Below are 72,089 nucleotides of genomic sequence, written 5' to 3'. Positions count from 1 at the left end.
CAATTTTTCTAAAAAAAATACAGATCCAAAACCAAAACCACAACACACGAGGGTGGTTTTGCCAAAACCAAAACCAAAACACAAAGGTAATCCAGATCCAAAACCAAAACCAAAACCATTTCACGGGGGTCAGTGAGCATCTCTACTATTAATTGAATAATTAAGTAAGAACATACAACAAGATTTTACCCTAGCCTCTGAACATTTAAATGCTTCCCTGAAAATATTCCTCTTTAGGGAAGCTTATTAAATAAATGACACATCTTAACATCCTTAGGTTATTCTATCTGATTACCAGCCCTCTACATAGTTCAAATGAAATATGTATTGTCTTTTTGTACTCAACCTACTGGCCTCCAAACCATCATTGCTTTGTGACTGGATCATACAGCCCCACTAAGCACATATTCCATTGTATATGTATTAAACTTCTATATTCCTATAGCTTGTAAGCTTGCGAGATATATACTGTGACGTGGGCACCCTTCTGATGATGTCCACACTACAACATTTTGCTTGTACTCTGCTTTCACTATCAGGATGACAAAATGGCTCATAACAAAAATTTCACAGACTTTTTTGTAACCCTAATGCTAAAATTAACAGAGACCAACTCACTGATCAACTTGTTCGGCATCAATCACACTCCATAATGAACAACTCAGGAGTAAATACTTTGCACTCCTTCCACAGCTCTGGCTTGTTGGACAGGTGACATTCCCACCTAGTCTTAATAAAGGAGTTCACTTCAGATGCTCTGTTTGACTAATCTCAGTGCAGACACACCCTGTCAGCTGCTGTTAGTTGTGGAAAGAGATAACTCTAAACCACGTAAAAATATGTAAGTTAAATCAGTCTATACCAGTGAATCCCAAACTTTCTCAGTTCGAGGCACCCTTCAGTTCTCCCCTAAGCCAAAATATTTACCAAGAAGCCCCCTGCCTTGCTTAAAAACGGCCCTGGCCGAGGCACCCCTGTGAGATCGCCGAGGCACCCCAGGGAGCCACGGCACACAGTTTGGGAACCACTGGTCTATACTATTATTTTGTTACACTTATGTTCTCTATCTACACACCTTTAAACTAGCTGCTGTACAAATGTGTAAAAATGTTTGCAGCCTTGCCCAGCAGATTGTCAGCTCTGCAGCAAAGCACTCATTCTGTCACTATATATATATATATATATATATATATATATATATATATATATATATTGTGGCAAGAGCCCGCTACAGCAGAAGCACACGCGTACAACTTCTTCCTTTTTATGGTTCTTTATTGTCAGGATGGTAATAATGTTTTGACACCGTATACTTGCACAGCAATTATGGAGACCCTCAACGCTTGCTATACATAGTCCAGCTCTCTGTCCAGATCAGCCAGCTAGCCCAGCGTTGATCTCCCTGAACAATGAAACAAGCAGGGTTTTATATCTGACACTCCTCCCACAGGCCTAGCTTGATGGACAGGTGACACACCCACCTTCTCTTTAAAAGGAAACGCCCATCCCTGGCTCTGTTAAGACTATCAGACCCACCCTGTCTGTTTGCTGAGAGAAAGCAGCTTTTAAATCATGTAAGTAAACCAATTTTAAACTACACATATTTTTTTACCTGGTTTAATCTCCACCTAGGTACATAACTGTGCCAATGTTTTACTCTACTTTCCTGCTTTCTCTGCATATTGCCAGCTAAATGCCTCCTTTTGTTACATATCCCTCCCCCTAGCGTCTCCAAGTAGGGGGACGCGGACTTCGCAAGGAGCGCATATTTTCGTGACAATGCATCTGCATTTTTGTGTAGAATCCCAGGCCTATGTTCTACTGAGAACTTGAAAGGTTGTAGTGCCAAGAACCAGCGGGTTACCTTGGCATTTACCTCCCGGTTGTTCTGCATCCATCTTAATGGTGCATGGTCTGTTATTAGGGTGAACTCTCTGCCTAGGAGATAATAGCGCAGAGCTTCTGTAGCCCATTTTATGGCGAGACATTCTTTCTCCACAGTGGCATATTTTTGTTCCCTTGGAAGCAACTTACAACCTAGGTACAGGACAGGATTTTTTACTCCATTCTTCTCCTGTGACAAGACTGCACCTAAGCCAACACCAGAAGCATCAGTTTGGAGGAAGAACCTCCAGGTAAAATCTGGTGCTTGTAGAACTGGAGAGGAACAAAGAGCTAACCGAAGATCAGACCAGGCGGTTTCTGCAGAGTCAGACCAGGTTAATCTATCTGGACAACTTTTTTTTAACATGTCCGTAAGTGGAGCAGCTCTAGTGGCGAAGTGGCTTACAAACCGCCTTGTCACGGGCACTAGGAGGCTTTACCCAGTATCACCCGCTGATGGTCTTATCAGAGCAGTAGAGTTGGTATATGATACTCTGATGGCAGGGTGATAATGGAACTGGAAACAGCAGATGGTTAGAGAATGCTCAGAAAGTCTATGACTAGCAGCACTGGTAAACAATGGGTAACTGAACACGAGGATCTGGATGGACAAGGCACGTGAGGGTAGTCAGTGGTCTGCGCACGGCAAGTTGTGCCACTGCTATAGTGAGAAGAATGTCCAGGAGTAATAAGGAGGTGGAAGTCAGCGGTCTGCGTATAGCAAGTTGTACCGCTGTCTGAAGTGAAGGAATGGAATCCAGGTGAAGGTCACGGGGAAGTCAGTGGTCTGCGAGTAGCAAGTTGTACCACTGCTTATGTGAGAGGATATATGCAACTGGTGACACAGGGAAACAGGAATCAGTGGTCTGCCTCTAGCAAGTTGTACCACTGAATATATATGTGAGGAAGGACACGAGGAGATAAATGCTATGCAGAGTCTACACGGGTACACTGAACTTGATCCCACGTTGAACTGCACACAATGATGATAATATTGAATGAACAGCACTGCACAGATAAACAAAGTCACTCAAATAGTCCAGCAAAAGGAAACACAGTCAATAATAGCAATAGTCTCAGAGGATGGAAACTCCGGAGGAGGACAACTCAGTCCAGATGGATATGCAATACAATGTCAATTGTATTGTATTGCACAGTCAATGAGAAGTATGCATACCGTGGTTCAGATGAGCAGGCTGTTAGGGATAGCTGCAGGGATACCTGAGCGGCCGGGAACAGACGAGATGCGAAGTCCTTGCAGAATGGAAGCGGCAGGTAGGTGCAGCGCACTGTAGGTAGGACAGCAAAGATGACAAATACTCAGGAAGCAGTAGTATATTGAATAGAACAGCAGGAGACCACGGAAGAGTTGAAGCGATGTAGCAAAGCTGGAAGCCGAGGAGCGTAGACTCGAAGCAACAGGCGAGTTGACACAAATGGACACACTGTAGAAGCAGTAGGCAGCGGGTCAGCTGACGGCAGGTAGAATGCAGACTGGAGCGCTGAGACGAGCAGACTCTGTAGACACGCTGAAGTAGCGAACAGGAATCAGCTGGAACAGTAGCGATGTAACTCAGGAGAGTTTGCAGTAATCTGTAGCTGTAGATACACGGAGGCAGCGGATAGGAATCAGCTGCTGGAGTCACGAAGAAACAAAGGAGAGTTTGCAGTAATCTGTAGCTGTAGATACACGGAGGCAGCGGATAGGAATCAGCTGCTGGAGTCACGAAGAAACACAGGAGAGTTTGCAGTAATCTGTAGCTGTAGATACACGGAGGCAGCGGATAGGAATCAGCTGCTGAAGTCACACATAGGAAACACAGGAATAGAAGTGGTCTGGAAACCACAAACGGCAAACAGGAATCAGCATTAGCTGAACACACGAGGAGGCACTGGAACACCTTCAGAGACTCATGAGAAATGAGACTCCATGAGACTCCAAGATCAGGCAACGTGGTATTGACCACAGGTGCTTAATATAGGGAGTGTTGCCTGATCAGTCAATTAAGTTAAAGGAACAGAACTGAAGGTTAAAAGGGACTGCACATGCGCAGTACCTCATAATAATGGACAGACACGGTTCCTAGCTACTTTAGAAGTAGCACTCACAGTCCGGTGAGTGACACGCCTGTAGTAACCTACTAAGCCTAAAAAGGTTCTTAACTGTGACTTTTTCTCTGGTCTTGTCCAATTTTTGACTGCCTCCACTTTGTCTAGCTGGGGTTTTACATGCCCTCGACCAACAATGTACCCCAAATATTTGGCTTCTCCCATGGCTATGGCACATTTCTCTGGGTTAGCTGTTAACCCTGCAGACCGTAATGAAGCTAAGACCGCCTCAACTTTGGCTAAATGTGATCCCCATTCTGGGGTATAAATCACTATATCGTCCAAGTAAGCAGCTGCATAAGCTGTGTGAGGTCGTACCAATTTATTCATAGCCCTTTGGAAGGTGGCAGGTGCCCCATGCAACCCAAAGGGTAGGACTTTATATTGATAGAGAACATCAGGGGTGGAAAATGCAGTCTTTGGCTTGGCCGTGGAAGTCAGGGGAACTTGCCAATAACCCTTTGTTAGATCAAGGGTTGTTAAATAATTGCTACCAGCAAGATTTTCCACTAGTTCATCCACACGTGGCATCGGATAGGCATCAAACTGCGACATACTGTTTAGGCGCCTAAAGTCATTGCAGAACCTAATTGTCCCATTGGGTTTCGGGACAAGCACAATGGGACTATTCCATTCACTAGTGGACTCTTCAATTACATCTAACTGGAGCATCTTCTCGACCCCCTTTCTCACGTCCACCCGTCTGGCTTCTGGAATACGATATGGCTTCTGCTTGACAATGACTCCTGGCGCAGTGACAATGTCGTGTTCGATTAAGGTAGTGCGCCCAGGAATGGAAGAGAAGACATCCCTGTTCTGGCGAATCATTTCTTCAGTCTGTTGTCTTTGCTGAATGGACAAGGCTGGCTCTATGGGCACTTCAGACTTTTCAATGGCAGTACTCACTACCTGAGGAGAGGTTTCCTCATCATGCCAGGGTTTAAGGAGGTTCACATGATATATTTACTCCTCCCTTCTCCTACCTAACTGGTGGACTCTGTAATTGACAGGACCGACAGCCTCTAGAACTTCATATGGACCCTGCCATTGGGCGAAAAGTTTGCTTTCCTGGGTAGGAACCAGGACTAGGACCTTGTCCCCAGGCTTGAAAGATCGAACAACAGCACTTTTGTCATAACTTTTCTTCTGTCGTTCCTGAGCCTCTTTTACATGTTGCTGCACAATGGGCCTTATCTTTCCTAGCCTCTCATACATTTGGGACACAAATTGTACCAGATTTGACTCCCTGGGACCTTGCTGCTGCCACCCTTCTTTTAACATATCCAAGATACCCCTGGGCTGTCTCCCAAACAATAACTCAAAGGGACTAAACCCTGTTGAAGCTTGAGGTACCTCACGGATGGCAAACATCAAATAGAATCTTTTTTCTCTTGAGCCACTGCTTTCCTGAGCATGTGCTTTAATGTGCGGATAAAGCGTTCCACCAAGCCATCTATTTGTGGATGGTATACAGAGGTGTGAAGCGCCGTAACCCCTAGCAACTGGCACATGTCCTTCATCAGTTTAGACATGAATGGAGTACCCTGGTCTGTGAGAATTTCTTTGGGTATTCCCAAGCGTGTAAACATCAATACAAGTTCTTTAGCTATGGTGCTGGACTTTATGTTTCGTAGGGGAATTGCCTCTGGATACCTGGTTGCATAGTCAAGCACCACTAGTATATATTGGTGCCCACGTGCGGATTTTTCCAGTGGCCCCACAAGGGCCATAGCTATCCGTTCAAAGGGAACTTGTACTATTGGTATTGGAATGAGAGGTGCCCTGTACATGGGTTTGGGACAGGTTCTCTGACAAATGGGACAGGACCGGCAATACTTTTTCACTGCCATGTGTACACCGGGCCAGTAAAACCTAAGCAGAACTCGTTCCCGTGTTTTATCCTCCCCTTTGTGTCCCCCACAGACATGTGTATGTGCTGCTTTTAACACTAGGGTTACATGGACCTGAGGAACCATTAATTGTTCTACTTTTTCCCCCTGTACATTAGCAACTCTATACAGGAAATAATTTTTAACAATAAAATATGGTATACCTTCTGCAGGCTGGGCGGCTTTCGCTACCCCATTTACCTCAGTCACACTTTTAAAGGCATGTTCCAAAGTGGCATCATTAAGTTGGTCTCGAGCAAAGTCCTGCAAAGGAAACAAAATTGGTATTGCCGACCAGTCCGTATCCTCACTGACAGGCGGGATGGGCTCATCTGCGACATCACCGACCAATGCTAGTTTGGACTGTCCATGTTTCCCCATAGTTGGATGCTTTTGTGGAACTCCTGCTGTGACTCCCAGGATGGCATTCCGGTTTGGCGGTTCCCAAAGATTGATGTCCAGATGTTGTGGGTTCTTAGGCGGTTCCTTTAAGACCGGGCTTCCGACCGTTGCATCAGTTGCCGGCATGCCCGGCCGGATCCGCTCACCGAGGACATCATTAAACAGTGGGAAGTCTCGCCCCAAAATGAGTGGATATGGGAGTTTAGGTGCTATGGCAGCTACCACCATAACAGTTCTGTCTTTGAGTGTGACTGGTAGTATTGTTCTTTCATACTCCTCTGTTGTGCCATGTACGCAAAGAACTTTCACCTTGGGCAACCGAGAAGTTATGGTTTCGGGTAAAGCAGAGCTGGAAACCAATGAGAGTTCACTCCCCGAGTCAACCAAGGCCAGAACAAGGTTTTGGTTGATTAGCACAGTCACCCGGAACAAACAAGGACTTCCTGATGTGTAAAACAGCTTGGAAATGCAGGTCCAATATGTGCTACAGAACAGTCCATGGGTTTCTGTAGTTTAGGACACTCTGCCTTAAAGTGGCCTGGCTCACCACATTCAAAACACTTCAGATTAGACAGCTTTGCACCTGGCCCTCTGTCCGTAGCAGTTTTGCCATTGGGCCCTGTGGCAAGGATTGTCAAACCTGGCTTTTGGCGTGGCAGCGGCTTTGGCACAAATGCAGGTTCTTTAGTCATTTGCTGTAGCGCACAAAACCTTTCTACCATGGTGGCAAGCTCTTCATAAGTTTGCAGAACCCACCTTTGCAAATCGCGGTTCAGCCCCTGGATGCAGTGATCTATCGCCAGAACTTCAATAATCCGAGAAGGCGAATTCTCCTCAGGCTGCAGCCATTTCTTGAAAATTTTAGAAAGCTCAGCCACTTGCGCTCTGACCGGTTTTTCTTTATCATAGCGCCATTGGTGATAGCGCTGGGCTCGGCCTGGCCCGGAAACTCCAATGCAAGCCAATATCTCAGACTTTAGACACAGATAATCAGAGGCCCGTTCCTCTTCTAGATCCATATAAGCTCGCTGAGCTTCACCAGTCAGATATGGCGCCAGTCTCTCAGCCCAATCTTTAGGAGGCCATTTTGCCCTTTTTGCAAGTCTCTCGAAAGACACCAGATATGCTTCTACGTCATCAGCTGGTGTTTCTGTAGAACAGGACCAGGTGGTTCATTTCTGTCATGCCTCACCTGGCTCAACTCTTCTCTTAAGAGCCTTGTGTTTTCCACCTGTGCCTCGGCGACTTGTAGCATCTGAGCTTGCTGCTGTTGCTGCGCAGCGGCCACATTCACGAGGGTTCTCAGTACTTCCTCCATGTTGATGTCTGCACGGGTTGGGTAGCGGAAACTTGCTTCCCGGAGCATCCCACTCCTGACACCACTTGTGGCAAGAGCCCGCTACAATATGTATATATATATATATATATATATATATATTTACTACATGGGCAAAAGTATTCGGGCGCTTGACCATCAGAAAAGCTTTTATCAAGGTGCTCCATCATGCTGGAAAAGGCATTGTTCGTCACCAAACTGTTCTTAGATGGTTGAGAGAAGATGCTCTTGGAGTATGTTTTGGTAACATTCTTTATTCATGGCTGTGTGCTTAGTCAAAATTGTGGGTGAGCCCACTCCCTTGGCTGAGAAGCAACCCCACACATGAATGGTCTCAGGATGCTGTACTGTTGGCATAACACAGGACTGATGATAGCGCTCACCTTTCCTTCTCTGGACAAGTTTTTTCCCAGATGCCCCCAAACAATGTTTTTCCTGGAGAGAAGTGGCTTCTTTGCTAGCCTTCTTGACACCAGGCCATCCTCCAAAAGTCTTCGCATCACTGTGTATGCAGATGCACTCACACCTGCCTGCTGCCATTTCTGAGCAAGCTCTGCACTGGTGGTGCCCCGATCCCGTAACTGAATCAACTTTAGGAGACGGTCCTGGTGCTTGCTGGATGTTCTTGGGTACCCTGAAGCCTTCTTCACACCTATTGAACCTCTGTCCTTGAAGTTCTTGATGATCCGATAAGTGGTTGATGCAATCTTACTAGCAGCAATATCCTTGCCTGTGAAGCACTTTTAGTGCAAAGCAATGATGACTGCACATGTTTCCTTGCAGGTAACCATGATTAGCAGAGGTAGAACAATGATTTCAAGCACCACCCTCCTTTTAAATCTTCCAGTCTGTTATTCTAACTCAATCAGCATGACAGAGTGATCTCCAGCCTTGTCTTCGTCAACACTCTCACCTGTGTTAATGAGAGAATCAGCGACATTATGTCAGCTGGTCCTTATATGACAGGGCTGAAAGTGAAAATGTTGTTTTTAGGATAAAGTTCATTGTCATGGCAAAGATTGACTTAGAAATTAATGGTAATTCATCTGATCACTCTTCATGACATTCTGGAGTATATGCAAATTGCCATCATAGAATCTGAGGCAGCAAAATGAATATTTGTGCCATTCCCAAAACTCTTGGCCATGACTGTAGACTGCTGTTTGCTGTTCTGATTTTGTTTCTCTCTTCTGCAGGTGGACTGAGACCACTTGAACTACCGTCATTAATGGACAGTTACCTTTTTCTGGCCCTTTTTATGTCTGCACACAATGTGTTCCTGCTTCAGTCTCTCTATCGGCTCTAAGTATTATATATTTCTTTATTTTAATATTACCACACTATGACTGTAGTAATAATTTTACCTAGACTATATGGTCTTTGGGATGTCGATCGACTTTCCACTGCCCCTTATATCTCTAATCTTCTCACCATCCACACTGCCACCTGTTCCCTGCATTCGGCCAATGACCGTCGCCTTTCCTCTGCACTGATCACTTCATGCCATGCCAGAATTCAAGACTTCTCCTGTGCTGTCCCCCTCCACTGGAACAACCTCCCTCCCTCCCTCCATCCATTTGTTCCCTAATCTTGGCTCCTTCAAACAGGCTCTCAAAACCCATCTGTTCCTCAAGGCCAACCAGACATCCACATAACCTTCTCCTTCCTTGTTCTTATCACCTCCCATTTTCCTGTCTCCTCTTGTGCTTGATCCCCTCTACTGACTCCCCTTGTGCCTGCGATCTGTTTCCCCTCCCCTTAGCATGTAAGCTTGTATGAGCAGGACCCTCTTCCCTTCTGTCTCAATACTATTTCTTCTACTCCTACACTACTGTACTTGCTATGCTTTTGTACCCTGGTATACTCTCTGCATTGTATTTTTGTATTTTGTACGGTGCTGCGGACACCTTTTGGCGCCATATAAATAAAGAATAATAATAATATTAATAATATTTGTCCCAGCTGATATTTTGCTGTTTATTTTCTGCTACATGTGCTATTTCTTTGTTCCTTGCTTATTTGTTAGGTTCTCATGTGTGATTGGGCCATTCTATTGTACTTCTATTTGCCGATTGGCACTCATGTGTTTTAACTATCATCCCCCTGGGACTCCCCCAACTGCTCTTTTTCCTCTATGCCCCCCGTCCTCCCCCGAATACACAGCATGTATTGGTTATTGCCCTTGGAACACACCTGTGGTAATCGTCTTAACGGTGACGAGAAACCCGACACTCTTGACACCTACACAAGAATTCCGATTTGACCAAAAAACAAATACGATATAAAGAGACTTACCTGAAAACCGGCAATCAGTGCACGCTACATTAATGTTAATTTAAACCGGCAATGTCTGGCCCCCGTAGGTTAAGTGTTTAAAGACTTTCGAACTTTTGACTTTCTCAAAGTACCAGAGAGACACCACTAGGGAGGATGTGATCACTATCTCCAAGAAGGGCTGCGATCCTAGCCTTTGTGAAAGTTATCACCCTATCTCGCTCCTAAATGTAGACATAAATCTATATTCTAACTTACTGGCAAATCAGCGCATTCCGGTGATTCCCACTTTGATCCATCCTGATCAGGTGGGTCTCAACCCTAGTCGTCAGGCCGCAGATAACATAAGACAGACAATTGACCTCATCCATACAGCTATAAAGTATCAAACACCAACTCTGGTGGTATCCCAAGACGTCGAAATAGCCTTTGATAGGGTCTCGTGGCAGTTTATGAGTAATGTACCCTAACAGAAATGGGCTTTTATGGATGGCTCTTTTGCGGTATGGCCACCCTATATTACAACCCCTCTGCTACCATTCATTTCAATGGTGTCACATCATCTCCTGTTTCCTTAAGGAACGGCACGCGACAAGGCTGTCCACTGTGCCTGCTGCTCTCTGCTGGCATCAAGTATTCAAGTTAACTCTGGTATGGCTGGGGTTTATGCTGGCCCCAGAGAGTATAAGATTTCTTTATATATGGATGACATCCTTTTGACACTCACGAACCCATCCGCCTCCTTGTCTTCCCTTCAAAATGAGCTTCTGATGTATGGGGACCTCTCTAATTTCAAAATCAACACTCACAAATCTGAAATTCTTCCTCTTAATCTCCCCCACCACTCCTTCAAACCCATAAGAGGCAAGACAGTCTTTGGTGGCAGCCTAATAAGTTCAAGTACCAGTGGATCTATCTGACCAGTTATTAAAACCAGCTTTAGGGTGCCAACTTCCCCAAATTATTAAATTTGCTGAAACAGAACCTTATTGATTGGGACAAGCTCTAAATGCTGGTTTGGTCACATCACGGCACTGATGATGAACCTGCTACCTATTCCAGACTTTCCCGTTAAATTTCCTTAATTAGCTTTGCAGACTCTGCAAAAACAAATTGTTCATTCTTTGTCTGGCCAGGTAGACGTTCCGGAGAGAAGGCTTGCACCTTGTATTGTCAAGATTCAGAGGGTGATTTTGGCCTCCTGAAAATTCAAAAACACTATGTTATGACCCATCTAACCCAAGTAGTCCTATTCCACTCGCCCTCTCTAACAAGATATCTTACATAATCTCCTTCAGTTGATCTCTCCATACACTCTCTTGTGGATTTCCATTAAACACTGTCCGACCCTTCCACTTTTTTTCCCTGTTACACAATTCTCCCTCGTTATCTAGGATTATAGGATCCGCACCTGCCAACTGATTAAAAACTCCTTCATTATTGCCCCACTGTGGGACAACCAAGCTTTACCGCCTGGTAAACGCCATAACTCCTTTAGGATTTGGTCCCACCATAACATTAGATTTTTAACAGACATTGCCCCATGTGCATCTTTCCTGAATTTGTGGATCTTCAACATCATTTTGATATCTCTCATGGTATAAATTTTTAGAGCTCCGGCATCTGCACCACTCTATCCCTGAATTTAAGTTGGTTTATTAGCTCACCCCTTTAGAAATGTTTTGTGCATTTAAGTTCCTTTCCGGTGGTCATATCTCCACCTACTATCGCCTCTTCATAACGCATCGTCATCCTGGTAGCGATTGATATAAATTGAAATGGAATGAGGATATGGTGGAAGTGTGAGACGTGGATAAATTGTCCAAAATCAGGATGTTGTTTGCTAAAAGCTCTATATGTGTACACACTTTCAGGCTGATATCTAGGGGTAAATGTATCAAAGTGCGAGTTTGCCAGCGTGTTTAAATCGCGGAAAATCCATAAGGGAAAAGATTCCCTTATGGAGGTATAAATGGCTGGGACTGGGGCAAGCCGGCAAGATGGATTTACAAATACTTAAGGACAGGACCAAGCCATCAAGAAAGAAGACATCATTGGTAAGTATTTGGGTTTTATTATTTTTAATAAATACTTGTGGTTTAAAAGAGGGTGGTTAGTGTCTTTATTGTGGGTTTTATAATTTTTAATAAATATGTGTGGTTTGTATGAGGGTGTTGTGGCTTTGTAAACTTTTTTCTTTGTGGAACTACAGGGCCCAGCAAGCCAGGGATGTCAGGGCATGTTGGCACTTGTGGTTCTCCAAGTGCCAACATGCCCTGGCTGCCGTGGGTATGCTGGTGCTTGTAGTTATACAAGCACCAGCATGGCCACACTGTTTTTGGCAACCTGGCTGGCTGGGACTTGTAGTTCCACAAACAAAATTGGTGTCAGTTGTTTTTTTTTTACTACTTTACACCGTATTACCCTACTACCCACAGCCCAGGGGTAGTAGGAAGAGCCCTAGTGCTATCAGCACTGGGCTGGTTCTTTCTAGGGGGGGCCGCTCGTTTTTTTCAGCGGACCCCACTCCCTAGGAAATCCAGCCCAGCGCTGAACAGTCTAGGGTTGGTTAGTCATTATGGCAGGGGGACCCCTGCCGCGCGTCCCCCTGCTATAGTGCAGCCAACCCTGGCTGGTTTGCCTAGTGCTGGTAAAGTGAAAATCGGGGAACCCCACGCAAAATTTTTCCCCAATTTTCACGGGACCAGCACTAGTCAGGCAGCACTAGGGTTAAGCATAAATAGCGGGGGGACCCCACGCTTTTTTTAAAAAAAAAACTTTTATCTGTTCTTTAACATTTTAACACTGCCAGGGCAGTGTAACAGTGATGCGTTGATACAACACGCTGCTATCAAGCATCGTGTTGTATCTGGCGTCTTTAGAAGCAAACTCTCCTGAGTTTGCTAACTCGCAGCTTCATACATTGTAGACTTGTATAGCTGCAGTGGCAAACAGTGGTGAGTTTGATCTCTGGCGATTTTGCAAGTAGCGATTTTGACAGAAGCAGAACTCTGGCGATTTTGTATGAAAACTCAGCTTCATACATCAGCTAGTTTCAACTCTCCTGAGAAAATCGCTGGAGTTGCAAACTCGCAGCTTGATACATTTACCCCCTAATCTCTGTTTCACCTATATGATGTTTTGTTCTTGTCACAAATCTGTAGAATATTTAGTGGATCCCTATTCTCTGTCAATGATTGGTACTCATTCAGGAGCACGGAGTCTAATGAGTAGAGGGTTTTCACCAGTGACCCCCGCAAGGAGGTATGGGCCTTGCTGCTCTTATCCCACAGGCCGTGGTCTCCCAAATGAGTGACAGAGAAATGGTGGAGCTTGAAACTACAGGTTTTGATAATTCAAGGTATCGGCACTGGTACAGCAACAGTTCAAACAATCAATGAGAATGGTTTAAAAATAACTGGTTTATATTTGGTAACACAGGGTAACAACAGGAGCATCATTGATACAGCAACAGTTCAAATAGTTCAATGAAGATAATAGAACTAGCTGGTTTGTAATTTAGTAACTCAGGATAACAACAAAAGAATCACTAATACAGCAATATCCAAAAACCACTTAGGATACAATGTTCATAGTTTAAGCTAAATTGCTATTTTGGATATCTATATACAGCCAATATTAAATATAGATTTATCCATTTATCCATTATTTAGAGGTTCTCAAAATATATCAACGCAATTAAGAAATATATTATTATTATCTCACGGTTCTTCTGAACACATGAGCTTAACCAAGACTCTGAAATTTTAATATTTTGCTTTTTAAACCATTCAGTTTTAATTTATACCAATAAACAACAGTTTTTATTGTGTGGTGTCTATTTATTTCTATTCACCTCTGTTTACATAATGGAGTGTCCCTCCCCAAAATAGAGGAATTTTCCCATGAGTGTGCCTTCTTTATGAGTAGTGGAATAGAACTTTAGCTGATCCATACATGATAATTGTAACTACAGGTGAGTTACTGGTTACAGCGACAGTTCAATATGCACATAATAAGGAAGGAGAACTTAGCTGATCCGTAAATGGTGATTCCAATAACAAGTGAGTTACTTGTACAACGGCAGACCAGCGTAGAGGCAGCGATGGAGTTGAGCTGGCTGATCCGTGGATAGCGATTCTAGCAGCAGGTGAGTTTGCTTGTTACAGCGGCAGTACCAGCATAGATGCAGCGATGGAGTTGAGCTGGCTGATCTGTGAATAGCGATTCTGGCCACAGGTGACTTTGCTCGTTACAGCGGCAGTCCCAGCGTGGAAGTAGTAGTGGAGTTGAACCGACTGATCGGTGAATAGCGAATCTGGAAACAGGTGAGTTTTCTTGTTACAGCAGCAGTCCCAGCGTGGAAGTAGTAGCACAGTAGAGCTGGCAGAGCCAAACAAACGAAGCAAGGCACAACGGAGGGGATAAACCAACAGGCGCCTAATCCCATAGGAAGAGTATGTAACTCAAAGAACAGGCAACCAAAAGAGAGACTATGGGAGGTTTAAATAGCGCTCTATAATCTTATGCACCAATAGGAACCGGTAGAATAAGTGCAACAGGCAGCACATGCGCAGAACCAACTACATAGGAGCCTTGACACGAAGTAGCAGCCTGGATCAGTGCTTCCAGGAAGGAGGTAACAATGCCGGCACTTATCTATGGGACCGGCGTGTGACAGTTCTCTATATCCTCAGCCTCTCTCTCTTTACACTATCTGGCATTTACTGGACTTTAGTGGGCCCGATACTTGAAATGTTGCTGGGACTGATCTGGACATACACCATTCCACAACCTTTTTTTTCTCTTTCCCTTACAAACACTTTCTCTGGCCCTGTCCTTTCTTTCTCTCCTATCCATTTTGCCTACTGTTCTATGTCGCTAGTCTAAGATTGCCACCATGCCATGGACCTTATGTGAGCTCTCGATATCATTTGTGGATCCAGCTCTGATGGCCAATTACTGTTCTCCACTTAGAACTTGTCTGGTGACACTGAATTATTGTTGTTATTCATTTCCCTTTCCCCTCGCCCCACCTGCCTCACCCCCACTTTGTTGGTTTATTTTTTTTAGGATGATGTTTTTCTTTGCATCGCTATACAATGTCTGTTAATAATTTAATAAAAATAATTTTAAAAAAAACCATAATATTCATGTGTCCAGCTCTACAACACTAACATAAGTGTGTATACATACACAACTGCTAAAATAAAGCATTGAGATAACATTGGGATAGCATAGGGATAGGGTTGAGATGTAGCTTGACAGTGTTAGTATTAAATGTTAATTTAAGTGTCATATACATAGAGAGAATAGAGTCTGGACAGTGTTATTAATAGTGTGAAAATCAGATTTACCTTATAAAATAAAATTAAATTTGATTTTGCTTCTCACTTTAAAAATCAAATGTTTCTTTCTCTCACTTGAGCAGCTCCCTGGTTGGTTGTTGTAATTGATTTGTTCACGATGCTGAAAGGGAAAGCATTTGAAGAATTTATACATTTGTATTATTGTATTAATGTAGAGATTTAAAATGTTTTGCAAGCTTTAGAATTGGTTGCTGGAATTAAAAGCATAAATATAATTATTGCTGCAAGATGTATTATACGTCTATGTAAACATTGTGCTTTACTGCATGCAGTTAGTCTCTAAATTCTGCAGGTTATCACATTCACATCCCTCTATGGTCTAACTGAAGTAAGTGTTTATATACTGGAGCTTTCAAGCTTAATCCACTAATTTTACTGTGGGCAGAAATTTTGTATGAACTTTCAACAACAAACACATGAATTATTCCTTTGGGAAATTAAAACAGTCCTACTTTTTATTTCTTATTTTGATCTATTGATTTTTCTTTTTTTTTCCGTAGTTTATTTTTAAGGTACATAGAAAAACAATGCCACAGACCATATTTTGCTTTGAAATATTGACTAATATCACAATACAGAAATAAAATCAAGCAAAGTTACTATTCTAGTCTGGTTTATTTTATTATTGTTATAGTAAAAAATGGTGTTTCTTTAAGTGAGCATCATTTCTAAATGAAGCTTTATAAATGCATGTATACATTCTTTGGGTTGGAAAAAAATGAAGAATTAGCACAAGTACTTCCCAGTGATAGTTGCTGAATGGTATGCTTAGTATGCCTTCATTTAGTCAATTTAATGTTACAATGTATTCTAATAAATGAAAAAAAGTAATTTATTTGACCAATGTTCTGGCACAAATGATTATTTTACCTTTCATATCGAAACATTTTTAACGTTAACCTTAATATCATTTAGAGCACAACTTAAACAACAATATATGAACTTATTTCCCACACTGCTTACTGTAACCCTGAACTTAGCAGCCTTCCATTAGCCATGGTTTTGAATGTTGCTGCTAGATTAATCTTATAATGTATATTTATAATAATTGTATTAATTATCTGAAAGTCATTTAAATTGCTCTCTGTTCACTTCGGAATATACTTACTTTAAACTGTAGTTACATTTTTATTTATGATCTCTGATAAGCTATGGACCTACACTTATCATCCTCCCTTATAACCATCTGCTTCTCCATTGACAAATTTGTTTCATTCAGTCTAAATTTTCTCTAACATTAAAAGTTTTAAGGGTTAACTGAATACACTCTTCTTCTTGAAAAAGTAAAAAAAAAATCCAGCCTACCATTGTTATTAATTCCACCAATTCCTGTTTCACAAACCCCCTTATTTCTGTGTGTGCAAATAAAATAGCAGGCAGATCTTCCATTCACCATTGCTAAGCCCTTAAAATATATATGAAATGTCAACAGCATGACCATGTCATAAAACTTTGCATACTTATAGTATATTTAGAAAGTGCTTATTTAAGAGCTGAAAAATATAACAGTTCAAGTGGCAATTAAAGCAGAAAACAGGAATCCCTTCATTATAAAAACATTAACTGCATTATATTGCTGATGTTGATTAGAGCTGCTACTCCCAGATAAAGCGATGTGGGCTTGCAGGGTGATTTAGCAGTCGGTCAGTGTGAAGGATCTTTTTGCCCTCCTCCTTTGCATTTTTAATTACTAAACAGATATGGCATTCAGTAGCACTGCCCTGCTGAGAAGGGGGCAGATGGCACTAAAACATTCAACATGCTTCAGGCTGATTATGAAAATCAATTGCGTTTTATGTATCACCAGCTTCTCCGTTTCTTTAAACAACCCGCTGTTTAGATGTACTTTTTTATCTTATTAATTGAGCTAATTCCCCTAAAAGTTCCTGTGGGAGATAATTAAGAACTTTTGTATCATTCACCCAGAATGAGACTATTGATTTTTTCACAACAACAGCTTTAGATATGTCAATTTACGTCAAGCTTTAACCAGTCAGTTGATGAATAATACAAACTTAAAAAATCATGAGACATTAGATGCCGATCCAGCATTTTTGGCCTAATGATAGCTGGCTGTTGGTTTGATTTTTATTTGTGTAACTAGACAATGTCCTACAACATTTTGGTAAAAGTCAATGTCCACTAAATTGGTAATTCCAGTTAAAATCACTTAAAAGTACATATGCTCAATAAAGCAAATTTTATACATTTACAGGCCAAGTAAAAATGGAAGAAAAACACTCTAGTGAAAATCTCAGATGTAATGGTTAAAAACACATTCATGAAAAACACTATTTATGAAAAGGTGAAAAGCCCAAAATCCAGCTAAAAATGGAGTAGTCCCAATAAGGTGGGCCTGAGTGAATGTACTTTCCTACCATGCTACATATAAACTACATCTCTCCCTTGTATGTCAAATGAAAGTTATGGGCTTGATTCAAGTCCAAATGCAACGTTTGTGTAAGTTGCGTGTTTAAAAAGAACACAGAACCTGAGTGTAGCTCTGGCTGTATTCAAATCAAAGCTTATCTCAAGATACGTTTTGATTTGAATCTGAGTGGAAGTACTCTCTGCTTAAACAGTACTTGTCGGATGTAGTCACTCAGAATAAACTACAGTATAAAAACAATAAATGTACATATCAAAGTGCACACAAATTTTATTTTATCAACATTTTAAATAACAACTATTAGCAATATAGTCATTTATATAAATATTTTTTTCCAATATAAAAAAATTCTATTTTTGTATATTAATTACATAAATGATGCGTACTGTACTTACTGTCTAAAGCATTGTTATAATATATTTTAGTTGCATACAGCTGTGATAGCTGATGGCATGCAAACATGTACTTTATAATTCAAAGACTATGCCGTGTCAGTCATCATTATCAGTCGGCATTTACACCTGCCCTGTAGTGGGTGAAAAGATACGGGTGCATATAACTGTACTTACGACAAACTCAAGGCTTGAATCGGCAAAATCTGCATCCGAACGCCCTTTCTGTACATAGCCTACATTAATCATCATCATTATTTATTTATTTATTTATATAGCGCCACTAATTTTGCACTGCTTTACAAAGAACTCACTCACATCAGTCCCTGCCCACTTACAGTCTAAATTCCCCAACATATACACACAGACAGACTAGGGTCAATTTTGATCGCAGCCAATTAACCTACCGGTATGTTTTTTGGAGTGTGGGAGGAAACCAGAGCACCCGGAGGAAAACCATGCAAGCACAGGGAGAACATACAAACTCCACACAGATAAGGCCATGGTTGGGAATCAAACTCATGACCTCAGTGCTGTGAGGCAGAAGTGCTAACCACTAAGCCACTGTGCTGTCCTAATCCGCCCCTACCCTCCCTTGTTCCACCTCTCAAGTCATAGGCAGTCCTAAATGTAATTTGCATTCAGACAAGAATTGCATGCAATTGCATTAATTGGCGCAATGTCCATTTCTGGGCATGTACAGTGCTATTTTATGCAAGCAGACAAAAATTTGAAGGTGAATTAGGTCCATTGTGTACAGACTGTCATATGCCAAAGAAATTAGAGAGCTTCTGTTGAACTTTAATACTTGGATGAAGATAGTTAACGACAATTTCTGTACACTAATATCGTTTGGGATGTGATTAATACACAATCGAATAATTATGATTAATCATAGCAAACAGCAGCTTATATAAAAAATACAATGTGGTAAAGAAGGTATTTAATGTTTCCAATATGTTAATCACATCGAGTTTGGTCTCATTCTTTTCACAATCGCATAAGAATGTTTCTGGTTGTATTTATGGAGCGTTTGCACCTTTCAAATGCCAGGCATAACTAATATTAGATTTCATACACCAAATTGCAATTCCACACATGCCCTAAAGAAACAAGTTTATACAGGTCCAGGGGCGGGAGCCTGAGGATATACACTTGGTCACATGTGGGAAGATTACCACCACCTCAAGGGACAATGGCCAGAGGAATTAGCCACTGGAGCATCGAGTTCTTGGGAAGTCATGACCCATCAACCTATGAATGTGGACCTTTATACTGTATTTGTGTGATGTCACTGCTTTTTATTACTGTAAAGTGTATTAATTGTTCACCTCTGGCTTCTGAAAGCAAGGGCATTCTTATAGAAGCTTGTTGTCAGTATTGACCGCACAGGCATATCCATGCAATACTTTGCCCCGCACCACAGAAATCGCATTGGAAAATCTTTAATTTCATATGATACAACGGACGTATCACTTCATTGTGCACATTTCCCTTCTATCTTTTGTTTGTTTCCTCCTCTCTGCCTATGAGCTGCTTGTGGCTGTATACTGCATAAAGGACAATAGTTGAATCTAGCAGAGTGAAGTTACAGCCCACCAAGGGAACAAGACTTTTATTTGGTACAGAGCAATATAATTTTGTGCGCACAGGATAACACTTGGATGAATGCCTTTGTGGCTATAAGCTGCTGGAAATCTTTATTATTGGTAGTCCAGACCTATTAGGAATAGCAAGAACATAAATATTTCAGATCCATCGCTGATATATGTTTACTGTATTGGCAACCTGTATGTTGACTTGCCGTGCAAATTGAGGACTGGTTTTAGTTACTAATTAATTGAGAGGTTTGAGGAGCAAGCACATACTTTAACGTAGCATGTATAAGCAGTAGTTGCAAAAGTATTACCACAGTATTAACACTGGAAACTCAGAGGTCCATGCAAAAATGCATTCACATCCTTACATTTCTCTGGCTGTATTTTTATTTGTACATATCTTAAGATAAGATGAATTTTAAATCTAGTGTCTAGGTAGGGCCATAACTCCAATGCAGCAGCATTATTATTATTATTATTATTATTATTATTATTAATTTTTATTTATAGGGCGCCACTAGGTTCATTCATCATGAACTAGGAAACGTTCATCAGGCCTTTGTCACTATGTCATCAGGCCTATGTCAAGCCACGGCTTCACTGCTGGCCGCCGCGGCTCGTTCCTGGCAGCCTCTTATGGGCCCCCGCTGTCACCTTGACGATCAGGTCGTCATTTCCGGTCACACATCCCGGCTGTCACCAGGGCAATAGCTGGGACGCTTCTCTCCTTCACCGCCGCGGCCCGGCTAAACTGACAGCTGGGCGCATGCTCACCAGCTAGTAATTAATTAATTAATTAATTAACAGCCTTATGGGCTGATTGGGGCTTATGTGTACCTTCTTGTGTGATTGGCTCATTTGTGTATATAAGGGAGGGCTTAGCCTAGCTGCCGTTTATAGCGCTCAGTTCCTGTTAGTTTGCCTGCTCCTGTGGTGTTGCTGAAACCCTGGATTTATTCTCTGTGTATGACCCTTGGCTTTGTTTGCTGGAGTTTGATTTCTTGCTTGTTGCCCTGACCTCTGCTTCGTTACTGGACTTCCTTTGATTGCTGCCAGCCCTGACAACTTGCCGGTTCCTGACCATGATACCTGCTTTGGACCTCGGTCTGTTTCCTGAGCACACTTTGTTTGTCATCACCCGCTATCCCACTCTGCAGTACAATCATAAGCTTGTACTACGCTGAGTGTAAGACCCGGGGGCATCCGAGTACTTGTGAGAGAAAAAAGCTCTGCGGGAAAGGCGGCTGCTATAGATGAAAACCTCTTCATCTGGTTCTACAAGCTCATGATAGTAACCGTTAGCTGTAACAACCTATGGAGAGTACAAAGAAATGTTTGTTAGGATACATCTCTAAAGGGCATGGTTTACTTGCTTCTCCATACTACTGTACTGAACTTACATGTGAATCCTCTGTCTTTATTCTGGTCATGAACTCTGCATTAATGCTGCCTGTCCCTGTTGTTTCATCTTGTCTTGTGTTCTGACAGCTTTAGTTTGTTTGTCAATTGCCTCCTAGAACAACTCCCTTGGGCTGTAACCTGTAATCCGTCGCCAGCGTATTTCAAATTCGCTTGCAGGGAATCAGTTAAAATTGGAAGAGGAATTAGACTCCTCATCCAAATGGAGTCAGTGCCAATTACCAGAGACACAGGGGGTTCACTTCCTGTGCTGATTTGAACTATATATATAGAAATCTGAATAACCTGTAAAATCTCCCAGTTTAAGGACAAGTATTCCAATATTATCTGAATTTATATATAATTGAACTGAAAACTAAAATTTTCTTTATATTATGTATGCATCATAGCAATTGAACATATTATTTTATTTAATTTTTAATACAATTATATTCAATATTGCAGTAAAAGGAAAGAGAAGATGAATAGATACAGATGTATATGACAGCTAGCCTGGACACAATCATAGGTAGAACAGTCAGACAGAAAACATACAGACAGACAGACGGGGTACACAGATTGTATAAAAAGATACGTACATATATCTTACAAGGCCTTGGAAGAAGCTATTAGCAGAACGAGCGTTGGCGATACCACAAGCACTGCTCGCTCCTTAATATTAGCTTATATTACTCCTGGAATTAATGACAGTTAGATAGGGTAAGCTCCGTCAAATTTCAAGTTACCTTATTCACGTCAGTTATTGTAGGGCTACCATACAGAAGGTTAGTCTGGTATAAGATGTAGAAGCAGGGTTAGAGCACTTAATAAGAGCTAATATACTGGGTGATTATCGCTCAATCAAATAAAGTGAAATGAGTGCCACTCTTATTTTGACGTGAAAAGCTCATAAAGTCTCCCTTCATATGATTGCCTTTATAGATATACTTACCTGACTAAATGGATAGATCCTTTGCTGAAGTGCTTATTACGGGATCATTAATTAAATTGTCTGGGTTATTGAACAGGATTGGGCGGTAAAGAAGACAATGAGGGGGGTATTCAATTGTTAGCGAGATCGCTAAAATATTCACGCTCCAAAAATATTAGCGTTAATACAGTAAATTACCGTATTAACGGTATTTACGCGCAATATTACCGTATTAACGGTAATATTTTTGGAGCGCGAGTATTTTAGCGATCTCGCTAACAATTGAATATCCCCCTAAGGGTCCTAATTCATAGGAATGTGAATCTGATAGATTAATTAATAGGAGTTTGTAACAAGACAGCAGCGGTGGGCAATTGCAGGGTGAAACTCCTATTTTTAACAGTCATTAACACTCTCATCACTTAATCACTTAATTTTTGTTTTAATTAGTTTGCTAATAAACATAGATTTAATCAGTGTCATTTTTTGTTTCCTAAAATGGATAATAATTTTAATGCATACCAATAAATCTTGTAAATATATTTATTTATATAAATCGTTTAGTGGCCCATTGTATACATTTTCTGTTTCTTACTCCCTTCTTCTGTTATCTTGAGATTTGCTTATGTTTGAATAAGGTCATAAATGCGTACAAGTTACATGCCTTTTTTTCTTTAAAATGCAAGCTGTGGTCAATTTGTGTTGAAAGATTAATCAGGGCCTGTTTGTCCAAATTTGAACTCTTTATCTGAACTTGCTCCTAAAGCTAGGTACACACTACAAAATTTTCCGATCGCTTGGTCCATGGACTGCATACACACTAGCCTTGTTTAGGACGATAAAGTGAAGAGCGGACGTCCCTTTAGCGACTTTTTACAGCCATGTTGTTGTAAGCAATGACTGTAATTTCGTACTCACTGTTGTTGATAGGTCGGAAGTTTATACACACTACACAACGGAAACGAGATTGGAACGAAAATATTAAACAGTACGACCAACCAAATGAGGCGACAATCGTCCATTTGGGCAGACTTTCGACCATCATGTCATCTGCACACACTGACCCGACTTTTGAACGAGCAGTCGTATGTCGGCTGATTAAGCCGATTATTGGATGAAAACTGTGTAGTGTGTACCTAGCTTAACTCTAAGTGAAAGCATTGTGTGCTTAATACTTCCTGCATCTCTATTAAACACTGGACATTTCTACATTTTATTAATTGTTAGTTTAGCTTAATTTGGTTTTTGTTTTGACATATTATAGGCTGTGCTCTAATACAGCACCCAAGAGTTTATAGAGGAAGGAAGTTATTCATTAAAAAGAATAGTGTTAATAAAATATATGATAGGTAAAACTTTCGCCATAGGAACTTGGCAGTTTTATTGTTCTATTTAGAATTTCATAATACAACAAGCAGTCATGGTTAAACAATTATAAGTACCTTGACAATTGGCAATGTTCTTGACGATTAAATGTTATTGAACTAATTGCCTACAAGTACAGCTTGTTTCTTTGTGTTAAAATAATTAACTGTTCTAACCAAACTTCATTAGTAAACTTTGTGCAAACTTTTTCCCTGAAGTATCATGGTTTGGCGGTTTAGATATCCATTTAGAAATGTAAAAAAAAATATGTATATCTGAATGAAAGAAAATGAATCAGCTAGTTTAGATACATATATCTTTAGGCCCCTGGGATTCATGGAGTAGCATCTGTCAGACTTAGGGGATGTATAAATCGCCCGTTACTTAAAACCGCTGATTCTCTGTGGCTTGCTATCATTATTTAAGATGGCCCGATGGGCTTTACCTTTAATAAATTTGGCATTTTAAATAATTAATGCAACCACCGAGAATTTACGGTTAAGTAACTGTCGATTGATACATTTAGCTCTTAAACTGTAACTCCACTCAAATCTTAAAATGTAGTATTGCACACAGTTCCTAAGTTAAAATAAAAACTTACTTTACTATTGTGTTCTCGGACTGCCCCGAGGCACCTCAAAACTCATGGAGACGTGATAAGCCTCACAGCTAAACAATTTTCACCTTTTCTGGGTTATTTTCTCAACATAATGCCTCCACCCAAGTCAATTTCTCTCTCCAGATTGAGGGTCTTTGCAGGGTCTACTGGGGGGGTTGATTCTGGAAACTGATACCTGACTCCCTAAAAACCACTTGCAGGAACACATAAAGAGGAGAGTGGGATCATAATAAAATGTGTGATGGAAGGGAGGGGGGGTCTTAATATAATTTGCAAGGGAAAAGAGGAGGGTCTTAATATAATGTGTGAAGGAAGGAGGAGTCTTAATATAATGTGTGATGGAAGTGATGGGGGGTCGTTTGTGAGGTATGGTATTAATTTAATGGTGGAGTGTATGTGGGGGCTAATTATTTAATGGGTGATATTTTATTTGTGGGATGATGGTAAGACAATTTAATTTATTGGTGGGACTATTTAGTTTAACAGTGGATTAATTAATTTAACATAGAGTGATGGGACCTTTAATTTAATGCTGGGGTGGTTGATGACCCAACATGTACCCGGTGATCGAGCAACCAGTAATATATTGCATCATATGTGGATCAGCTGTAGCGGTGTATCATCTTATTAGGATTCTGTATATGCTGTTGTATGCACGGAAGTTCGGTATGGGTTGTATGTACAAGAGTTTTTTTACGAATGATTTTAAGTTGAGTGTGTTTTATTCATTTTCAGTTATTTAAAAGTTGCATTGTGTTAATGCAAGAGGTTCTTCTCCTGGTGTTATTTTTCTCCACAACATGTTATAACGTCTGAGTTTGGAGGTAGATTTCCATGATCCGAAAGGAGGAGGATAAATAAGAATTAAATCTTGAGAAGAGTTTTTTGTAGCAGTTATCCGTATGTATATACTCTAAGTGAAAAGAACACGGGTGGATTGCTATTTCTGCCGTTGATACTTTACAAATCAAGAACACAGAATTTTATAAAGTGGTGGACATTGTTTCTGGCCACTTATTGTTACATATTACGCTATAACGTTTGTTATTATATTTTTTTGCATGAGTATATGAGCCCTGTTTGATAGGGAGAAAAAATCCAAATAGAAAAGATACATTTTATGTGGAGGAGGGGTCTATTCATGTAATCATCTCATTTGCAGAGATGGAAGCTCAAGTGCATGTATTATTTTGTGTATATTATTGAAGTTTCTGAATATTAGTGGAGATTCTTAAATACATACATAGCTGCATGCCTTAGTGTAGCGTCTGATAAAACCAAAATTAAAATTTTTCATATATCTGCACCTATCTCCTCCTCTGCCACTCTCCTGCATATCTCCTTTTCTTTTTGTAGTTTATATGTCAAAGTTCAAATTTCTGATGGGTTATGATGTAATTTCCTGGTTCCTCTTAGCTCATTGATGCTGGGAATTGTAGTTTCTAGCTGTGTCACACTGCCCCTTACCACCAATAGCTTTGCCAACCTGGCCAATCAACTCCTGGGACCTGCCCCTCTCCTAGTAAGTGTTGTGCCTGGGGGTACACACTTCAAAGTTCCAGAGGTGGACTACTGCATCCCCTAGCCTGAATCAAAAACACACTGGTCTTAACAATGGAAATGGTATGTTCCCAGAGTACTGACAACACAACTATTTGAATGAAGCCAATATATTAAGCATGCAGTAGACCGGCATTGGACCACTGAAGTCTTCGGTCCCCAGTTGTGTGTCGTAGGAAGTCAACTAAAACTTTTTTATAATTTCACTTTAATTTAGAGGAAGCCACCCAATGCTACATTATACGCTTTGGATGGAGTTCTTTTTAAAGCAGTACTCCCAGGTATGGCAAAAAATTCACCCTATGTCCTGGGAGCTGCTCCAAGCAGATGTTTTCCCCTGACCTACATCTCACAGCCCCAGTCCTAATGTTGTTCTGTTTATTGTACGATCGATGGGGGGTTTGACTGGGAGGACCAATCAAAAGCCACAGTGCTTGTGATATCAAGGAGATTGTAGATTCTAATTCTGCCGAGGACTTCAATTACATCCTGTAATTCATGTTGCAAGCTCAAGCCCCATTCAAAGCCTCAGAGTGTGGCATTTGTGGAAATAATATATTAAATAACAGTGTCATAGAAAAATAAAATATGGCAATTGAGACCTTTGATAATTTTGGTGACCCTTATTGGTACAGATGTTATCAAAGGCTACCCTGCCAGTTAGACTCAGGTGCAATATGTTATGTGATGAGTCTGAGAGACAAGATGAATCTAGCACCTGGAACCCCACAACAGTCAAGTTATACCAAAATACAGATTTATTCTGGAAAGCTGATGAATTCATTAGGGCGGTTCTCAGACGTACTCACGTGCTTACTTTTTAGATAGTGAAAGCACAACAAAAACCATTACTGTCTGGTTCTACATGTGAGCAACTGGGACTGATACAATTCACTATTCCAGCTGAGTGTCACATGCCGGCCCCACGGACGGGTACCGACTTCCTTACCTTCCTCCTGTAAGCGGTGATCAGAGTGTACTAAACTTCATTATCAAATCAACATCCTCCATCTAGTATCTTGTTCTGCTACCAATTACCCTCTCTTATGACCTCCTACCTGTTCCCATTGGTTCTAGCATTTTGGAGCGCTCTTTAAACCTCCCATTTTCCTCTGTCTGATGCCTGTTCTTCGAGTTACTCACTCTCAGTAAGGATCTGGCTTTCTTCAGTCTGACTCACCTGTTGCTGCTCGTACGAGCGTCCTAGATCAGCTGTACTCCTCTCTGCCACTACCGCTAATAGAACTGCTTGCTGCACCTGTACTCACCTGCTGCTGCTCTGAATCACCTTCCACGGATCAGCTACGTTTGACTCCACTACTGGTTCTATATTTGAACTGCCGCTGTACCAGTAACTCACCCGTTGCTTTGAATCACGATCCACGTTTCAGCTAAGTTCTTCTCCATTACTGCCTCTATTTGAACTGCCGCTGTGTCAGTGATTCACCTGCAGTTGCTCTGAGTTACCATCTACGGATCAACTAGTTCTACTCCATTACTGCCTCTGTTTGATCTGCCGCTTTGTCAGTAATTCACCTGCAGTTGCTCTGAGTTTCCATCTACGGATCAACTAAGTTCCACTCCATTAATGCCTGTATTGAACTGTCGCTGTACCAGTAATTCACCTGCTGTTGCTCTGAGTTACCACTTGCGGATCAGCTAGTTCTACTTCATCATCACTTCTATTGGAACTGTTGCTGTACCAGTAAATAACCTGCTGTTGCTTTGAGTTACCACTTGCGGACTAACTAGTTCTATTTCATCATCACTTCTATTTGAACAGTTGCTGTACCAGTAATTCACCTGCCGTTGCTCTGAGTTACCAACTATGGATCAGCTAGTTCTACTCCGCTATTACTTCCATTTGTACTGCCACTGAACCAAGGACTCTCATGCTGTTGTTTCCAGTTTCTACTTACAGTATTGCCACTCCATTGCTACTTCATTGTTACTTGGCATTCCTATGAGACTGACGCTATCATCATTACCTTCAGTGTCTCTCTGACTGGCCGTTACCAATCCGCTGTATCAAACTCCACTACTTACTCTTCCAACACTCATTCTGGGAACCGAGACCTGCAGGATAGGAGCAGCGAAGTCCATACCCTCTTGTGGGGGTCACTGACGAAAACCTCCTACTCGTTAGACTCCGCGTCCCTGAATGAGCTCTACCCTATGGCAGATACAAGGGATCAACTAAATGTCATTTGGATTCGTGACACTGAGCTTCATAAGATGAAATATAATATTTCCGTACCATTGTCAAAAGACCAGCTATTAATGCCTATAATGATGTATTCAGAGGGCCAGTGGAGTCTGTCACAGGGGAAGTACATTTTGAACCTAACCCAAGTGTGCCCCACGCAATGTGCCCATAGTCTTAAAGCTGAGAGTGAATGACAGACTGGATAAGCAACATGGTAATTGTGGCAAACCCTGAAAGGCTTAGAAGTTGTATTGATCCAAAATTTCTAAACTAAACCCTGCAGAGATCTCACTACATCATGCCAACACTGGAGTATGTCTTGTACAAGCTGCTTAAAGCACAAGTGTTCACGCTGCTTGATGCACGAGATGCATTCCTGCAGTGCAAGTTGGATGAAACAAGCAGCTATATAACAACCTTTTGGACTCCCTGGGGCAGGAAAAGTTGGCTTAAACTTCCATTTGGAGTCTCTGTTGCACCCAAAGTCTACTAGCAAAAACAACATGAGCTCTTGACTCGGCTTAGTGGCATTGAGCCTATAGTGAATGATATTCTTTGGTTTGGCTGTGGCGTGACAGACAAAGAAGCAGATGTTGACCATGACCGCAAGCTACTAACACTGATGGATCATTGCGGGCAAGTAAAACTGAATCTTAGTTTAAAGAAACTACAATTTAAGCTTAAAGAGATCCATTTCAATGGTCATATCCTGTCCTCTGAAGGTTTGAAAGTCAACTCGGAGAAGAATTGAGCAGCCTTGGAGATGCCAAAGCTCTCAGATGTGAAGTTGGTGGAGTGTTTCATTTGGTTTATGACATATCTGGCCAAATTTATATATCGATTTTCAGAGGTGTGCAAGCCCCTGTGCAGACTGCTGGACAAGGAGGCAATCTGACAATAGCTTCCAAATATGATGAAGCTGTGCAGGAAATCGAACATTTGGTCAAAGTAACACCAGTTTTGAAGTATTATAATGTTACTACGCCAGTCACTATACAGAGTGATTCAAGCAAAACTGGACTGGGCGGTGGCTTGATGCAAGAGGGTGGATTAGTAGAATTTGCTTCCAGAGCATTGACTGCAACCAAGCAAAATTATACACAGAATGAAAAGCAGTGGCTGAGCATTGTGTTTGCTTGTCACCACTTTCATCATTATCTGTATCAGGCGCGCACCCAGAGGGGGTTTCCTAGGTCCCAGAAACCCCGTCCTGCCTGGGGTGCTGTATGCTTCCAGTGGCTGGCCCCTCTCCCGGGACCAGCCACTACTGCTTGTAGCTGCAATCATCTCCCAGTGCCCTTCCCTCCTGTGTGAGCAAAGCTCTCTGCACGGCAATCTGGCCCTGCCCCTTCCTACCACACAGCCGACATGGGTGTGATGGAGGAGGCAGAAGAAGGTAAGAGTGTGTATGTGTGTGTGACAGTTTACATGGCTGTATGTGTGAGTCTGTGCTTGGCTGTGTATGTGACAGTTTACATGTCTGTGTGTTTGATCCTGTGCTTGTCTGTGTATGTAACAGTTTACATGTCTGTGTGTTTGACCCTGTGCTTGCCTGTGTATGTGACAGTTTACATGTATGTGTGTTTGATCCTGTGTATGTTTGTGTATGTGTGAGTCTGTGCTTGTCTGTGTGTGTGACAGTTTACATGTCTGTGTGTTTGACACTATGTGTGTTTGCAAGTGTGACCTTATCCTGTCTAAATTGGGACAGATAGGAGATATGCATTTGTGATATAGTCTGACTATTCTATCAAGATAATTACCAGTTGAAACAAGCCACAAAACTCTGTAAATTGCTAATAAGTTTGTGCCAAAAACCTGTTTCATCATTTCATATTTTTTTCCAATGAGTCAGCAAACAGTGAATATCATTAACATTAGCATACAAAACAGTATATCACCTAAAAGTACAATATAGACCACATATGAATGATTTTAAAGTCTGTACAGTATAACATTTGACTATGAAGAATTCAGCTTGTGTGATACAGCAATGATAAACTGACAATCATCTTATAAAGGATTTTACTTAGGAATACTCAGTAAGCAGGGTTTGTTACTATGGGAAAAGATACAGCACATGACGTTTGTTAAAGGACAATGTTGTAAAGCGTACAGGAGCGTGCTGTGATTTGTTGAATTTTAACAATGATTCTTTGTATGCAGCATCTAGACTGTTAAGCATAGAAGGATTTAGTTGTATGTATAACTAGAATAATCTACAATAATCTCTCAGTACAAAGTATCACAAATGATGTTTGGCCACATCCACTATGACTGCACAGTGTCCCTTTGCTTATGATTTATTGTAATTTTAACTGTTTTTTTATTCAATTCTTAGTGGCATGTATTTAGCTGCACATTAGACATAGTAATGCATACGCATATTATAGCCACGCCCCTACACATGCTGGTTACGCCCACTGGTGGCGTGGCGTGGAAACCCCCTCCTCAAATCCTGCATTTGCTCCTGTGTATGGTCGGGAAATAAACACAGCAGAGACAGATGACAAGCTGCTAGTTGCCATCTTCAAGAGGCCTCTCCTATGTGCACCAAAACGGCTTCAGAGCATGATGCTCACATTGCAGCATTGCAACCTCAATGTAATCTACAGGTCAGGCCTTGAGATGTACATCAGTGACACTCTCAGCAGAGTAACAGCTACAAATGGGAAATCAGTAGCCGACCAGTGTCAACATGCAGGCTGACATTGCACAGATCGACCAAGCAAAGTATCTTAACGTCATAGATCAATGTCTACATCAGATCATGCAGCAGGATGGTCAGACTTGAAAGAGCAGACACCACTCACATTGCGGGACTACTGGTCATTCAGAAATTAAATCAGTGTACCAAATGATGTCCTGTATAAGGGACCAAGGTCATTATATCTAAATCTCTAAGGCCAGAGATGCTAGAACGCATACATTCAAGCCACATTGGGGGTGATGCATGTTACAGACAAGGGAAAGATACATTGTTCCGGCCCATCATGCAAAGTGAGATCAAAGACTTTGTCAGAAACTGTTCAGTACAGCTCATCAACACCTACTAAAATTATAGACAGAGCACTGTTTATTCCCGGAGCGAGCTTCAGCTACGGTCCCCAGACAGACTAAATTTATAGACATATAATAGACTTTTAGCTGTTATAATACACACAGAAAAAGGAAGATGTTACATATGTTATCCTTATGTCTGGGCCCACCGTGTGGTGCAATGTTATTGGTTAATATTGCCAGGCTTTAGCTGTGACCTGGATGTGTTTGTGTTCTGTTACTACTTTAACATGCCTACTGTTGTTGTGGGATTGCTACACGTGGCATACTGCGATCGCACTGTAAAATACGCGCACACTCGCACTACAACATTTAGTTATTTATATATTTCATATATAAAATGATTCCGATCCACAGTGATTTATGAGCAGATAGTATTTAGTTTATTATTGGTTTATATATTATGATTATATGTACACTTTAGTGTTAGTTAAGGTTCAGATTATAGGAAATGTGTCATGTCTGATATCATTTTATTCCACTATTCATCAGCAGTTGTCCGGTTATTTCGTCGTAAAGATCGCATATTGCATACTCTAGTTATTGATGTTAGGGAATTAATAGTCAGAGTGATATCAAACTGTAAAATGCTAATGGACTAGTTGTAACTGGTTTCTGGGCGGGAGAATCATCTGGAATGTTGACCTCAGCCTTTGAGGGGGTTGTTTGAACTAGCCTATGACCTGTTTACACTGGACCCACCTGAAGTCTGGACCTATAGAAGCAAGCCACGTCATCTGCATTGTTTTCTCTATAACACTAAATGTATATAATCATAGCTGCGCTCCCGCTAGCTTCAGTCATTCTCTGACCACAGTATTCAAGAGTGTACTACTGTGCACTGGTACCCTTGGGAGCGCAGCGAAGCGCATTGCGAACGCAGCGGTATGTATGTATCTTTTGGTATTGGCTGTACTGTACTGTATTATATTATAATCATGTATTGAACTGTTAAACTTTACATCTGCTAAAATAAATCACTTTGTGCGTTGGAAGCACAATACAATCGCTTGGGCAATGCTTATTTGAAAACGATAGAATTACTTTAATACTACAGTTATCTAGAAGTTTGTGTGTGAGTCCTTATTCCATGCATCAGAAACACTTATCTCCTCTAAGTGGGGCTGGGGTCGAGATGTAGGAGTATTGGTGAAAAGAATAGCTTCCATTTTGTACATATTATTAGGAAGGTTGGTTTGTGTGTGCTTAAGGCAGATTACAGAAATAAACAGTGCAACCTCCTGGTGCCTTGAAAGAACTGTATTGTCTTGAATTATCTGCTAAAACGTCCTGCATTCTGTAGTGACAAACATAATAGTGTTAGCAACAAAGGCATAACCGGCTCTTTTATTTTTTGCCTTTGACTTTGGACAGTAATGAGTAGAGATGGGCGGGCTCGGTTTCTTGAAAACCGAACCCACCCTAACTTTGGGGTTCCAAGTACCGACCCAAGTCGGCTCGGTACTCTCGCGTCTATTCGGATTCGAAAACAAGTCAAAACGTCATCGGGACGTCGTTGGATCTCGGATCTCGCGGGTTTTGGAATTTATAAATACCGCCCTCCACCGCGATCTAGCGCCATTTGAGAGAGGGACAGAGAAGGGGTAGCACAGAGTATAGAGCAGTTTGTCAGGCAAAGTGATAGAAGAAAAAGAGGAGGGTGGTAGCAGTGTTAGAGAAAGCTCCATTGCTGAATTTCTCATTGATGAAATCCTAATATACCAGTTATTGCACTCTTTTTTTCTGAATTTGCACTACAAAGTGTAGGGTCTGATATACACCATAATAGAAGAGCAGAATTTCTCATTGCTGAAATCCTAATATACCAGTCATTGCACTCTTTTTTTCTGAATTTGCACTACAAAGTGTAAGGTCTGATATACACCGTAATAGAAGAGCAGAATTTCTCATTGCTGAAATCCTAATATACCAGTCATTGCACTCTTTTTTTCTGAATTTGCACTACAAAGTGTAAGGTCTGATATACACCCTTATAGAAGAACAGAATTTCTCATTGCTGAAATCCTAATATACCAGTCATTGCACTCTTTTTTTCTGAATTTGCACTACAAAGTGTAAGGTCTGATATACACCGTAATAGAAGAGCAGAATTTCTCATTGCTGAAATCCTAATATACCAGTCATTGCACTCTTTTTTTCTGAATTTGCACTACAAAGTGTAAGGTCTGATATACACCCTTATAGAAGAACAGAATTTCTCATTGCTGAAATCCTAATATACCAGTCATTGCACTCTTTTTTTCTGAATTTGCACTACAAAGTGTAGGGTCTGATATACACCATAATAGAAGAGCAGAATTTCTCATTGCTGAAATCCTAATATACCAGTCATTGCACTCTTTTTTTCTGAATTTGCACTACAAAGTGTAAGGTCTGATATACACCCTTATAGAAGAACAGAATTTCTCATTGCTGAAATCCTAATATAACAGTCATTGCACTCTTTTTTTCTGAATTTGCACTACAAAGTGTAGGGTCTGATATACACCCTTATAGAAGAACAGAATTTCTCATTGCTGAAATCCTAATATAACAGTCATTGCACTCTTTTTTTCTGAATTTGCACTACAAAGTGTAGGGTCTAAATAAATTCAAGGCCGATTACTTCTGTTGAAGCACTGAACACTGGCAACTATTTGGGGGTGAGCAATGGCACAGTCTTTTGGGAAAAAGTATATGAAAATCATATTGTGACCTGTGAGGTGCTAAAAATTGACTGGAAATTAGTGTTATTGAGGTTAATAATAATCTAGGTACAAAATAATAGCTAAATTATGTGATTTTCCCAAAAAAAGTGTCATTTTGTTAAAAAAAGCAAAACAAAACCAAAACACACGAGGGCGGTTTTGGCAAAACCAAAACCCGAAGGTAATCCAGATCCAAAACCAAAACACGGAGGTCAGTGAGCATCTCTAGTAATGAGCCCCTCAATCTGCCAAGATCTTGGTTTAAGCTATGTAGTTATTATATTTCTAAAGTAATTGGATAGTTAAATATACCACACAATGCACTTTATTTTGAAATAAAATGTATTAACCTTTGTGGCACTATATAAATAAATAAATGATGATGATGATTGTAAACTTTAAGCAAAGATCCAGAGAAAATTAAATGTCTAATCTGACATTTTCCAAAATATGGGGCCCATCTATTGCAAAAATATAAACTTGAGATCATGAAATCATCATCATCATCATCATCAACATTTATTTATATAGCGCCAGCAAATTCCGTAGCGCTTTACAATTGGGAACAAACATTGATAAGACAATACTGGGTAATACATACAGACAGAGAGGTAAGAGAACCCTGCTCGCAAGTTTAAAATCTATGGGACAATGGGAGTTAGAAACACAAGGGCAAGTGCTACATCATATTGCACAATGGACCAGCTAGACTGCAAAGGTAAAAGTATTGAGTGTGCTGTGTGTGTGGCAATGTTAGTCAGAGGGTTGTTGTCTTGTGTTAGCTGTGTAGAGGATGGTAATAGGCTAATCTAGAGAAATTAAGATGATGGTTGAGGAATATCATAACCTTGTCTGAAGAGGTGGGTTTTCAGTGAACGCTTGAAGGTTTGGAGACTAGAGGAAAGTCTTACTGTGCGTGGGAGGGAATTCCACAACGTGGGTGCAGCCCGGAAAAAATCCTGTAACCGAGAATGGGAGGATGTGATGAGAGTGGAAGAGAGACGTAGATCTTGTGGAGAACGGAGGTGTCGAGTAGGGAGATATTTCGAGACAAGTGAGGAAATGTATGTCAGAGCAATTTTGTTGATGGCCTTGTATGTTAGTAGAAGAATTTTATATTGGATTTGTTGAAATACAGGTAGCCAATGTAGAGACTGACAGAGTGGCTCAGCAGAGGAATAACGGTTTGTAAGGAAAATCAATCTAGCCGCTGCGTGCAAAACAGATTGTAGGGGTTCAAGTCTGACTTTGGGAAAACCAGTAAGGAGGGAATTGCAATAGTCGATGCAGGAGATGATGAGTGCATGAATTAATGTTTTTGCGGTGTATTGTGTCAGATATGTGCGTATTCTGGAAATGTTCTTTAGGTGTATGTAACATGATTTAGATATAGAGTTGATGTGGGGAATAAACCACAGTTGTGAATCAAGGATTACACCATAGGCAACGAGCTTGCGGGGTGGGATTTATGGTCATGTTATCAACAGAAATAGAAATGTCAGGCAGGAAGCTTCTGTTTTTGGGTGGGAATATTATTAATTCAGTTTTTGAGAGATTGAGTTTGAGTTGGCGAGAAGACATCCAAGATGAAATGGCAGAAAGACAGTCAGTAACGCGAGACAACACAGATGGTGAAAGATCAGGAGAGGATAGATAGATTTGTGTATCATCCGCATAGAGATGATACTGAAATCCAAAGGAGCTTATTAGTTTTCCAAGAGAAGTGGTGTAGATAGAGAATAGCAGAGGACCTAGGACTGAGCCTTGTGGTACTCCAACTGATAAAGGAAGCGGAGCAGAGGTGGATCCAGAGAAATTAACACTGAAAGAGCGATTAGATAGATAGGATGAGAACCAGGATAGGACAGTGCCTTCAAGACCTAGGGATTGTAGCGTTTCTATGAGGAGAGAGTGGTCAACAGTGCCAAATGCAGCAGAGTGATCCAGGATTAATTAGAAGATTAATGAACATCACAATAGGGCTGTTTGCACTGTCGATCTCTAGGGTCCCTTGTATAACGAACAGCAACTTGTGATGCTTAACACTGATGCTCCAATTAGCGCATGTTACTCATCAGCTCTCCTGCATGTGTGTCACAGGTTAAAGCTTATATGGCACTAGCCTCTGCCGATACACAGTGCAGGCTAGCAGGACATGTGACACAAGCTGCTAGGCTTCTTTCAGCAATAGCAGACAAGAAGCCAATGACAGCACTGTCTGCTTTTGAACAGTGAGCTACAGCACTAACCTGAGTTGATGGTAAAATGCAGCTCGTTATTAGAGTATGAATAAAAACAGGCTATGCTCTTATTGGCTGAACTGTCTATTTTTGCTAAATGAAATCTAACAGCCACACTGGTGCACACTGTCTGCACCAGTTGACATTGAACATGCAGCATAGACCCAATGCCACAGTTTAAAAAAATAATAATATTAACAAAAACAAATGTTAAACATTAGTTTGGGGTTAATTGCCCTGTCTACTATCTTGCCAGTTTAAACTACAATCTTGAGCTTAACAAAGCCACCAATGTTGATGTTTTGTAGTTTGTAGGGTCCTGTTTTAAGAGAGATTAAAGATTCTTGAACGGGAATAAACACATAAATCCCCATCTTAAGAACTAAAGGCCCAGGGACAAATATGTTATATAATAATACCTCAATGTTTTCCAAAATGTTTATTTAGATCATTAGCACCTGGCAAGACCGCACATTCACCAATCCAAAGCATTATGGAATCTTTTTAATACATCGTTAGCTCTCCCTAAAATAAAACTGTGATGCAGTGAGTTACTCCAAAACTGGATGACCTTATCATAACTGTGTTTTAGTGAATAAACATATACCTAGTGGGTATCTATGTACTTAATTTTCTATTTCAATGTGTATTGCTTTTCCAATTCAAATATAAACTAAAGCAAGGTATAAGTGCAAGCAAACATCAGAGATATAATGTTTGTTAATACATACAGAGTAGAATTAGGAAAATTCATCCATTGTCTTTAAACCTAATCTACTAGCTCACTTATATAAAATAACTAGCAATAATGTTACCAATATATTTAAACATTCCAGTACCCAGGTACACATGTGCCTTGAGACACAGTTAGCCTCTTAATTTAGGATTGTTTTGCATATAAGACTTGGCATCAAATATGCCTATACATATTAGGCTTTGCATATTAGGCATGGCACATAATATGACTGCTTATTAGATAATATTATTATTATTATTATTATTATTATTACCATTTATTTATTTAGCGTCATTAATTCCACAGCGCTGTACAGAGAACTCACACACAGATACACAGACAGAGACAGTCAGAGACAGACAGAAAGAGACAGACAGAGACACACAGACACACAGACACACAGACTAGGATCAATTTGTTAGCATCCAATTAACCTTCCAGTATGTTTTTGGGAGGAAACCGGAGCCCCTGGAGGAAACCCACCCAAACACAGGGAGAACATAAAACCTCCTCACAGATAAGGCCATGGTCGGGAATTTAACTCATGACGCCAGTGCTGTAAGGCAGACATGTTTCACCTTTTTATACTTGGATGTGGATATGACTCAACTATTGGCATTACATTGCTAGCCCTGTTTTCTAGGCACCAGATAGAGTTTATATTCTCCATTATATAATTGGCACCAAATATGGCTGACTTTTGGAGCTGGCTTCTGCAACAGGTGTTACCAATAAAGAGGAGGCAGTTGTGCAACAGGTGGTTTGGGCAATGCTGTATGTTTAAAGTAGAGATGCTCAGGCTCGGTACCCCAAGAACCGAATTTAGCAGATCTGAGCCGACACAGTACTTTCGCGTGCCCTCGGAATTGAAAACGAGGCACAACGTCATTGTTACGTCGTCGGATCTCGTGAGTTTTGGATTCTATAAGTACAGCCCTCCACGGCGATCCAGTGCTATTTGACAGAGGGACACCGAAGGGGTAGCACAGTTCTTGACAGTCTCTAGTGCAGTTGGGCAGAGTCATAGGTAGAAAAGAAAGAGGATGGGTAGCATTGTTCTTCAAAGTCTCCAGTGACATTCAGGAGAGCTCCATTGCTAATTGTCAATGCTGAAATAGAAATAATATATCTGGCAGGCTTGGTCTTCTAATTCTGCAGCCACATTGTACTGTGTTATATAGGTAAAATACAAAGCGAAGAGCTCCATTGCTCCATTGCTAATTGCCATTGCTGAAATAGAAATAATAGGGCTGGCAGTCTTGGTCTAAATCTGCAGTTACATTTTACTGTACCATAGCTCACTCAGAAACAGGAGAGGTGGCAGGGTTACCATGCTCAATCAGACTTTCCCACAGCCTTCAAATCTTAAGATGCTCTTTGAAAACCCATCTCTTTCTCAGAGGTGACCTTATCCTCGTTAACACTATTCACACTAATGCACCCTCACAACTATCCCAATCTCTACTCTGAGCCACACGTGCTTCTCTTGTTTTAGCTGTGCCCTCTTCCCTTTAGAATGTTAGCTCTCTAATGAGCAGGGTCCTCCATACCCTTTGTTTTCATGTCTCATTTTGTCTGTCTTGTCTGTTTATGTTTTTTACGTATGTCTTGTTTTATGTATGTCCTTGTCTTCCCTACTGTATGGCGCTGTGGAGCACTGTAGTGCCTTACAAATCTACGATAATTAGAGTAATAATAATAATAAAAATAATAATAATAATAGTATGACTCTTAGTGAAGCAGATGATACACAGAGTAGCCTGCCTCTGAAAAATGCTACGTTCTTGGGTAAATGCTGTTGCTGTCCCTGCTGGTAAAGGCGAAGCACCAACCCAGTGGGCTGTCACAATCATATAATCTTTAGTTTGCCCAGTTCCGCTTGTCCACATATCTGTGGTTAAGTGTACAGTAGGTAGAATGGCATTCTGTAGCCCAATAATTACATTTTTACGAACCTTCTGGTAGAGGTGAGGAATAGCTTTTCTAGTAAAATGGTGTTGTGATGGAATGTGGTAATGGGGACAGAAGACCTCAAGTAACTATATAAAACCAGCTGCATTAATAGTGGATATTGGACGCATATCTAATACTAGCATAGTCTGTGATTCGCTTTTTGACTGGGTGACAGCTTTCATACTTACTTCCTCTTGCACAAGGTTGTTTAACAGTCAATTGTTGTAAACTACTAGTGGTCTTCTTCTTGGTCTACTCCTGGGATGAAGATCCACCCCCAGCAGCAGGAGCAGCAGTGGGACTAACGCTCAAGAATTCTTCTGAGGAGTCCTGGATAAGGGAGGAGTCATCTCGTCTTAGAAACTTGGATGCAGGACTAACTCCGATCACTTGTGGGGATATTGATGATGAAGGTGTTGGGGGTGTAGATTGCAGGTGCTGGAATCTAGCTGAGAGAAGGGAGGTAGCTGATGTTGGACTGCTTGTTGTTATTTTTTAGCATAAGTTTCTGATTTTCACAAAAGCTTTCCATGAACTCCCTTCAAATGGCGTAACATGGATGTGGTTCCTAGATGATTAAGGTCCCTACCTCTACTGAGTGTGGTTTTACAATGTTACAAATGGCTAGACAACTGATGTCAGGATTTGGGAACAAAATAATTCCACACATAAGAGGTGGATTTTTTGGTCTTATGCCCAGGCATGACAATGGCCTTCTTCGTATCACTGGCAAGAACTGCTGCAGTTTTTGTTTTAAAGTGTATGAAAATGATATTGTGACCTGTGAGGTGGTCAAAATTGACTGCAAATAACTTGAAATTAGTGTTATTGAGGTTAATAATAATGTAGGGGGAAAAAGAGCAAAATGATGTGATTTTAGCAAAAAAAAAAAATAGGTATTTTAGATAAAAATAGGGATCCAAAACCAAAACACGCAAGGGCTGTTTTGCCAAAACCAAAACACAAAGTTAATCCAAAACTAAAACCAAAACCAGAACACGGTGGTCAGTGAACATCTCTAGTTTAAAGTCACTGGCTATGTGATATGTTCAAATAGCTGACAATTTAAGGTGACTACCTTTAAATTTAATGGTTATTCTCAGCAATACTTATTCTTAAAAAATAATCAGCAATGATAAAAGTTTCTCAATATGTCCATGGCCGGTGTAAAAGGAATCACACTAGTCTCCTCATTGAACAGCTTAGCCGTTGTTGCCCATATATTATAGGAGAACGCTTACTGTTTCATAAAGTATTTAGTATCACAGAGCTCAGCATGGTGTTCTTGTATGGTGAATCAAAAGTCTCAGAGAGAAGCATTTTCTGCTGTAAAAATGGTCAACCTGTGCTGTGATTCTTTTTATGTGAAAAGTGCAGTTATTTTAAGTCTAGAACAAATAAATAACACACTTGATAGATGTTGTACACAGTGTCCATTTAATCATTCTAGCATCCAACTGCCCTCTTTTGCCATTCACTTTGTCATTTTTTATAAAATCAAATATTACTAAAGCAACATTATTATTATTAGTCTGTATAGCAACAATTTATTATGTAGCATTTTATAGTCCTTCAGAGTCCTTTACAGTCTAAATTATCTACGCCAACACACATATGCTAGGGTTAATTTTGTCAGAAGCCAATTCAATATTTTTATGGAATGTAGAAGAAAACCAGACAACCCACAGGAACCCCAAAACCAACACATGGAGAACATACCATTTAAACACATAGAGTGCTCAGTCACATGCACAAAAGTGCAAAATGTGGGTACATACTGCACAGTTTTTAACTGTGTACAGTTTTACTGAACATTTGTTGATTTTATTTTTTTTACTTATCTCCCAAATGCCTGCTACAAACAGACCCTTGTATTGGTAAATATATAGTATGAAGTGCCTCTGCTTTTTATAAATCATTTATACATATATATAAGCGAAAAGGGTATCTTTCGTGGCACTTGCAAATGTTTACTTGGGGGAAGACACATTCATGTGGATACATGCAAAAAATCAGATTTCATTTTTGGGGTGGACAGAGCACATATTTCAAGACGTGCCCAAATTTTCAAGTGGCCATACAGTTTTTTTAGTCTTCAAAATGACAAAAAGACAAGATTTTTACACTACCTCAGAAGTGGCTGTAATTTAAATTGGACCTTTACATTCAATAGGATGCCTTATTTGGAACCTAGTAGCATTTCACATAGAAATCACATGAATATGCACATATTAATCAATGTGGGGATGTGAAATTAGAGTGTTAAATTAGGACACTTCAAACAATGGCAGCCAAAATATCACCTTACTATCATGAGTTCCATAAAACAGTATGTATAAAAAGTATTCAAATAATATTATTATTATTATTATTATTATTATTATTATTATTATTATTATTATTATTATTATTCATAATAATAATAATAATAATAATAATAACAATAATAATAATAATAATATCTGTTTAGGACACAAATTATATGTGATTATATCTAAAAATCATAAATACACTTCATACTGTATTTTTACCCTTATGATTGTTTTCTTGTAGAGCAAATTTGGGAGACTGTGTTGCAATTCATAAACTAAAAAAATCATCATCCACCCACATTTTGCACTTTTTGCACTAGTGTGTGGAGTCTGTATATTCTCCCAGTGTAGTTGGATGTTCCCTGGATGCTTCATAGTCCAAAAATATATTAGTAGGTTAAGTGGCTTCTAACAAAATAAACCCTAGTGTGTTTGTGTACGATAGAATTTAGACTGCAAGCTCTGCGGGGGAATAGATTTATGATGACTAAACATGATCTTGTGTATATTGTGTTTTTTTTAGGTTTGAATACACACAAGTTCCGTGCAAGTTGATTCTTTATTAAATCAAGCCACATTTTTAAGAAAATATTTTATAAATAAAAAGTATAAATAATGTTCCTCTAACATTTCTACTTTTTAAGTATTGTCACCTTGATACCTGTTTAAACCCATTTTTTAGATTAGCTTTGGAATACATAGTTCTTATGTTGCTCGATTGCTTCTCCCCTTAGAGATGGACCGTGCCATTGTTACTGAAAGGAATACCATATACAACCTCATCCTTAACAGAATCCAGGTCATTTGTGGGTTCTTGGGCTAATCTTTGAATAGGAATAAGCTGGACAGTCTTCCCTATCGGTTTAAGGCAGAAATACCATCCTTACAATGTAACAAGCATTAATGTTCAAATTGTAATTTCACCTCTGTACAACACCTTGGAATACACTGGATATACAAGACACAGGGCATGATATCCAATGGGTCACCAACCTAGACTGAAGAAGGGACAGAATACAAGATCTAACCCTGGAGCTAACCACTACCATGAGTTGAGGTTAGGCCACATCCACACCCCTATATGTGTAAAGATTTTGATTCCAGTTTATGTAGTTTTTTCTCATCAGTTTGCCACCAATAAATTGACAAAGTACACTAAAGAGAAAAAACTGAAGCTATCTGCCAGTTTCTCAGTCAGTTGTGCTTTGACTGGTTAAGATGTCTCTAATTAGGTGGGACATTTGTTCATAATTAAACATATCACATCCTACTGACACTAGTATATTGTTTCTGAAACCCTTCCTTTAGAAATAATGGGGGGAGTGTGTGTAATGTCCCCCGGACACTTCCAAGAGCTCCTCCTCCACATAGCAGAAAAACAGAAGTGATATAAATAGTTATGGCTATAATGTCTTGTCATGGGTTGAACCAAAAACTTGAAGTTTGCACATTGCTAGCTTCAGTGTTCCCCCCGACCAATATGCAGTATATGCACACAGATACCTCTTGACCTAAATTGAGTTAGCAGTGCTTTTGTTTCTTTCAAAACATGCAACACCGAAGGAGAATATAAGAGTAACAAATATGGACCAAAAATGTTGCTCCATACCATATGTAAATGAACCTTTCATTAGTTGCCTAAAGTTAGAAGACATGGGTAATATGGAATGCAGACTCCTTGCTGCATTCATGCCACTAAATTGTTTCGGTTCCTGCACACATCTGCATTGCCTTGTCTTCTGGACCAACATGAAAGTTATGAAGGAGGCCCAGCCAATCATTTATTAGTCCCACATAATCATATTTTAATGGTACATCTTTTTGTGTCTGCATAAACAAATCCTAATAACTGTTTCTCCCGAATTCCCTGGAAAACATTTCCACAGTTTTAGTGGGTTATACGGTTCTATTATTAAACAAAAAATAAATATAGCATCTGTTTTCGATTAAAACCATTTTTCAAAACTACACATATATAGAAGAGCCATTTGGATTCCTCTCTTTTCTTCTTATTGCACCTATTTGCCTTTATTTCAGTGCGTTCAGCTTCCAAGTAACACCATGGACAGTGACGCATACAGCAATAATTTTTCCCACATAATTTTATATCCCAAACCTTATCTGAAGGCTCAGTTAGGGTGAATGACATATCGATGGTTTGTGGCTGTTAGATCTGTAAATCATTTCATTGCATGTCATTTTCACTCGGAAACCAATTCACGATTCATGAACATAACTTTATTTTTTAAAGTGCTAGGCATATATATAAAAAACAATAAAACTGACATGGTAATTTTATCTGTTGGAATGCAAGACATGAAGACTTCTATCATAGATTACAGGGGGTAAATGTTTCAAGCTGCGATTTTCTCGGGCGAATTGAAACTCGTCGATGTATTAACCTGAGATTTCCTGTAAATTCACCGGAGATGAGTTATTGTAAAAATAGCTGGTTTCAAATAGGGATGTGCACCGGCGACTTTTGAGGTCTCGTGTTTTGTGTTTTGGATCCGGATTTTCGTTATTTTTGAGGTTCGGATTTGTCTCGCAAAACACTTGACGAAAGGTCTCGGTTCGGATTTAAGGTATTGGATTCGGATTTTTTTTGAAAAAAACATAAAAAGTTTAAAAATCAAGTTTTTGGGCTTATTTTCACTCCTAGGCTATTATTAACCTCAATAACATTCAATAACAAGCATTTCCACTAATTTACAGTGTATTGTGAACACCTCACAATATAGTTATTAGTCCAAAACGTTGCAACAAGGTATCTTTCTGGACTGCGTAGAGGAGTGGGTCACCACAATATATATTAAAAACCCTGAACTTTTATGATTCGCACCAATAATTGTACCTGGACTGCGTAGAGGAGTGGGTCACCACAATATCTTAAAAACCCTGAACTTTTATGATTCGCACCAATAATTGTACCTGGACTGCGTAGAGGAGTGGGTCACCACAATATCTTAAAAACCCTGAACTTTTATGATTCGCACCAATAATTGTACCTGGACTGCGTAGAGGAGTGGGTCACCACAATATCTTAAAAACCCTGAACTTTTATGATTCGCACCAATAATTGTACCTGGACTGCGTAGAGGAGTGGGTCACCACAATATCTTAAAAACCCTGAACTTTTATGATTCGCACCAATAATTGTACCTGGACTGCGTAGAGGAGTGGGTCACCACAATATCTATTAAAAACCCTGAACTTTTATGATTCGCACCAATAAATGTACCTGGACTGCGTAGAGGAGTGGGTCACCACAATATATATTAAAAACCCTGAACTTTTATGAATCGCACCAATAAATGTACCTGGACTGCGTAGAGGAGTGGGTCACCACAATATATATTAAAAACCCTGAACTTTTATGATTCGCACCAATAAATGTACCTGGACTGCGTAGAGGAGTGGGTCACCACAATATATATTAAAAACCCTGAACTTTTATGATTCGCACCAATAAATGTATCTGGACTGCGTAGAGGAGTGGGCACTGGGCACCACAATAAAATATATAAAAAACCTTCAACAGATCTGCATTACACTACACATACGGCTGCTCCTCCATCCTCTCCATCATATACATGTTGGAGTTTTAGCGTGTGACAACCTCTTGTTTTTGATAATGTCAGTGCATTTGGAATATTTTTCAATTTGCCCCACACCACTGAATGTACTTTATCTATGATACGCAATACGCATCTATCTATCTTGACTGCGTAGTGTGGTGGCCCCGGTACACAATTTGGTACCGAGGCCACAATATAATTTAAAAACCCTCCACGTGTCGGAATTCCACCAAACAAGTATCTGGACTGCATAGTGGGGTGGCCCCGGTACCCAATTTGATACCGGGGCCACAATACCTCCTCCAAACATGCTCCAGACAATTCGTCATTGACAGACCCCAGACAGACAGGGTTGTAGTGTTATTGTTTGACTTTGTAAACCCAAAAAAATGTCCCTGTTGCACATAGTCGTGCAATGAAGACTGACTTTTTCATTTAAAGGCACGATCTTTAAAGTGTAGTGTTTGTAAGTCTAAGTCATATTATACTTTTGGTAAAATTGGTTTTTTTTGTTCCTCTTTATGGTAATTAATTAGTAATAGAATTAAAGTAGGAAATAGAATTAAATAGAATTAAAGTAGGAAATAGAGTGGTATAGAGTTGTAGTGTGGTATAGATAGAGTGGTCCACACAATATAATAATAAAACCCTCAACTGGTCTGAATTCCACCAAACAAGTATCTTGACTGCGTAGTGTGGTGGCCCCGGTACACAATTTGGTACCGAGGCCACAATATAATTTAAAAACCCTCCACGTGTCGGAATTCCACCAAACAAGTATCTGGACTGCATAGTGGGGTGGCCCCGGTACCCAATTTGATACCGGGGCCACAATACCTCCTCCAAACATGCTCCAGACAATTCGTCATTGACAGACCCCAGACAGACAGGGTCGTAGTGTTATTGTTTGACTTTGTAAACCCAAAAAAATGTCCCTGTTGCACTTGCACATAGTCGTGCAATGAAGACTGACTTTTTCATTTAAAGGCACGATCTTTAAAGTGTCAGAAAGAGAGAGAAGACACAGGAGAGGAGAGTTGTAGCTGGGGACCTGGGGTGGAAGCTCCCAGGCTCCCCCAGCATTGCCTGGAAGTCTGAGCGTGGTGACTGAGCCAGGGCAAGGAATGTGTGCCCTGGATGAGGGGGAGAACTCCATGCCACTATAGTGAACCCAAGAGAGAGGGGGACACTGCACATGGAAGAGGCCCTGGAGTGAGGGCTGCTACAAGAGGCATGGTAGCTGTAGTGTCAGATCCTGAGGCTGAGAGTACACAGAGTGACGTGTCAGAGCACAGGAGACATTATCCCCGCAGAGGAGGGATGAGCTGCAGTTGAGAGGTCTGTTGTTGAAATAGGACATGCACACTTTAACAAACCAATCATTTCAGCGACAGGGCCTACCAAACAACTTTGACTGAAATGATTGGTTTGTTTGGGCCCCCACACCAAAATAACAATTCATCTCTCCCTGTACAAACTAAACAGGCTCTACTGAGGAAAGATGTCGTCCTCATCCTCAACCTCTGATTCCTCTCCCCCTACAGTGTGTACTTCCTCCTCCTCACACATTATCAATTCGTCCCCGCTGGACTCCACAACCACAGGTCCCTCTGTACTATCTGGAGGGCAGTGCTGTACTTCATTGAGGAATTGATTATTCATTTTTATAAACATCATTTTTTCAACGTTGTGAGGAAGCAACCTCCTTCGCCGCTCACTGACTAGGTTCCCTGCTGCACTAAAAACTCTTTCCGAGTACACACTGGAGGGGGGACAACTCAGGTAAAATAGAGCCAGTTTGTACAGGGGCTTCCAAACTGCCTTTTGGAGTTCTACCACGTCACTACCTCTAGTTAATTTAGATTGCAAGGCTTGTAAATACTTTGAAGATAAAAAAAGCAGGCTGCACAGACTGTGGAGCTAGAAAGTGAAATTAAATGGACCACGTTACTTTGGTGGCTATCTATGCCCCCCCCCCCTCCCCGCCCTACACTTGTAGTTGAATATAAAAAAAGCAGCCTGCATAGACTGTAGAACTAGAAATTCAAATATACAAAAAAATGGACAAAGGCAGTTTGCTATCTATCTGCATCAGATCCCCTCTCCACTAGGAGTAAAATAGAAAACTATTCAGCCGTTATATAATCTAGAATATAAATAGAAATTGAGAAAGGCAATTTGGTATCTGTCTGCATAATAATCATCAACATCCTCCTCAGCGCCAGCTACATCAATATCCTCCTCCCGGTGTACAACATTCACACCTTCATTAGCCAAATCTGTAACTGGACTGTGGGTGATCCTTCCAGCATATGCAGAGGGCGTGCTGCAAATGCTGGATGGAGCCACCTCTTCCCGTACAGTGATGGGAAGGTCAGGCTTGACAACCACCAACATCCTTGGACTCACCTTGTGGATTTGTGATAATTTCTCTTTAGAAGGCAGAGTTGTTTGCTGTTTTGTTGCTGACAGCATAACTCTCTTAAATTTTTTGTAGGGGGGGGGAGGAGGAGGAGGGCTAAGATCCGTGGGTGAAGCTGAACCACTAGTCATGAACACGGGCCAGGGCCTAAGCCGTTCCTTGCCACTCCGTGTCGTAAATGGCATATTGGCAACTTTACGTTTCTCCTCAGATGATTTTAAGTTTCTCTTTTTGCTACTTTTTCTTAACTTGGGCTTTTTGGATTTTACATGCCCGGTACTACGAGATTGGGCATCGGGCTTGGAAGACGACGTTGATGGCATTTCATCGTCTATGTCATGACTAGTGGCAGCAGCTTCAGCATTAGGAGGAAGTGGGTCTTGATCTTTCCCTACTTTATCCTCCAAATTTTTGGTCTCCATTATATGTAGCACAAGATACTGCAGAATGTGTGAACTTGGTAATATTGCAGTACCAATGGACTTATACTGCTGGATTGGTTTTGCAAATTTGGTTATAATTATTATATATATTTTTTTATTTTTATTTTTTATTTTTTTTTACTTTTTTTTTTTTTTTAAAAAACTTGGGAATAGTGGGGAAATAACTATGCCCTTAGAAGCACAGAGCACAGGACACAGCACCACTGGACTGAACAGGACACGGCACAGGACCCAGCAGCACTACGGAACTCAGCAGGACAGAGCACAGGACACAGCACCACTGGACTGATACTGCAGAATGTGTGAACTTGGTAATATTGCAGTACCAATGGACTTATAATGCTGGATTGGTTTTGCAAATTTGGTTATAATTATTATATATTTTTTTTTTTTTAAATTTTTTATTATTTTTTACTTTTTTTTTATTTTTTAAAAACTTGGGAATAATGGGGAAATAACTATGCCCTTAGAAGCACAGAGCACAGGACACAGCACCACTGGACTGAACAGGACACGGCACAGGACCCAGCAGCACTACGGAACTCAGCAGGACAGAGCATAGGACACAGCACCACTGGACTGATACTGCAGAATGTGTGAACTTGGTAATATTGCAGTACCAATGGACTTATAATGCTGGATTGGTTTTGCAAATTTGGTTATAATTATTATATTTATTTATTTTTTTTAATTTTTTATTTTTTTTTACTTTTTTTTTTTTTTAAAAAAACTTGGGAATAGTGGGGAAATAACTATGCCCTTAGAAGCACAGAGCACAGGACACAGCACCACTGGACTGAACAGGACACGGCACAGGACCCAGCAGCACTACGGAACTCAGCAGGACAGAGCACAGGACACAGCACCACTGGACTGATACTGCAGAATGTGTAAACTTTGTAATATTGCAGTACCACTGGACTTTTACTGCTGAATGTGTGAACTTGGTAATATTGCAGTACCAATGGGCTTATACTGCAGGATTGGTTGTGAAAATTTTGTGGTAATTAAAAAATATTAAAGTAGTTTTTGGTATTTTTTAAAAAAACTTTTTTTTATTTTTTTAAACACAGGGGAATATTGGGGAAATAACTATGCCCTTAGAAGCACAGAGCACAGGACACAGCACCACTGGACTGAACAGGACACAGCACAGGACCCAGCAGCACCACTGACCTCAGAAGGACAGAGCACAGCACACAGCACCACTGGACTGATACTGCAGAACACAGCACAGCACAGCACAGCACAGCACAGCACAGCACAGCACAGCACAGAACTAAACAGCACAGAACTAAACAGCACAGAACTAAACAGCACAGAACTAAACAGCACAGAACTAAACAGCACAGAACTAAACAGCACAGAGGACCACCTAACACACCCTCCCTCTACCCTGATCAATGCCCGAGTGAAGATGGCGGCGACTAGCGGGGAATTTATAGGATCCGAGTATCGCGAGATCCGACAACGGGATTATGAGTCAGAGCCTCAGTTTCACTTTTGAATTTGGCGCCAATACCCGGATCTGTCTCGGATCCGACTCGGATCCGCAACGTTCGGGTGGGCTCGGATTTCAGAAATCCGAGTGCGCTCATCCCTAGTTTCAAACTCGTGGAAAATCGCTGTCCCGATTTTTCCCCACTCTAGCTATATAAATCTCCAAATGTATGATGAAGCTGCGATTTTGCTACCCCGACCGAGTTTCAAATAAAAATCGCCAGATACAACACGCTGCTTTCTAGATGCGAGATTGCCAAACACAGCACTGTTACACTGCCCTGTCTATACATTCGCAGGTCCTGGAGGCTGTTAAAAGTTTAAAAGTAGATGATTGTTTTTAAAAAAAATATGCATGTTGTCCCCCCTCTAAGCATTATTAACCCTAGTAGGGCCATCTTAACAACATTATGGGCCCTCGGGCAGAGCAGAGCACTTGGGCATAAAATGTAAATTATCAATAAAATTAAGTTTATATTTATTGGTACTTGCAACAAAAATCATGCTGTACAGCTGTGCCTTGATACATGGGTAAATAGATTTTTTTTTCTATTGGGCCCTGCCTATGGGGTCCCTATGCTCGTGGGGCCCCTGGGCAACTTCCCTGTGTACCCAGGGAGAAAGACATCCCTGAAACCTACTGTTGCCAGCCTACTGCCAGTTGCATGAAAATTGGGAAAAAGTTTGCGTGGGGTCCCCTCGATTTTCACACAACCAGCACTAGGCAAACCAGCTGGGATGGTTGGCACTATAGCAGGAGGACACGCGCAGGGGTGGCCCTGCCATAATGACAAACCAACCCCAGGCTGTTCAGCGCTGGGCTGGATTCCCTAGGGAGTGGGGTCCGCAAAAAAAACATGTGCAGGGGCCCCCCCCTCTAGGGATAACCAGGGTGTAGGGCTTTTCCTACACCCCTGGGCTGTGGCTAAAGGGTAATAACGGTGATTAAAGTATTAAAAAAAACAGATGCCATTTTTGTTTGTGGAACTACAAGTCCCAGCCAGACCGTGCTGCCCTAAACAGTCTGGGCATGTTGGTGCTTACAGAACTTCAAGCACCAGCATACTCATTGCAGCCAGGTCATGTAGGCACTTGGAGAACCACAAGTTCCAATATGGCGTGCCACCCATGCCTTGCTGTGACTTGTAGTTCCACAAACTAAAATGTTAAAAAAGCCACAACACCCTCATTAAAACCACTACATTTTAATAAAAATAATAAACCCCAATACAAGTACAAAACACCCTCTTTAGTACCCCATCTATTTAATAGAATAATAAATAATAAAACCCCATATACTCACCAATATGATGTCTTCTTTTGTCAGCAGCTTTTAATCCAAAAATGCTTGTAAACCATGTCCATATAAATTTGTATTCCAAAATAAGGTCCATGAAGATGTCCCCAAAATATTTGTATATCCAAAAGTTCATGCTTGAATAAAATCTTCTAATCTTCGGGTCACAGAGACACCATATTTGTTCTTCCACATGTCCATGCTCGTAAACAGTCTTCTGAATTTTGGGTCAGGAGTACACCCCTCTCCCTAGGGAATCCAACCTAGTGCTGAACAGCCTGGGGTTGGTTTGTCATTATGGCAGGGGGACCTTGCCGCAGGTCCCCCTGCTATAGTGGCAACCACCCTGGCTGGTTTGCCTAGTGCTGCTTGCGTGAAAATTGGATGAACCCCACGCAAATTTTTTCCCAATTTTCACGCAGTCAGCAGTAGGCTGGCAGCACTAGAGTCAGGGCCGGATTAACCCGGTATCTAACAGGGGCCTCGGACATTTGGGAGGTGCGCCGACATATATCGGTTCAGGGGGCGTCCTCGCCCCTGGCTCCCACTGTCAGCTGGTCAAGGAGAATGGCAGGCAGATAACAGCAAATGTTATGCTGTTAGCTGCCTGCTGTCACTGTAGTGCTTCCGCGGCGCGCAGTACTCTCCTTACTGAGGAGATCTTGTGAGAGTGAGACTATGAGTCATAGTCTCGCTCTCACGAGATCTGACGGAAGAACGGAAGGAGGTAAGCGCTCGGGGGGGGACTTCACTGGGGGGTGGGTGCCCTCACAATACCCTTTGCCCGGAGGCCTCCATTCCCTTAATTAGACCCGGACTAGGGTTAATCGTGCTTAGATCGGGGTCCACACGCATTTTTTTTTTTTTTTTTAACATTCATATTTTAAAGAGGGCTAAGTCGCCCGACTTTTCAATGTAAAACATTCAACCAATCACAATTGATTATTGGATTGTAAATGGCGATTTTCAGCTAAGCACAGACGAGTTTAATGTGCCACAAATCACTAGAGAGGAACAGCGATTTTGAAGTTCAGACTAAAAATCGTTACTTAATACATATAGCAACTTTGGCCTCAAAATCACCGTAATCTCCTGCGATTTGCCGCGATTTTAAATAGCTGAAAAAGTCAGACCTTGATACATTTACTCCCAGGACTTATGTCTAAGAATATTCACACAGCCTCATGGAAAGTACGTCTGATATTGCTGTTATGACCAATTACTATAGGGGTGTTTTGGGTGGTTGTATGTGGTACAAGGTCCTGGTATGGCACAGTGCCACCCAATAAAAGAATAATATGTAAATATTATTTTTATGTATTCATTGTCATTGCCAGCGTTACTTAAGCAGCAGCAATAGCAAAATGCTAATTTACAGTTACAGTGTAGAATGGCAATACATAGAAAGACAAAGCAAAAGTAGAATTCAAATATTGTATCACTAGAATTTTGCACCTTTTCCAAACAAGTTGTGCCACAGCATAAAGGCAACATTGAGTGGATAGAGTATATGAAAGGGAGTAAATAGTACATAGGAATTGGAGGATTAGTCGCCTATCCAATCAACGTGGGGCTTTGACTACATATACATATAATTGACTGGGAAAATGTTGAGAGGAATAGGGATTTCTAAAATCATTGACAACATATCTGGTAAAGGAAATGGCTTTTGGAAGATCAGCAATGGCAGGTAGCTGCATAGCTTTTCCTGCTGATAAACGTGACACTAAAGTATCCCTATTTTACTAAATTTAATATACAGTAAGTATCAGAGTGTACTTTGCTAATGTACTGAATATTTCATTAATCCTCCACTAGATGGTAGTACATATATCTTATTTAATGATATTGTTAGCTATAGCTGTGCTATTTATGGTACTGTAAAAATATTGTGTACTGTTAATTCTTTTAGCGTTTGGATGATAAAGCAGTCACAAATAAAATACCAGGATATTCAGGGGTGAGTTTAATTTTTGTCTTTTACTACGCAGGTTAATGTTACGGCTATCAGTTACTATCATGAGCTTGTAGAACAGGATGTAGAGGTCTTCACTTATAGCAGCCACCTTTCCCACAGAGCTCGTTGCACTCACAGGTACTCAGATGCCCCCAGGTCTTACACTCCGCGTAGTACAAGCTGCAGCACGGGATAGCAGGTGAAGACATGGGAAGCGTGATCAGGAACAGGCCATGGTCTTGGGTCTGAAGCAGGAAATGTGGTAAGGTCATACTTGGCAACTTATGGCAGTCGGCGTCCCGAGCTGCCGGGGGGGGGGGGGAGGTGGGCGTGCGGGGCTCAGAAAATTGCGTCGCCAATTTTGGATTTAATTCTGCCCACTTCACTAGGAAGTGGGCAAGTGCGGGAGACTGCCATACTCTTCCGGGAGTCTGGGAGACCCACCTGGAATCCGAGAGGACATTATGGGAGAGTTGGCAAGTATGGGTAAGGTACAGGCAAATAGTCAGGGCGGCAGCAAGCAACGGAAGTCCAGATAACAAAGCCAAGCTCAGGGCAATAAGCAAACAATCAGAAATCCAGAAAACAAGCAGAGGATAGGACCCTGGCCAGAATTGCACCCATGACCCAGCACCGTGAAGAAGCAATGCTAACCACTGAGCCACCACGCAAAGGCTGTGAGAAATAATCAATAATGGATACATTTTAGCAATATTTACTTAGTATAGCTAAGCTCTTTTTGGTGATTCACAAGCATTGGTGAAGGTTTGTAGCTGAAATGCAGACAGGGATTAGTTAATAAATTACTCTCTGAGGGGAGTTAATAACCGCGTTGTTCGTGAGAGTGACCTTGACCATTACAGATACTATGGTAATGGTGCGCATTATTAGCGTTAGTACGGTAATTTCAGCGCTGATTGTTGCTTGCAGCTCTGTGAGCCGCGAGCAGAAATCCACATTAAACTTACCTTACTAACGGTAATAGTGCGCAGGCCGCGTTTTCTCACGAGCAACCTGGTCAATTGAATTCCCTCCCTCTGAATTTTCTTCCATAGAATGATCACAAAGCATTTTTCAATTTGAATGAAACTCCATGTAGTTTTACATCTATTTCAAAACTAAATCACAAGTCTTAATTAATAGACAAATGTTGCATCTAAGTGAGGGATTACTATCTAAATAGCAGCTAAATTGTGTTGAGTGCCAGACAGGTCAGAGACCCACACAGCTGACATAATTATGGGCTGGTACAAAATAAATAAATAAGTATACCTAATCCTATGTCATAAAAGTTAAAATATACACAATTGTAGAATTTTATGGTGGGACTCTTGCACTCCGTTTCATGCAGTAAGTTATAAGATAGAAACACTGGACATGCACCAGCAAAATCTACGTATTTACAACTTTTTATTGCATTTGGTACTCTTTAAATAGGAGGCACAGCAGAGAAACGACATATATTCAAAGAACTAGACTACATGGACCAGTTTTGATATTGCTTTTAAATTTCCAAGACCATTTTCTCAAGAATTCAGAATGGAACACTATGATATTTTGACATTGGAAGCACTATATAATAATAATTGGTCATGCCCAGAGGCAGCAACTTTTTGTAATGGAAGCTCCTGCTTGTTGCCACGTGATAATTTCAATGCTATTTTAAATACAGTTTTAAGTACTGTTATTACAATCATGTTAGCACTTGTCATGTTTTCTATGGGCTGCACTGTGGAGGCCAAGAAATTCTGGGGCCACATAAAGCGTCCCTGGGGCATAGCAGTAGGATTCCTTTGCCAGTTTGGTATAATGCCCCTCACAGCTTTTATATTAGCCCTGGCATTTAACGTTCATCCAGTTCAAGCTGTCGTAGTTTTAATTATGGGCTGTTGCCCAGGCGGAACGGGATCTAACATCCTGGCATACTGGGTAGATGGCGACATGGATTTGAGGTAAGAAACACGTATGTATTATAATTTGTTCGGCAAGTACACCTTTATTTTTCTGAATTCATGTAATTTTATGTACTTTATAACACAATCACCTGAATGGTGCTTTATAAATAAAGAACAATAATAGACATCACAGTAATAATAGACATCACAAAAACATGTTTAAGTTTTACCATTTGATCTTTAACTACAGTTAGGCTGTTAACTGAACATGTATCCTCATCTGAAAAACAGGGACAAGTCAGGATTTTCATAGCAGGGAAATTCAGCTTTTGCCTTTTACTAAAATATTAATACTCTTGAAGTACATATGGGGCATATTCAATTGTTGGCGTTTTCCGCCGCAGAAAAAGTATTACTGTTATTACGGTAATACTAAGCCGGATTTCAGCTCGTAGCTCCCTTAGCCGCGATCTGAAGTCCAGCCTGAAATGTACCGTAATAACGGTATTTACGCGCACTATTACTGTAATGACGGTAACAGTGCGCGCTCCGCATTGCTTTAGGCAGTAACGCCAACATTTGAATATGCCCCATAATATTTAGCCAACATATTATATATATAGCATGCAAGTGCTTGTCCAATGCTGAAAATAACTGTGTAACAAATTTATTAAGGGTGATATTAAGGGTATATAACATTTTCAACATGTTGTCTTCAGGTCTCAAATTGGAATGCTATACTTTACTGTATTCAGGTTTACAGTGTGTAACCAGTTAAACAATACAGCTGTATTTTGAAGCTGTAAAATCTGAGTTATAACATTTTAGTGCTGTTGAGTTTTTATGGATCTTATACTGTTTCAATAAAACAGATTACATTCTAGTTCTCCATACAGACAATACATAGAATTTTTTCTCTATCCTCAATCATAAGAAAGACACATACGGGACTAGTGAGCTATTCCACTTTAATGTGGGAATATCACTGCCGTTGATAAGATTTTGTAATTTCACTCAAGCAACTTGGCATGATACCAATTTTACCCCATATATTTGGGGTTACAGTAAATATTCTCTGTATTATATTTCATCAAGTTTTGTTAAAGAAAAATTTTTCAGTTACTGTGTTTTATATTTAATTTATATTAATAAAATATACTTTAATGCTCCTATTCATCACAAACAGCAATAGACACCTGCAAGCTATTAAAAGAGGGTATTGGACACCATCCACCTGTCATTTCAGTTATCACTTGTCAATTGTCAATTCAGCTATCTCACCACCCCAGCACCACCTGGTCCCAGATCTGTCCCCTAACCTATGCGATCAGATCTCTCGAGCACCTATGCTGACATAGCCTCTCCGTCCAGCCTGTCTTTCCTCCCCCCTGCCTCTGTCTATTCATAATATCAGTCTGTGTTTCTCAGCATACAGTTCTGGTGGCGGACTGTGGAAGGGCTCTGGGGAGGGAGGGGATCGGCTCTGCGGGGAAAGCTCTCTGTGCTCAAGATAACCAAACCTTTCTTGGAATGACAGGTGGAGTCAAGTGGTGTCCGTATAATTAACAATTACCAAAGTTGTAGTCAAAATATTAAAGGATTATCATTGTAACAAAAATAATCCAATACAAACATGGTATTTTTCTAATGAAATAAATTTCGAAGTCCAGTTACATTTAAAACAATATACTGAATGTCTGTATATGTTTTTTGTTAGAAAGTATAAAAATACTTTAATGAATCCTAACACTCCTCATTGTTGCAGCTGGTTACAATCACTGACACAAGGAGAAGCATTGTTTTAGCAGACCGGAGTACAAAATCAGATTTTCTACATGTGGTTTTGTTCTGCTGTCTGACTGTTATTTTATATTTGTTTTTTACTAGGTCATATGTATGTAAAATAAAATTGCATATTCATTTGTTTTTCAGTATAAGCATGACAACCTGTTCCACGCTCCTTGCATTGGGCATGATGCCTCTGTGTCTCTTCCTCTACACAAAAACATGGGTTGATTCCAGTGCCATTATTATTCCTTACGACAGTATTGGTAAGTGCCAGTGTTTAAGTATAGCTGATGTTTATAAGAAGGGCACCATTAAAATCTTCAGTGTAAATCTGTTACGTCTCACGGGAGACTCCTATTAGTCAGAGTTGACACAGGCCTTCCCAGGGCAGAGTCTAACGGATCCCCTTCACCAAGAACCACCGCAAGGCGGGATGGGTTTTGCTGCCGGAGGCCCGCAGATCGCGGCCCCTAGGTTAGCCCCCTGGCGTAATAGGTGGGAGACTAATAGATGAGAGATCTGGAGCAGACTCTGAAGCGGTAAAGCAGGGCAGGGTAATTAGGTGAGATAAATCTGCACAGACCGAAGATTCCTGACACGTTTCAGTGGAGCACCCGGTCGGATACACTGAAGCGATACCACAGTAGGAGAGTCGCAGGGTCGGATTCACAGGAGCACAGCCGGGTTGGATACACTGGAGCACGGGCAGCAGAGAAGTCAATAAGAATAGCCGGGTCGGATACACAGAATGTCAGCTTGAAAAAGTTGATTAGTATAAAATATAGAAAAGAGAGAGATTTCTGGCAGAACAACTAATTAATAATGAGTGAAATGTTAATCTGAATGCTGACTCTATGTACATTCATTAATTACTGTACATAAAGTTTACTAGCGTACAACCATTGGCTTCAGTCCAACCCGATAGCTATTTACTTAGAGACGAATGGTTCGGACTTGGTTCCAACAGTTCCAAGTTTTATAAATCTGAGTCGCAACTCAGACTGACTCAGAATTTCCTGCTTAGCATGGATTTGAAAGCGAGCTAAAATGTCACATTCCCATGACATTGGAATCTTGCAGGCTTTGGACTGCAATATGTATATACAGCCTCGGACTGGCCCGCCGGACAGCCGGTCAATCCACCGGTAGGCCCAGCGGGGTTGAAGCTCCGCCCCCTCCGTTGTTAGGGCGGAGCTTGATGTTGAACTTTGTTTAGATGGCGGCGGCGGTCACATCTCCTGTAACCACACTACCGCGCAGATGCAGAGAGCCCAGGCGCGGTAGTGTGTTTTTCAGCAGTTTGAGCAGGGGAGGAGGACGTCCTGATATCAACATACTGATCCAAGGTCAGTTTGGTCATCATAGGTTCATGCAACACTGGACGCAATAGACCACGCCCCCTCTGACGCTGCAGAGTTTCCCCGGGTTATCTGAAGCCCAGCCAGTTTGATCGTGGCTGGGATACAGAAGCTGGATACTGCCGTTTGATCGAGGAAACATATGGACTGAAAGATACCTTTTTAACATACAAAATGTGAGTGTTTTTAACCCCATGTTTTAACTTAATAAATAGAGAACGTAAAACACCATGAGATCTTTCTCTGTTCTCTCCCTGGTCTCCCATATGTGCACTCTGGTGAGGAGAAGAAACAGGTTTAGAGGGGAGTAAAAGTACATCGTGGTGGTGCTTTTTGAAGCAAGAGGACACATTATTCAAATACTGTATGGAATAGAAAAGATCACATTGATGTAAGTTTACCATCTGGGACATCGGTATAGGTGGAACTAGAAGACCAACATCCTTTAATGACTTTGGGACCGTTTTCCCCTTGACTTATTCATTGACCCAATCCTTGTGTTTCTTTACCCTTCCCCTATTTGCGCCCGTCCTTTGATATTTATATTCTCTTTCATACAACACTGGCAGCATACCAGCATATATGGAATAAATGTGACAGGCTTTGGATGGGCTGTATTCTGTTCATTTTTTTGTTTTTTAAAATTTCTCTTCTCAACAAGCATTCATTGGTGAAGTACGCAACCGTAGTAGCACTGATGCTGTGTGTATGGTCTTTGACGAGTGGCATATTCTGTAAGAGTCCTTAAAAAATAATTATAACAAAGAGTCATTTTAATAATCAGACTGTGTATACAAGATCTGGCAAATGAAGGGTGCTTTTCATGTAGTCTAGTATTCCAATTGCATCCAGTTGAAAATATAATCATTCAGGGTTGTATAATATGTTGGTCTATATTGTATGTTAGTGTAGAAAGGCACATGCATAGGAGAACATAATTATATTTATATATTTTTCCTTTTGCCTATTGTGCATTCTTTTTGATGGTTGTCCTGTTTAGAATTTAGGGGTGATATAGTGAAAGTATTATAGGCATATATCAACCGTATTTAAAATGAAATTAGATGGATTTCACTGAGATTAGTTGAGAATTACAATCACTTGTTTTTTTATGAATTGACTTTTATTCCAGGACATGTCACAGCAACAACAGGTTGGTAACCATTGTACTAAAAAATTAATTGTGCAGTTTATGTCTTCTAATTGATGATGTTATTATTTGGTTTGTGTAGCCCTTGTAATGGCTTTTAATAAGCTCAATACATGATGGGCAATAACAACATATGAGGCGAGGGTTGGAGGTAACCAAATGATGCACTTATCATAAGTAACTGTCTTGGTGCATTAGGAGACGACAGGAGCTGGTACTGGAGTTTCTTCCAAACCACAAGTGTTTTATTAATGGGTCCCATGTAGTTCCCTACCAGTAGAATGGGCAGGGTCTAATGCAAAAGGTGCACATTTAAAATAGTGCTATAAGTTGTCCTCCATAGCCTGACCACACCCCCTTTACTGGCCACACCCACTCCTAAAGTTGGCCACACCCCAATATAGTGGGCCCCTATCACTGAATTCCCCCGGTGGGCCCTTCATGCCCCAGTCCGACACTGTGTATATATACCACTCCCTCCTTGTGATGACTATCATTATGTATTGAGGAGAGAGTCCAAAGCTTGATGCACTCTGCAGTGCTTGCAAACTGTAAAAAAATAACTATTAATCCTAACTATAAATATTAACATAATAATTTGAGATGCTCAGGATCGGTTCCCCAAGAACCGAACACACCCGAACTTAGCAGATTCGAGTACCGAGCCGGCCCTCGGGATTGAAAATGAGGCAAAACATGGATGTTACGCCATCGGATCTTGCAAGCTTTGGGTTCTATAAATACCACCCTTCACGCCGATCCAGCAGGACACAGAAGGGGTAGTACAGTTCTTGGCAGTCTCTAGTGTAGTTGGGCAGTGTCATAGGAAGAAAAGAAAGTTGAGGGGTAGCAGTGTTCTTCAAAGCCCCCAGTGACATTCAGGAGAGCTCCATTGCTAATTGTCATTGCTGAAATAGAAATAATAGGTCTGGCAGTCTTGGTCTTCTAAATCTGCAGTCACATTGTACTGTGTTATATAGGTAACATATAAAGAGCAGATCTCCATTGCTAATTGTCATTGCTGAAATACAAATAATAGCTCTGGCAGGCTTGGTCTTCTAAATCTGCAGTCTTTGTTTGAAAGTGTATGAAAATAATATTGTGACTTGTGAGATGGTCAAAATTGACTGCAAATGACTTGAAATTAGTGTTATTGAGGTTAATAATAATGTAGGGGGTGGAGCAAACATATGTGATTTTAGCAAAAAAAAATAGTGATTTTAGGGGAAAAAATCGGGATCCAAAACCAAAACACACAAGGGAGGTTTTACCAAAACCAAAACACGAAGTTAATCCAGATCCAAAACCAAAGTCAGAACACGGTGGTCAGTGAACATCTCTAATAATAATTCATAATTAATTGGAAACACAGACCTATAGGCTGGAAAGTTGTAGATCAGAAATCTGTCCCTCTTTTTGGCAGGCAGGGTATAGACGAAGGGTATACTCTCTGCTTCTGTATAGTGAAAATGGGCTCCATATAGGTACCTACCTGTACTAAAGTTATTATATTTCAGAGTGACAGTGGTGACTGCTAGTTAATCTGAGAGCTTTGACTTTTTGCTAAAGCCTATAATGTCAAGCTTAATAATTAATTAATCTAAAATCTATGATAGTCTGAAAAATGTAATCAGAGTGCCAAAAATTTGATTTAAGTCAAGATGACTTCAAGTTATTATTGAAAATAACCAGTAAAAGATATGTGAATCAATCTAATAACTGAAAGGGACAATCAATTTATCCACTTCCAGATATATGGAGATTCAGAATAGCTTTGGAGCTTTAGAAATATAAATGAGTAAATTGTCAGAAAAGATCACTAGGCAGCTGTCTTCAGTGGTGTGTGCAGACCTCACATATGTGTAAATACAAAAGATAAAAACCATGAAGACTGCTCTAAATTGGATGCATAATGACAGTCAACATAATTCTATTATAATTACCATAATAGCAATACAAAAATAAAAAATATAATTCAAATTAATTCAAATATTTCTCAATTAAGAAATATTTTAATTATATTTTTATGTTTTTATTGTTTTTATGGTAATTATCAGTACAATTATGCTTTTATATATAAAGCAGTTGTGACAATTATAAGAAGATAATTTACCATTAATGCGATTGCAACATATTATTGCATTATATATGATATATGTTGACTGTCATTATGGAATCCAATTTAGTGCAGTCTTCATGGTGTTCAACTTTTGTATTATTGAAAATGAATAATTAAGTTGAAACTCTAATATTGTCTGTGTGTCGGGGGCTGAGCAAAACACTGATAGTTTCAAGAAAGTGTGAAAAAAAATGTGTGAAATTATCCAATATTGTGTGGTACAGTAACTTGCGTAAAAAAAATTATGCTACTCTGATAAAACAAAAGTAATCGGAGATCCAGAAAAAAAAGTTATTTTAAGCAATATTGTGTAGCAGTTGTTGAATTTCAAGGTATCATAATTGTGTAGTCCCCCCTTTCCCTACCACATTGTGCTTTCACCTGGTGTGTTGGCTGCTAATACAAGAGAATATTCAATTTGATGTATTTTGCTGTGACACTGCAGTATACAGCTTTATTGCTGTTGTCAGGTATCTGTCTTTTGAACAGGAACAGCCCAGTACTAGTACAAGCATTATTCACATAAGGGGCTAGATTTACTAAACTGCGGGTTTGGAAAAGTGGAGATGTTGCCTATAGCAACCAATCATATCCTAGCTTTCATTTATTTAGTGCATTCTACAAAATGACAGCTAGAATCTGCTTGGTTGCTATAGGCAACATCTCCACTTTTTCAAACCCGCAGTTTAGTAAATATACCCCAAGAAGTCGTAGACAGGACCCTCCAAAAATGCGTCCAAAACAATAGCACTTTCCATTGTTCAGTGAAAACATAATGCTAACAATAACAATGAATTTCATAAGAAAAGAAAATAGCCAACATGCTCTACACCACCCACTGAGGCAAGGAAAGGCTAAGACCATGGCAATTTTAACTAATACTACTTGTGCTACTGCTCATCCCAGTGCCTATCACTGTCATGTATTTGGCACCTGACACCTCATGGAATCTTCACCATCCACACCTTCATTTTCAACCTCCTCTTTATTAGTACGTAGTCCAGCATCCAATTTTCAAATTCAAACTGACTTCCTAATGCAATCCATGATTGCTAAGAAGCATCCTTGCACACTACAGCTGCTGCTGGGGGTGATACTTCTGTACAGAAGGGGAGCAAGAATAGTAAGTATAATTTTAAACAACAATTGTCTGTGAAGCAGGTGTGTGCGCAAGAGGAGCCAAGTATGACAGTCAGCATCCTACTGCACAGCAGATCACTAAAGCCATGACAGCTATGTTAGCATTGGGTGTGCATCCAATTACCACCATCAGTGCATCAGGTATTAGCAGATTAACTGAGGTCATGTGTATCTGTCAAACATATGTATTCCAACCGGGTGAGAGGGCCCAAGGACAATTCCATCTTGCACTATTTTACATTATGGCCTTGGTCTATCATTTTCTGTAAATTGTCTACTGATGCCACTGCTGTCTGTCTAATGAGCTTTGATTACTGACGCTGCTGTCCCTCTCGAATGTGCACACTTGCTGCCTAACAGTTACCTACTTGGTGTATCTTCTTTTCAAAAATTACAATTTAATTGATCTAGACATCAGTGATGAGGATGTCAATTACATGGATCTTGGCATATGTGATGAGGATGATAATGAGGGTGATGACATTGTTACCTTTGAGGAAGATGACCACTGTTAGCCAAATGCCCATTAGTAAGTGGCATTTTCGGCATTCAGGGACTCATAGATCATTGCAGCAGCTTCAAAAAACAATAACCTGCCATGCCAAGAACTGATGCAAGAGATAGGTGGAATTACACACTTTATATGCTTCAGTGATTTTCTCAAACCATATCAGTTGTGGGGTAGCCTACCCTGGTAAATCTTCTAAAATGACCATCCTAAAAGTCAGTGCTCTGCCTTTATATTTTAAAGGTGTTCTTTACTGTATTAAACTGCCATCCTGTCTGCTATGCTGTGCTACAGTGTTTCTTAGGGAATGTATTTTTTATTAAACTGCCATGTATTTGTGCTGCTGTTATTACCTCTGTTGTTATATTTACCATATGTATAGATATGACTGTGCATAAATTGTAATTAATGCGCATTTATTTTTTTTTCACATTACAATTTATCTTTTTTCATAGGTATCGCATTAGTGTCTCTTGTTGTTCCAGTTGCAGTTGGAATTTATGTAAATTACAAATGGCCTAGAGTAGCTAAGAAAATTCTTAAGGTCAGTAGTAGTATTATTTTTCAAACATTAAAAACTCAAGATTTAGGAATACTTCATAAATAAAAGATTGTGACATCTAAATCATAACATGCTCATAACATATATAACAAAACTTTAAATAAAATGCAACAGTCATTTATAATGAAAACAGCTTTACCTTCATATATATATTTATATATAGGTAGCATGGTGGCTTAGTGGTTAGCACTTCTGCATGCAATTCTTGTCTGAACGCAAATTACATTTAGGACTATTTAGGACATTTAGGACTGCCTATGACTTGAGAAACGTAACAGGGGAGGGTAGGGGCGGATTAGGGCAGCACAGTGACTTAGTGGTTAGCACTTCTGCCTCACATCACTGGAGTCATAAGTTCAAATCCCGACCATGGCCTTATCTGTGTAGAGTTTGTATGTTCTCCCCGTGTTTGCGTGGGTTTCCTCTGGGTATTCCGGTTTCCTCCCACACTCCAGACTGTACACTTCAATGGGGCAGAGACTGATGTGAATGAGTTCTCTGTACAGCGCTGATGAATTAGTGGTGCTATATAAATAAATGATGATGATAATGATATATGTGAAAAGGCAAAACACATAAGGAATTACTATGAGCTTCAAATTTCTTAAAAAAGTTCACCCTTGTAGTCATATACATAAGTAATAGTCAGAACAGTGGTGAACTAGTGCTGCACGCACCTGCTTCTGGTGTGTACGACACAGAAGAGCTGGACTCGCTCCCGGGTGAGAGTGGCCATGTCTTGTGATGTGTGACCATGTCCCCTTCTTGTGCAAACTCCAACAAGAAGTGGTGGTGTATGCACATTGTCATGATTCCCCAACTTCAAAAGTTGGGTGGTATGGAAAAGGTGCAATAAAATGCAACCATTCAGCTCAATCAAAATAATAGCAGATTCTCATATTTGCATGATACAACAACTTTAAATTGGGATATTTTTATTTTTTGGTAGCTAGGAACCAGGTATGGAATCCGAGTCACTACCCAGAGTACAGTTTTTAATTAATTATGCACTTTCTTTTAATTATTTTGTTGTTGTTTACAAATTAGGTCAATATTGTAAAATATATTAAATAAAATGTTGGAACTTGTACAAAATTATACCACTTAAAATAATAATACTAAAATATAATAATCTGGGGCCTGATTCATTAAGGATCTTAAATGAAGAGGATTCTTATTTCAGTCTCCTGGACAAAACCATGTTACATTGCAAGGGGTGTTCTGTTTTGCACATAAGTTAAATACTGCCTGTTTTTTCATGTAGCACACAAATATCAACTTTAAATTTCAGTGTACAAATAAGCTATCAATTATTTGTGTGCTACATGAAAAAACAGTCAGTATTTAACTTATGTGCAAAACAGAACACTCATTTGCACCCCTTGCATTGTAACATGGTTTTGTCCAGGAGACTGAAATAAGAATCCTCTTCATTTAAGATCCTTAATGAATCAGGCCCCTGTTTATTAGTTGGTAGAAGACACTGGGCCTGATTCATTAAGGAAAGAAAAGTTGAAAAAAGAGGAACTTGCACCTTGGCAAAACCATGTTGCATTTCAGGGGGAGGTAAATTTAAATTTAGATGGAAGATTTATAGTTGGGGTAGGGCATGTTCTAGATCAACCTTAAATTTCAGTGTACCAATAAAGTTATCAAGTATTTGTGTGCTACATGAAAAACAGCCAGTATTTCACTTATGTGCAAAATAATAAACTAATTTGCACACCTTGCATTGTACCATGGTTTTGCCAGAAAAAACATACTCATTTTGCCTTACTATGCTTGAATGAATCAGGGCCACTCAGTTTGCAACGAGACAAATATGGATACACAGTCCAAATAGTATAGTGATCCATGGGGTCACTGCTATAAGTGACTGATTGATAGATAAGTATTCAGTGTATGATAACTTATTTGTGTACATTATTAACAAAAGAAAAGTTTAGGATTATTACTATAAACTGCACTTTTTAACAATGTATTTTTTCCTTGTAGATAGGATCTATTACAGGAGGCATTCTCATTGTAGTTATCGCTGTAATAGGTGGAGTGCTATACAGAGGATCTTGGGATATTGCCCCTGAAATATGGATTTTAGGAACAATATTTCCAGCTGCTGGTTACATTTTTGGCTTCTTCTTGGCTGCTATAGCTAATCAATCATGGAGCAGGTATACAATGCATCTATATAATAAAATCATATTTCCTAAAGCATTTATTCATGTGATAAAGGACAAACTATTAATAGCACACAAATGATTGCCTACATAGCATGCTTTATTTTGTTCATTAAATTATAATGTTTTGATAAGTTACAATTTCAAATCTCTTTCTTCCCTTTCCTGTTTCCATTTCCAAGAATAACAGGCATATACTTAGATGAGAGGGAGAGACAGGTTCAGCAGAAATGCTAATGGTTTATATTCCATAGCCTCTCTTATCCCTGAACTGAATATTATTATTATTACTGATGTGAATGAGTTCTCTGTACAGCACTGCGTAACTAGTGGCGCTATATATATATAAATAAATGATGATGATGATGATGATTACCCCAGCTCTGTTGTAGGGGCTAAGAATGGAAACTGCATTGCCCGGCAGCTCTTGCACCTAGGAAGAGATGGCACCACCAAGGGTACACTGAAAACTATATCTATATAGGAGGAGATCAGGGGAAAGTGGTAAAAGACAATCAGGAATAAAAAGGAGCCCCGTTAGCCCACAAAGAAGGCACAGGAGAAGAGGACAGGAGGGTGCCTGCCACTGATGAGAGACAGCTAACAGAGGGTCCTGGTGGGACAAACCATGGGGAAGTGGTGAGTGGCACAGAGGGGTGCCTGAGAACTGCAGGGGAAACAGCCGCAGTGAAAGTGACAGGGTACCATATTGGGAAAGGGGGAGCGAGAGTCCTCTCAGGAGGAACCTGTCTGTACTTGCCAACATTGAGAGGAGAGCAGCCTGCAATACCAGCCTAACATAGAAAAGCTCAGACCACCAAGAAACAGAGAGGTTCTTAAATGGAGAAGCAGCTGGGCAAGCGAGAATAGAGTGCCCAGTGCAGTTGGTGAGTGAAGAATACCAGAGACTGTGAGAGTGTAGAAGGAAAGAAGGAACTGATTGTGTCCTTGCACTGGACATGGGAAATCTTTTAGATGCAGCTTGTCATCTCTGGAGAGATGTGAGTATTTTCTGCTGTGAGTCTAAAGCGAGTCACTGGTCAGAGAGGCAGTCTCCTGACCTGGGTGATAGCATGTGAGCTGGAAGGGCTACAATCAAATTCAAGTCTCCTGCTCCCTTGCACCATTGCTGAATCCATCGCTGACAGATAAGTTTGGCCCTTTGTATAATACAATGTCAGGTGTTATAGTTATAGAGACTGAACTATACAGACACCTATATACTCATGTACCCAAGATTTGGTTTTATTGAAAGACATTAGAGATTCACACCGGAGAGAGAGAATTGCTAGAGACTGCACATTTACCTTGCGAGTTGTCCCGCCATCACGGGCACAACCATAAGACTGTACTAAGTTAATATACATCTGCTAAATCTAAGTAAACTGGCTTGCAAATGTTATGTGTACCATCGGTGCCCAACCTTATAAGTACTGTTATAATGTTATTGCCTAGTTGGCAAATGGAGTGTGGAGTGAGTTTGAAGACATGTATCATTGAATTATGGCAACTTTGATTACAGGATGAAATACAGGAGTCTATTTAACAATATGCAGCCATAACCTACATTTTTTATTGCAGTTTATGGCAGAGATAGAAAATCTTAGATTGCCGCATTTTACCATGAAAAGTTTGCCAGGGCAGCTGCAAGCATTGCTGGTTCACAGATGCACAGTGGGACGGGCTTCCAGTTACACTTTCTACAAAAAGAAAAACTAATAAAAATGTAAAGAAATAATGTAAAAAAATATTATTTCAATAATATAGCATTTTCTTCCGGTGGGGAGCCTCTGCTATAGCTGTACTGTCATAGGAGGACAGTCGTACTGAACTAGGAATACAGAGCAGTATTTGTACTAATGCTATCCACGGTACATAGGTTTCCCAATGCTCTGCATGGGGAAGCTTCATTGGAGGTTCCTACCGTTGCTATCTCCGACGATACCCGGTGGTCTTTCTCCCTTTTACAGCGCTGCAGAATTAGTGGCGCTATATAAATATGTGGTGGTGATGATGATGATGATGATGATGATATGCCCCACAGAAATAAAAGAAAGCCCTAATTGTTGTAAAAAAATATGTTTTCACTGGATAAAGGGCCTTTCTCCCTTTATTAAATAGGCCTGATAGAAAGAAAAGAAAGTCAAAAAGAAATATAGACATAACAGAGATATAAAATGACAAAAAAAATTAAGAAAAAAAGAGAGAGATATGAATAAAACAGACAAAATAATTTAGCTTGCTTCAAGGAAGAGTGAAAATCATTACTCTCTATAGCACAATGTATTCTTCTACTGTCTTCCTCTCCAAGCCTGTTGCCTGTCCTTCTACCGTTTCCCATCCTGCTCTGTTAATGTTATTTTTGTTTCAGAGTCGGTGCTTCAAGCACAGCATTCTAATTAATCATTATTAATATTATTTTTTTCTAGTTTTAGTGCTAAATAGCATTATACTTTTTGTGGACACCTAGATGGGAGAGGGATATAGGAATAAGGTATACTGTACTGTAGATTTTAAGGATATTACAAGTCACCAAAGAAACCTGCATCCTTGTGCCTTTATATACTTTTGGAATTTATATTTGTTAATATTTCTATACACACAATATTGGAAGATATAGTATTTTTATATAAGGACTGACATTCTTTAGGTGTGTTTTCCTATAGGCTATTATAGCTTTTGCATTTGCCTATTAGAAATACATCCAGAGCACTTGTGTCATATGACTCTATTTGAGAGAGTACTATGATCAAGATGGTTGTGTTATTGGTATAGCTGTTGAAATGTCATGTTATAAAGGATTAGATTTGTGTATTGAAGCAAGCGAAGCTAAGCTAAAACAAGTGAGTGTTCATAGGCATTAGCGGTGTATACGAAGCAAGCTAAATAAGCATGGGTGGGTTGTCAATTACATCAGTGGTTTATAAAATACCATTTGAAAGAATTGTATTCCTTTTTAATTTGTTTCATTGCTAGTGTTGTTTACATATGGTTCTTAACTGAGTCCGTGGAAATGTAAAAGATATGCAAAATGTTTGTATTTATAAAGTTTAAGTTTTTCTGTATCTTCTAATTACATTCATGAGTGGGATAATTAACACAATTGTGGGCTGTGCTTAAAATATAGCGAGACCCAGACTTTCCACACTCTATACAGGCTTTGCCCATTGCTAGCAAGTTGTGTGATCAGCAAAAAAAGAGTCTCTCCAGTTAGAATAATCCAACAAGCTGGATTGACCCAGATGGGCAGGAATTGCCTTGGAATCTGGTATACTGGATAAGAGACCTTTTGAATATTTGTCTTTGAAGCACACATTGGGATTTCTTCACAAGTCCACAACAGAAATATAACGAACAACACTGCAAGTGTTTGCTAAATTTGTGTTAAGCCATCAGCTGAATAGCGAGTGTGTGAGAAAGACCAACGCATACGTATATGAGAGATAAAGAGAGAAATGTCAGAACTTCCATAAGATAAGTGTACTTATCTTTTTATATGGTTATATATTGAGGATCTAAATACATCTGATACCATAAGAAAAGAGAAAAATTATAAGCAAGTTTGTTTCATGTGCCGGCACAAAATGTATAACAGCTGATTAATAACACTATCCGCTTGATTGTGCTTCACAAATCATTGTAAGCCATGGATTAATATAAACAGATTTATTTTGCTCATTTGAGTTTACTCTGTTGGAGTGAGTGATAGCTTCATTCACAACCTACATTTCATTATATAGCTAGCGGACTAATCTTTTTATGATAGCTGTTAATAAATATGATATATAAATATTTATGTGATATGAGATAACGTCATTTTGAAGTCTATTAGGTGTTCAGCTATACGAGGTACAGTTTCCTTATATTAGAGCATATACAATTTTATATTTTTACTTTTTATGAAATAGCTTGTTAAATTATAAATTAACCCACGGACTCAGAGTTTTATAATTGTTTTTGTCTGATTATTATTCATTTGGGATCTGAGTTGTTTCCAGCTCTGTGAGTGCTATTTTATATACCTATATTATTGTCTAGTCACATATGCCATGGCTGTATTAATCAGTGAATTACACAATATAATACTGAAACTGACAATTTCTTTATCGTATCCCTTTTATTTAGATGTCGCACAGTGTCTTTGGAAACTGGAATGCAAAATACCCAGCTTTGTACCACAATAATTCAGCTTTCATTTACACCAGAACAGCTTAGCTTGATGTTCACTTTCCCACTTATTTATAGTATTTTCCAGATTCTATTTGCAGTTTTATTACTAGCAGGTGAGTCATTTATAACCTCAAATACCTAGTATAAACTTTGGGTCTTATTTAGCGTCAGTCAATAACTTGATCATAATGACTGGCATTTAAAGTGAAAAAGGATAGATAACTAAATATTTATTTTAATATGCTCCCTCCCAAAGTGGTAACTAGCGCCAGTGCTTATAGTCTGGCAGTGCCGTAACTATACATTTTGGTGCCCTGGGCGAGACAGGGCACCGGCGCCCCCCATTTAAGGAGGGGGGTGGGGGGGGTAGGAGGAGAGAGAGAGAGAGAGATTTTAACTTACCAGAGTTTGATGCTTCAGCCGTTAAGTTCCGCCATGGAACGCATGTGCGTTCCACTGACAGGAAGTTCGGCATTTGGAACGCAAACTTGTGTTCCACGGCAGAACTTAACGGCTGAAGCATCAAACTCTGGTAACTTAAAATCTCTCTCTCTCTCTCTAAGTTCCGCTTAAGGGCTGAAGGCAGGTATCGGGCGTCTGCTGTGCCCCCTTGGCTTTGCGCCCTGCATGACGGCACCACCCACACCACCCTCGTTACGGCCCTGTAGTCTGGACTGGTTATCACTAATGCGCAGTGAGCAGTGTGAGGTCCTACAGCAAACATGCTAACCAGCACCAGGCTATGGGCAGGTCACTCTATAACAGGGAGACCCGCAGTGTGGGGTCCCACTATCATAATGTGGACTAGCCCCAATCTGGTAAGCATGAGGCTGAATTCCCTATAGGACTCTGTCCCCCAATAAAATACACCACCCAATTAAAACCAGATGTTTGTTGAATATCAAATCCCCCTGGTGAGGGGGGAGGGCATTGTGATGATAAAATAGTCTAAATTACCCTATTAGTAATCTTATAACTAATTTTCTAGAATAACTTTATGTTTTAGTGACATTCTTGAAACATTGTCTTTAAAAATTGTAAATATTTTAAATAATTTCTTTATGTTCTTGTTGATGTCAATAAGTGTCACTCCTGAAGTAAGAAAAATCCAGTCAAATGCTGTTTCTTCCCCCTTCTTTGGGTAATGCCACTCTTTCTGTGTAATTTCACCCAACTGTACAAGTAAGCACATGGATGAGAGCACCAAGATAGTGGAAACTACAGGGATGTAACTTTTGCACCTTCTGATCTAAAGGCACTGTCGGATCCAAGGTGAGGCCATAAGGGCAATCGCCCCCCCCTAGCAGGGATATTCTGTCTGCAGCCGCACACTATGTGCAGTCCATGTCTGCAGAGACAAGCAGGTAAGGTAATCTGCCCCGCCTCTCTGAATCAGAGTGGGCGGGTAACATGCCATGCCTGCAGGTCTCTGCAGACACGAACCTTACATAGTGTACGGGTGCAGACAGAACACCCCTGCTGGGGGGAAAGGGGGGCAGCAATTGCCCCAGCAACCCATACTGTTAAAAGTATTAAAAAGGGGGCAGAGACTAAATCGCCCTTCCTAAAAAAATTATTCTAGATGCGCCCCTGTGTAAAGGGCATTCTTTGATAAATGTGGGCTCAGTGAATGAGTCTTCGTACTGAGCCAACATCCAAAACATGTCCATCTTTGAAGGTATCACTATGTTCAAGTTTACAATCCAGTTATTGACACTACTGCACATTATCACTTTTCTCATAGGTTATCGTCTGACCTTATATTGTACGAATAAGAAAACAGAGAATACAGAGGAAGAAAATAAACCAGAGTCAACAAATGGAGAGGAAAACACAGGGTTCCAGTTGGATGAGAAACCTAGCAACGGGGATATCTAATAATGATAATATCATCAAATGTAACCAATAAAATGGACTCTGTGTTATAATGTAATAGTTTGTACTATAGAAAATAATATATAATACTAATACAGCTCCATTTGGAAAAAGTAACTAAAATGTAACTAATATATCTTGTTATCTTCATGTATATGTTGTTAATTTATTATACACAATTTATTTAGTCATTATATGAGTTGTGTTTGTATAATTATTTTTATGCCTTTTTCTGAAATACCATAGACTTTTAACTAATTGTCATTCAAGAAAGACAATAATAAATTATTAAACCCTTTTTTGAACAACTCTTTTGAAGGTATTGAAAATGTAGATGTTGCCATAATTGAATGCATTTGAAAATATTCTGATTTAGACGTATACTACTATGGGAATTGTTTATTTACAAGAAATGTGACTGTGTCTTCTAAGGTTTTTACGATATTTTAATGATCCATAGTATGAAATTAGTGATACAGACAATGACCTTTGACCTGCAGTAATATAGGTCTCTATCATTTAGTATTGTAATAGTATGTTCATCTACGTTGCATATAAGATGTACGAGGTACATAGAGAGAGGTTTTGATCTGGTTGGTTTTTTTAAGGAAACATATTCTCTTCAGAAGAGTCTACACTAAATTTATCTATGGATGATTGATAGTATATATGTTCATTTTATATAAGGAAGCCATTCATTCTCTGCATACCTGCATTTTATATGATTAATCAGAACTGTATTATTGATTGATCTAAGGAGGTCAAATTAATTTTGTTTCCATAGACAGTGCCGCCAGTGAATATATCATGACACAAATAGAAAAACTACTTACTTTCCTCCTGCAGCTAGCACACAATATATTGTGAGGTCAAATATAAGAAAAGATAGAAAAAAAATGAGACACAAGTGCAGCTATGAATAAAGGACACAGTATCAGTGTCATCTCAGGAGTGCAAGATCCCACCTATATGAATAAAAAATGTACTTTTATGATGTTTTTATGGCAACCTTAACTCAAACAGAATAACTTAGAAACAATATGTAAACAAATAAAAACTGAGAAAATGTCATCCAATCAGATCCATAAACCCTTTACTGCTGAAAATGCCTGCAAAGGTGTATGGATTAAAGGGATAAAATGAAAACGTATGTGATGTGGAAATCAGTGTAAATAAATCGAATCCACCTGACATTCAGTTGAAAGGTGACTCACTATATTATATTTACCTATTGCTTACAGAGGATGATTGTCATCCCCACTGAGTAAGTAGAAGATTACTGAAATATATATAAACGTAAACATGCATCTGCATGGCTAAACTTTTATCATTTTATTTGTGCCTTGTGCATGAAATGTCTCCAGTATTAATAGTGCTAGTTATCAGATGGTGATGCAAGAAAATGGAAACATGCAGAGTA

At 40.1% G+C, this 72,089-nt stretch overlaps 1 protein-coding gene across 1 annotated transcript; it reads left to right on the top strand.

Annotated features, from left to right (window-relative positions):
• The first annotated feature begins 53,466 nt into the window (after positions 1–53,466).
• LOC142139846 (ileal sodium/bile acid cotransporter-like) lies at positions 53,467–70,672 on the top strand. Its single transcript, XM_075197710.1, has 6 exons — positions 53,467–53,879; positions 55,755–55,873; positions 62,341–62,429; positions 64,443–64,618; positions 68,750–68,907; positions 70,539–70,672. The coding sequence occupies exons 1-6, from the start codon at positions 53,467–53,469 to the stop codon at positions 70,670–70,672; spliced, it is 1,089 nt and encodes a 362-aa protein (XP_075053811.1).
• Positions 70,673–72,089: the final 1,417 nt, after the last annotated feature.

Source organism: Mixophyes fleayi, chromosome 2, assembly GCF_038048845.1.
Source record: "Mixophyes fleayi isolate aMixFle1 chromosome 2, aMixFle1.hap1, whole genome shotgun sequence".
Classification (NCBI taxonomy): domain Eukaryota; kingdom Metazoa; phylum Chordata; class Amphibia; order Anura; family Limnodynastidae; genus Mixophyes; species Mixophyes fleayi.
The sequence above is the reverse complement of the archived record's forward strand: the minus strand, read 5'-3'. Positions and strand labels throughout refer to the sequence as shown.

Coding starts and splice junctions, on each gene's coding strand:
- LOC142139846 (XM_075197710.1), top strand. CDS start 53,467: ATGGAACACTATGATATTTTGACATTGGAAGCACTATATAATAATAAT. Junction 53,880..55,754: donor GATGGCGACATGGATTTGAG/GTAAGAAACACG, acceptor TTTGTTTTTCAG/TATAAGCATGACAACCTGTT. Junction 62,430..64,442: donor TAGCTAAGAAAATTCTTAAG/GTCAGTAGTAGT, acceptor TTTTCCTTGTAG/ATAGGATCTATTACAGGAGG.